The 60,948-nt window shown below is 35.3% G+C and overlaps 1 long non-coding RNA gene across 1 annotated transcript; it reads right to left on the reverse strand.

Annotated features, from left to right (window-relative positions):
* Positions 1-25,921: 25,921 nt before the first annotated feature.
* LOC106997182 (uncharacterized) lies at positions 25,922-59,644 on the reverse strand. The gene is made up of 5 exons (XR_001443314.3): positions 59,455-59,644; positions 52,976-53,139; positions 47,602-47,686; positions 33,821-33,878; positions 25,922-26,394 (listed from the first exon to the last, which is right to left on the reverse strand). It is a non-coding gene; the product is annotated as an uncharacterized LOC106997182 (long non-coding RNA).
* Between the last annotated feature and the right edge of the window lie 1,304 nt (positions 59,645-60,948).

Below are 60,948 nucleotides of genomic sequence, written 5' to 3' on the forward strand. Positions count from 1 at the left end.
CCTGTAATTCTAGATCCTGAGCTTAACCTCTATGTATGCCACATCTTATCACTTATTGGGCACTTAATATGTGTCAGTCTGTGTTCTAAATTATTTACAGTCTTTTTTAAGATGCACATTATGTTCATTTATTGATTTTTATTATACTTTAAGTTCTGGGATACATGTGCAGAACGTGCAGGTTTGTTACATAGGTATACACGTGCCATGGTGCTTTGCTGCACCTATCAACCCGCTGTCTATATTAGGTATTTCTCTTAATGCTATCCCTCCTCCATCCCCCAACCCCACTAGAGGTGTGTGATGTTCCCCTCCCTGTGTCCATGTGTTCTTATTGTTCAACTCCCACTTATGAGTGAGAAAATGCGGTGTTTGCTGTTCTGTTCCTGTGTTAGTTTGCTGAGAATTATTGTTTCCAGCTCCATCCATGTCCCTGAAAAGGACATGAATTCATCTTTTTTTATGGCTGCATAGTATTCCATGTGGTGTATATGTGCCACATTTTCTTTATCCAGTCTATCATTGATGGGCATTTGGGTTGGTTCTAAGTCTTTGCTATTGTGAATAGTACTACAATAAACATATGTGTGCATGTGTCTTTATAGCAGAATGACTTATAATCCTTTGGGTATATACCAGTAATAGGACTGCTGGGTCAAATGGTATTTCTGGTTCTAGATCCTTGAGGAATCACCACACTGTCTTCCACAATATTTGAACTAATTTATACTCCTACCAACAGTGTAAAAGCATTCCTATTTCTCCATATCCTCTCCAGCATCTGTTGTTTCCTGACTTTGTAATGATCACCATTCTAACTGGAGTGAGATGGTATCTCATTGTGGTTTTGATTTACATTTCTCTAATGACCAAAATAATGAGTTTTTTTTTACATATGTTTGTTGGCTGCATGCGGAAAACTGAAACTGGACTCCTTCCTCACATCTTATTCAAAAATTAACTCTAGATGATTAAAGACTTAAACATAAGACCTAAAACCATAAAAACCCTAGAAGAAAACCTAGGCAATACCATTCAGGGCATAGGCGTGAACAAAGACTTCATGACTAAAACCACAAAAGCAATGGCAACAAAAGCCAAAATTGACAAATGAGCTCTAATGAAACTAAAGAGCTTCTGTACAGCAAAAGAAACTATCATCAGAGTGAACAGGCAACCTAAAGAATGGGAGAAAATTTTTGCAATATATCCATATGACAAAGGGCTAATATACAGAATCTACAAGGAACTTAAACAAATTTACAAGCAATAAACAACCCCATCAAAAAGTGGGCAAAGGGTATGAAGAGACACTTCTCAAAAGAAGATATTTAGACTCTTAACCACACACCTGACTACCTTTTTTAAAACAATGAAAATTTAAACATAGAAAAATACATATTATGCCAAAGCTACTAAAAAACATGCTGGAGTAACCTAAATAATGTCTACCAAAATAGACGACAAAAACAATTACTAGAGACAAAGTAAATCATTTGAAATGATAAAAGTTTCAATAAATCAGCAAAATATAATAATTCTAAATTTATAATCACCTAGTAACAGTCTGTAAATATTACAAACAGTAATTTATAGGTTATATTGAAAATTTTAAAACCCAGCATTAGAGTATTTTAACATTAGTTATTTCAATAATTTATACATTAAACAGAGAGTAATTCAGTAAAGCAACAGATTGGAAAAGTACAATTAAAAAAATTAAATTTTGCATAATTCACATATCTAGAATATTACACTAAAATTAAAAATTATGCATTCTTTTCATGCCTATATTAAATATAATAAATATTAGTCAAATTTGGTGTTAGCCAGCAGATTCTAAGAAGTTGGTGGATTTCAAATAATCTTTTTTTTACCATGATGCAATTAAGACAGAAATCAGAGGCATAAACATAACTAGAGAAAATCTGCATGCAGTTAGCCAGTCTTATGAATAAGCATGGAAGCAGAATCCTTTATAAAAATGAGCAGACTGAACCCAACAATGTACTGAAAAGTTAATTCATTAAGATCAATCTAGATTAATCACAACAATAGAAAATTGATTACACATACTATGTCATTCTATTAGTTTAATGTAACCATTATATATATAAACTTATGAAAATGACAAACTCTCTTAATCATCTGTCTTCTGAGCTGTAAAATGGTGATAAAGATCTCTGTTCTATCTCTTTCTAAGATGATAAAGATGAGCAAATGAAAATAGGTTTAGTGGTTGTGTGGTTTGTAAACTGAAACACACTGTAGTATTCATATGAGTTATATTACTATGTGCAAAAATTGTTACTAACATTTCCTTTTTACTTTTCAACCCCTGTTATATAGTTAATGAGCTATATAGAACAGCATTGTCTATATAAGGAGTTTAGTGTGTTCTTAAGATGAAATTGTTTTGAACGATGCTACATTTACACTTGCTGTCCATATCTCATTGTGTCTGAGTGTACATGTACAAGAGTTTATCTAGATTTTACACCTAAAAATTAAACAATTGTGTCAAAAGTTGCCATATTTAAAATATACTAAGAAATTCCCAACTCTTTCCTGAAGTGTTTGTACCTATATATATTCCCATTAGTAACGAGTGAGTGTTATTATACTACATCATCAAAATTGAAGATATCACCCAACTTCTCAATTGTTACTTTGATGGATTTGAAATGGTTTCTTATTGAGGTTTTACTTTGCATTTCCTTATTTACCAATAAGGTTAAGTATATTTCCTTTCTTAATTGGTCATTTATTTTCTCTTCTGTGAAATGCCTCAATGTCTTCTGCCCATTTTATTTATAATTTTTTATTATTAAAGAAAGGTACAAAATAGTAATTGAACAATATGCCTAAGACATGAAGAATGGCAATACCATGAGCACTCCTATACTTTAAAAAAATTATCTTTGAATTTGCCATGTGTCCTGTATATCCTTCCTGATCCCATTCTCCTTCCTCACCCAGCAATGTAACCACAATACTAAATTGTGTCCTTTGGCTTTTGTTTTTAGCTTTTCAGTCTTCTGTAGTTTTTAAATATTGTTTTACTATATATACGTGAATAACAAACTTTTCTCCCCATCTTCATGCTTAATAACACTTTTATTTTCTGTTGGTATTAGCTGGACTAGTCAGAATTACTCAGGAGAGTGATTAAACAGCATTAAATAAAATGCTGCTGCTACTTACCCTTCAGAGAATTACATAGATCTGCCGATGTGAGCAGGTGCTTAATTGCAAATCATTGCCAACAGTTCAAAGCCCCAGCTCTTCTGACTTTCAATTTCGGGGTTATGTTTGAACTGAGTTGGTGTTTTATTCTTTCTCCCCTTTGTATTTAATGTGATTTTAACCTTCATGTCTGTCTTTTGACTGGCATACACTCAGGACTTAGATGCATCTGAACAATCAATATTGAAGGGCGTATATATTCTCTTCATGTTTTTCTAATACTAAGGTTGAATATATGTTCTCCAAAACAACACGCAATATTGGTTTATTAATTTGTAAAATTTAAGTACATATTTTCATGAAATACTTTTTTTTTGTTTATAGAATGTAACCATTTAATAGGTATAAAGGCAGTGTATTTATTTGGACTTTTGCTTTTTATTATATTACTACCACGACCTATTATTTTCACTTAGTGGACATTTAAAAAATGTAGCTGGCTAGGTGTGGTGGCTCACGCCTGTAATCCCAGTACTTTGGGAGGCCGAGGCAGGGGGATCACTTGCGGCCAGGAGATCAAGACCAGCCTGACCGACATGGTGAAACCCTGTCTCTACTAAAAATACAAAAATTAGCCGGGCGTGGTGGCAGGTGCCTGTAATGCCAGCTACTTGGGAGGCTGAGGCAGGAGAATGGCTTGAACCCAGGAGGCAGAGATGGCAGTGAGCCGAGATTATGCCATTGCACTCCAGCCGGGTAACAGAGCAAGACTCTGTCTCAAAAAAAAATACAAATAAAAATAAATTAAAAAGAAATGAAAATGACAAAAAATAAAAAAATTAAAACGTAGCTATAAATGTTTTTAAAAAGTGACATGCAAGACCTTTATGGACGTGTGAGTCAATACAAAGCATCACGCTTTTCATCATTACTGAGCAAATCTCTAAATTATGCCTTTTATTATGAACTCTCATTTATACTCTTGTCAAAATTTGGTGATATTCTTGTGGATACATTATTGGAAATGTTCTTGCTTGTAATTTATTAGAGGTTATACATATATATCACAATCTATTCTACATGTCTGTTAACTTTCTCTTCATATTTGAATTTTTATCCAATAATTGGAACAAATTTGGAACAATCAGAAAATAACTTTAATCTCTCCCCCTTCTACTAATCACATCTACTCTATGGGTTGTAATATTTCCTCATCCTTTGGTTTCCTGTGATCATTCTATGACTACTTTCATTATTCTATGATAATTCTGGCTACACTGAAAAAAATTTTTGAATTTTCTAAAATTTTTTTCTAGTCACTTCTACACACAAAATAATCTAAATCATGGAATGCAAATGACCATTCTTAGAAGTTCTAGATCCACTGTGGCAGAGTAAGCTCCCAGTAACCCATGACTCCTGAAAAGCACAACTAACACATCTGGAAAAAAGTAGAAAATTGACCAATTGAGGATATGCAAAAATAAACAAAAACAGGTGTACTGTCGAATAACAAAATTTGAAGAAATAACTTGATGAGGAGAATTTCCTGCTTTGTTTCACGATGTTTGTTTGTTTGCTTTTTTGTTTGTTTGTTTGTTTTTAAGTGGAGTCTCATTCTGGCACCCAGGCTGGGGTGCAATGATGCGATCTCAGCTCACTGCAACCTCCGCCTCCCGGGTTTAAGTGATTCTCCTGCCTCAGCCTCCCGAGTAGCTGGGATTATAGGTGCCCGCTACCACGCCCAGCTAATTTTTGTATTTTTAATAGAGATGGGGTTTCACCATGTTGGCCAGGCTGGTCTCGAACTCATGACCTCAGGTGATCCACCCACCTCAGCCTCCCAAAGTGCTGGAATTACAGGCATGAGCCACCGTGCCCGGCCTCACGATGTTTTTCCCTCGTGGTTTTGCCCTGAATTTGAGGCCCACCCCCAGAGCTGTGTAGGGGCACTGGAGGCTAAAACTCAGACAGAAACCTGACAACTTCCTGGCTAGAGGAAATTTCCTGAGCCAGGGACTGGGAGGAGAATGCCAGAGGGAAGACGTTTTTTTACTACAATTTAATTTGTAATTGTGTTGTTTTAAAGAGGAATTTCACATACTTTGAGATGCGGAAGCTTAAAATTTTAGTAACATACTATTTTGAAGTTTCCTGTGTACTTCTGCTGGGCTCTTATTCATTTTATTCATGCAATAGTTATGCTCAATTCTCAGCTTGGGATTTCTGTAACTATGTGCATACCACACATTTAGACTTCACCCTCACATATGTTAGAGGTTGTGTGCCACTGGTGAGGATGAGTCTTTTTCCATCCAAGGTTCCCCCCCCACCTCTCTCTCTGTCTCTCCTTTCCTCTCTCCCCCCTTGTCAAACATTTCGCTTTCCTCCATTCGCTCTTTCCCTGATTCCAGGCTTTATTTATTTTATGTGATAATTTAGTACCTACTTCTTTAATGCATGTGCTGTCTCTCCCAGTGGGAAATACATGGTTTGTGCTGGGATTGAGTCATAATCATTCTTTATATATTCTGGATACAAGTTCCTTATCTGATATAGGATTTACAAATACCTTTGCCTTTTCTATGGACTGTCTTTTCCTTTTTTTGATGGTATCATTTGAAGCATAAATGTTTAAAATTTGGCGTGACTCAATTGATCTTTTCTTAAGAAAAAACTCATTTGTGCTTTGGAGTCATTTCTAAGAAGTCATTACCTAATAAAGGGTCACAAAGATTTGCTCCTGTGTGTTCTTCCAAGAATTTTAGCTTTTAGATCTAGGTATATGATCCATTTTAAGTTCATTTTTGTATATTGTGTGAGATAAGGGTTTAACTTCATTCTTTCACAAATAGACGTCCTGTCATCCCAGCACACCATTTGTTGAGAAGACTGTCTTCTCTCCCTATTGAATTGTCTTGGCACCCTTGTAAAACGAGTGATTCTGCATGGCTATATGGCTCTATATTTCTGAACTTTGTTTCTGAACTTTAAATTCTATTCCATTGATCCATATGTTTGTCTTTATGTCAGTACCACATAGTGTCAACTACTGTAGCTTTGTAGTAAGTCTTGAAACCAGAAAGCATGAGTATCTACTTTTATTTTTCAAGATTCGAGATGGTTTTGACTATTCTGGTTCCATTGCATTTCCATATGAGATGAGAGGTTAGTGCCTTTTCAGGCCTTTCTGGGACAGATGACCAATTCTGCTCATTAATGTGGCCTTCTAGAGTCCAGAGAATACGGCAGAGATTTTGAAAGGACCCTAAGGACCTCTCTTTCCTCAGTTTTTTCTTTCAGTGTTTTCAGTCAGCCTCTTTTTAGCCCCAACTGGCAGCACCACCTCAGGCAGCTGCAATGTTAAAATCTTGATACTGATTGTTTTTGAAAACTTGGCTGGAAATAGGGCTACTCACTCAGAGTGAGTTCTGAACCAGGTCAAATAGGGAAAAGCTCTAAAATGAAACTTTTCAGTGAGCTGCCTGAGAGGTCAAATAGTGACATTTTCTTCTCTGTGGGCAAGGCTTTTGGGAACCTTCAAATCTGTTCTTCCTCCTCCAGTGGCTGGTTGACTGCTGGATCCAAAGCCACTGTAGTTGTAATGCTGTTTATTTTCAAGGCTGCTATGGAGCTGGGGAGAGGATATGGAATTAGGGCAAGTTAAAATGTCACAAAACTCAATGTTACTACCGAGATCCAGCTGTTTTTCTAAATAACACTCTGGATTGTTTCAAGTCTTTGGTTAATTTTCAGAGTTCTGAAAAAGTTGATTTTGATAGTGCTCTCATTGCTTTTATGGAGAAGCAGATTTTTCTAAGGTCTTCATTCCATCATTTCAGAAATGCTTCTATCCCTGCTAATAGAATTTAAAATCCTCATACCCAGGTAGCTGGGTCTATATTTAATTTTGATTCCTTATAGGTTCTTTCCCATAGAAATTAGCATTTCTGCTTGCTAATCTTATACCTGTTCATTTGGATATTTTCCTTTTATTATTATTATATTTTAAGTTCTGGGATACATGTGCAGAACATGCAGGTTTGTTACATGGTATACAAATGCTACGGTGGTTTACTACACTCATCTACCCATCATCTACATTAGTATTTCTCCTAATGCTATCCCTCCCCTAGCCCTCCAACACCCAATAGGCCCCACTATGTGATGTTCCCCTCCCTATGTCCATGTGTTCTCACTGTTCAACTCCCACTTTTGAGTGAGAACATACAGTGTTTGGTGTTCTGTTCCTGTGTTAGTTTGCTGAGAATTATGGTTTCCAGCTTCATCCATGTCCCTGAAAAGGACATGAATTCATCTTTTTTTAAATGGCTGCATAGTATTCCATGGTGTATATATGTCACATTTTCTTTATTCAGTCTATCATTGATGGGCATTTGGGTTGGTTCCAAGTCTTTGCTATTGTGAACACTGCTGCAATAAACATATGTGTGCATGTGTCTTTACAGTAGAATGATTTATAATCCTTTGGGTGTACACCCAGTAATGGGATTGCTGGGTCAAATGGTATTTCAGGCTCTAGATCCTTGAGGAATTGCTACACTGTCTTCCACAATGGTTGAACTAATTTACACTCTAACAAACAGTGTAAAAGCATTCTTATTTCTCCACATCCTCTCCAGCATCTGTTGTTTCCTGACTTTTTAATGATCACCATTCTAACTGGCATGAGATAGTATCTCATTGTAGTTTTGATTTGCATTTCTCTAATAACCAGTGATGTTGAGCTTTTATTCATATGTTTGTTGGACACATAAACAACAAACATATTCATATGTTTGTTGGACACATGTTGGACACACGTCTTCTCTTCAGACGTGTCTGTTCATATCCTTTGCCCACTTTTTGTTGGGGTTGTTTTTTTTCTTGTAAATTTGTTTAAGTTCCTTGTAGATTCTGGATATTGGTCCTTTGTCAGATGGATAGACTGCAAACATTTTCTCCCATTCTGTAGGTTGCGTGTTCACTCTGATGATAGTTTCTTTTGCTGTGCAGAAGCTCTTTAGTGTAATTAGATCCCATTTGTCAGTTTTGGCTTTTGTTGTCATTGCTTTTTGTTTTTTAGTCATGAAGTCCTTGCCCATGCCTATGTCCTGAATGTATTGCCTAGGTTTTCTTCTAGGGTTCTTATGGTTTTAGATATTACGTTTAAGTCTTTAACCCATCTTGAGTCAATTTTTGTATAAGGTGTAAGGATGGGGTCCAGTTTCAATTTTCTGCATACAGCTAGCCAGTTTTCCCAACACCATTTATTAGATAGGGAATTCTCTCTCCATTGCTTGTTTTTGTCAGGTTTGTCAAAGATCAAATGGTTGTTGACATGTGGCGTTATTTCTGAGGCCTTTATTCTGTTCCATTGGTCTACATATCTGTTTTGGTATCAGTATCATGCTCTTTTGGTTACTCTAGCCTTGTATCATAGTTTGAAGTCAGGTGGTGTGCTGCCTCCAGCTTTGTTCTTTTTGCTCAGAATGAAGGGATCAACAGAGCAAGAAGAGCTAACTATCCTAAATATATATTTAGGATAGCTCCTGTATTGGATAATACAGGAGCACTCAGATTCATAAAGCAAGTCCTTAGAGACCTACAAGGAGACTTAGACTCCCACACAATAACAGTCGGAGACTTTAGCACTGCACTGTCAATATCAGACAGATTAATGAGACAGAAAATTAACAAGGATATTCAGGACTTGAACTCAGCTCTGGACTTAGCGGACCTAATAGACATCTACAGCACTCTTCACCATAAATCAACAGAATATACATTCTTCTCAGCATCACATTGCACTTATTCTAAAATTGACCACATAATTGGAAGTAAAACACACCTCAGGAAATGCGAAAGAATGGAAGTCATTATGAACAGTCTCTCAGACCACAGCGCAATCAAATTAGAACTCAGGATTAGGAAACTCACTCAAAACAGCACAACTACATGGAAACTGAACAACCTGCTCCTAAATGATTACTGGGTAGTTAAATGACAAAATGAAGGCAGAAGTAAATAAGTTCTTTGAAACCAATGAGAACAAAGACACAACATACCAGAATCTCTAAGACACAGCTAAAGCAGTGTTTAGATGGAAATTTATAGTACTAAATGCCCACAGGAGAAAGCAGGAAAGATCTAAAATCCACATCCTAACATCACAATTGAAAGAACTAGAAAAGCAAAAGCAAACAAATTCAAAAGCTAGCAGATTTTCTTTTGTTTGTGTCAAGGTGAAAAATATTTTCTAATGTGTACATCTCTGTATTTGAGATAGATTGGGATACATTTTTACATAACATCTATCCATGATGTTAAATAAAATTGTGAAAACACTTTTTTAAGTGATGGCAAGAATTTGGTAAAGTGAGATGCTTTAAAGATCAAGAACAAAAATGTAATGTTTACAAAGTAATGGGAAGAGATGGGATCCGTAGTAAAGGTGATAGCATAATTCTTAATCACGTAAAAGGCCAACTCTTCTAAAATAGAGAGAAATAAGAATACAATGGTAGAATACCAGAAAGTCAAATGTTGGTAGGAGAACCAGTTAAGCAAATTTTTGTCTTATGTCATATTTTCCATGTGAATAAAAAGGCAGACTTTTTTTTCCTCAGAAAAAGGTTAAAAAGGATAGAATATGTTCTTGGCAAAATGGATACACGTTAAGAGAAAAAACGTGGAAGATGGAGGGAGAGACCTAAGGATTCAGAGAATAATTTCTGTCAGCTTTGGGAACTTGGTAGAGTAGAGATCATAAATCGGTAGTGGCAATAATGTGCAGCATTGTGTGATTTAATATAACACTGGAGCTCCAGTAACTGCAGCTACAGCCCTGTGGAATCACTTTTATTTTCATAAATACATCATGTTCTTTCATTCCTTCGTTTCTTGTTCAATACCATTCTGCAGTTCCTCATAATATAGAGCGTCTTATCTCACTTCTTCTCTCATGTGCTTCTCTCCAAGGGAAATGTGTAACTTATCTGATTAATGAGTTGAATGAAGAGTCACAGTTTATGCATGGCACAACTTTATTCTATCTACATCTCAGATCACCCTTCATGCATGTAACCCTACTCTGATGGGGTTCACTTATGGGGAGAGGTCTTCCCTGACTTCAGTGGAAGAAACAGTTGTCTGACTGTGATGTGTTTGGATATATCAGTCATTTAGTATAGCTTGATAGTTAAAAACTCCATTTTTATATCTGATTCAGGTTTTGTTACCGAAAAAATCTATTCATTTGAATCTTTATGTTATGAACAAACAAGTTGGTTCATTTCTATTTAGTTTATATGTTACTATCATTCTCAAATGCTGGAGACTTCGTTAATAGAAATTCTAACATATTATTGATCATCTCTATGAGCTTATCTGTTGTTGTAAGCTACATTTTAACCACCTTGAGTACAACAAACATAATGGTCACTACTGAATACCTAGTACTTAACCAAGTGACAAAACATAACATTCACTGTAATTGTTGCAATTGTTGATTGGAGAAGAGGGCAATTTCCTTATGACAAAAGAAAGAGATCAGACCTGCCATTTTGTACTTTTTAAAAAAATAAATTATCTGTAAGAAACTGCTAAACAAAGCAGTATACTTTGAAAACAAGCTTAAAGGAAAAAGACAAATACAGCACAAATAATAGATATAATTTCTTTCCATGACTCTACAGAAAACATAAATGTCAGAGTTTGAAGAGCCCTTAAAAGTCATGCATTCCAGTTTTTTGTCTTTGTTTTGTTTTGTTTTTGAGACAGAGTCTCCCTCTGTCTCCCAGACTGGAGTGCAGTGGCACGATCTCGGCTCACTGCAAGCTCTGCCTTCCGAGTTCACGCCCTTCTCCTGCCTCAGCCTCCCAAGTAGCTGAGATTACAGGTGCCCACCACCACGCCTGGCTAATTTTTGTATTTTTAGTAGAGACGGGGTTTCACCGTGTTAGGCCAGGATGGGTCTCAATCTCCTGACCTCGTGATCTGCTCACCTTGACCTCCCAAACTGCTGGGATTACAGGCGTGAGCCACAGCGTCCGGTTTTTTGTTTGTTTGTTTGTTTATATATTGTTTGTTTGTTTTAAGATAGAGTTTCTCTCTGTCGCCCAGGCTGGAGTGCAGTGGCGCAATCTCGGCTCACTGCAACCCCTGCCTCCTGGGTTCAAGCGATTCTCCTGCCTCAGCCTCCCAAGTAGCTGGAATTATAGGCACCCACCACCATGCCCAGCTAATTTTTGTAGTTTTAGTAGACACGGGGTTTCACCATGTTGGCCAGGATGGGTCTCAATCTCTTGACCTTGTGATTCACCCGCCTCGGCCTCCCAAATTGCTGAGATTACAGGCATTAGCCACCACACCAGGCCTCCAGTCTTAAAAAGAAATAAGGAATTTACATACTTCTATGCTGTGATCTCCAGGATATATTGAAAGTGAATAAATGAAGGTGGAGAAAAATTTGTATAATATGCTAATGTTTATGTAAGAAGTCAGAAATATGAATATACATAGGCATATGCTTTTAGTAACAATATATGTAATAAGTACTTAGAAGGTAAACATGTAATAATTAGCCTCCAATTATGACTTATAAAGGTGAAATTTTCCTTACCCTTTATAATAGATATATCATTTTTTTTCAAGTTCATACCCTCCTTTAAAAAACTTGAAAACGTCACCTTTTTTGATCACATTATTATGTGCAATGAATGTGTGATGTTTTCTTCAAAGAGTGCAGGTGTTTGCATGTGAGATATGACACTTGTGTTACTAGGGTGACAGTCTGCTTCTTGGTAACGGAAAATGTAATATTAGAGCAAAAAGATGTGCATATAGACCAGCTACAAAGTACATTTGAGAAAGAAAATGGCTTGTTGCAATATTGAATGAAACACAGGCAAATCAGGAAATGTGAACTCTCAGACTCACATTTTTCAGCTAATCTCTACATCTGAGGGAGCTTCTCCTACCTCCTTACCCATGTTCCTAATGTTCTGTTGCATTTTCCTTCATTCCTCAATTAAGCTTCCTCCTTTATTTGCTTAAGGTGTGAACAGTTGTTTACAGCTTCTAAAGTGTAACACTTCCTTAAAAATAATGCACTTCTATTCTAAAAAGGTAAAAGAGAACTTCACCCCTTTCCAATCTAGGACTTTCGAAGAGACACTGATGTGACAGCACTAAACTGCTCTTTCCTCAAGCCAGAGACTGAGTTCATTGGCCTCATGAGATTATTGCATGAATATAACTATCTCAAAATCATTCATTCTGAGTTGGGAATATAAATTCTGAAATCCAGAAAGTAATTACCACAGGCACATAAAAATTAAGTCAAAAAAATAAATCAACTGTCTTAGTATTTTATATTTATTATTAATGACTTATCTAACTAAGGAGAAACCAGTACTCTCAAAATTCAGTTCCCTCTTTAAAATGAGATAGAACAATAAGATTCCATCTGAGAGCCAAATGAAGAACACAATTCCATTTAAAATAGCCACACACAAAAAATAAAATGCCTATAAATACATCGAATCAAGGAGGTGAAAGTTCTCTTCAAGGAAAACTACAGAACATTGCTGAAAGAAGTCATAGATGACACAAACAAATGGGAAAACATTCCAAGCTTATTGATTGGAAGAATGAATATTGTTAAAATGATCATACTGCTCAGTCTACAAGTTCAATGCTATTCCTATCAAACTACTGTTATTTTTCATAGAATTAGAAGAAAAAAACTGTTCTAAAATTCATATGGAACCAAAAAGAGCCCAATTAACCAAAGCAATCCTAAGCAAAAATAACAAAGCTGGAAGCATCACATTAACCAACTTCAAAATATACTACAATGCTACAGTAACTAAAACAGCATAGCACGGGTACAAACACAGACACATAGACCAATAGAACAGGTTTGAGAGCCGAGAAATAAAGCAACACACCTACAGCCATCTGATCTTCAACAAAGCTGGCAAAAATAAGCAGTGCAGAAAGCATTCCCTATTCAATAAATGGTGCTGGGATAGCTGGCTAGCTGTATGCAGAAGAATTAAACTGGACTATTACCTTTCACCATATAGAGAAACCAAATCAAGATGGATTAAAAATTTACATGTAAGACCACAAACTATAAGAATCCTAAAAGAAAACTAGGAAACACCATTGTCCTTTGCAGCAACATGGATGGACCTGGGCGTCATTATCCTAAGCAAACTAACACAAGAACAGAAAACCAAATTCTGCATGCTCCCTCTTATAAGTGGGAGCTAACTTTTGAGTGCACATGGACAAAAAGAAGGGAACACTAGACACTGGGGCCTACTTGAGAGTGGAGGGTGGGAGGAGGGTGAGGATCACAAAACTATGTATCAGGCACTATGTTTATTACCTGGGTAATGAAATAATCACTACACCAAACCCCCATGACATGTATTTTAACTATATTACAAATCTTCACATATAATACTGAAACTGAAATAAAAGTTTACAAAAAAAGTAAAGAAAGCCAGATAAACTCACTGACTTTACCACTAATGTTGGATATTCTGTATTTCACACATTTCATGTCCTATTGTAAATACATATTTTCTTTAGCATCGTCATTGCAAAAGGAATCAGCATTCTCATTCCTGACTACTGAGGAATGATTATGATATAATAAAGTTTGACTGTATGACTAGTGAGCATAAAAACATATTGCTTCTCCTGCTGAGCTCTTACAAAAAGCCAATTTAATTGCATAAATAAAAATCGGCAAAAATCTAAAAATGTTAAAAGTGTTTATCAAATGACTGCTAGGTTACCTGTTTTGCTATCTGCCAGGAGGTCTAGATGAAATATTTGATTTCTCATCAAGAAAAAGTGCTATGCTTCCACTGATTATAAAGTCTTTTGTAGATAGCAGACATTAATTTTTAAAATTAGATAAAGACATATGATTAGAAAATGTGATTTAGAAAAAACTGTAAAGAAAAACTACAAGGAGCTTAGATAATGTATAATAGAGTTTATACTCCAATGTAAAGATAAATTTGAGAAAATTTTCCCTGAGGAAATTGTATGTGAAATGAGACCTGAAGCATATAAGAGTAAAGTAGATGAAGAGCAGAGCTAAAAAACCAAATTTCTAAGTGGGAAGAATGACATACATGGAAAACTGGAGATGGTAAAGGACTTGGTGTTTACAGGAGTGAGAATAGGGCTTATGTGGCTGGAACTAGGGGCAGAGGCTAGATCTTGCAAGGCCTTTAGGCAAGATGACGAATTTGGATTATATTCCATTCTATGCCGACTGTAATTAGGAATAGGTAGAAAAGGTGGGAAATGTTTCAGGCAAAGGGATTGGCCTGTACAAAGGTCCCGGGGGGTCATCACACAGCATGACCTGGATGTGAAAATGCACAGGGCACAAAATTGGAGGGACAGGAGTTAAATGGGAAAAGATGAAGCTGGGTGGTAAGAGAGAGCCCGATCATGTAGGGCTTTTGGTCCATGTTGAAGAGTCAGGGTTTTAACTCATAGGTAATGGAAAGACTAGGGAATTCCAGCATGATCTGTCATGTTAATGTCATCATATCTCATGCATTTCAGATGTTACATGATGCAGTGTGCACTGCACACTACAGAAGGAAGAGATCTGAGGTAAGGGGGCTGAACAAGTTAGTAAGATAATGCAAGAATCTAGGTACAGTTTTAAAAGATACAATATTTATTGAGCATTGGTACACGAAATATAGAAACACTGAAGGGTTGCCTTTTAATAGGTACATAACGTTTATTACAATATTATATTTGAAATAAAACCAGAAGTTGGGTTTTTTAAAAGATAAACAAATTTGACAAACCGTTAGCTAGACTAAGAAAAAAAGATAAAACTCAAAGAAAATTGTAATAGAAAGAATAGACACTACAATTGATATCATAGAAATACAAAGATTCGTAAGAGATTACTATAAAAAATTATAAGCCAACAAATTGGACAACATAGAAGTAATGGATAAATTCTTAGAAATACATAACAAGACTGTAAGATCACAAACTATAGGAATCCAGGAAGAAAATCTAGGAAACACTGTTGTTCTTTGCAACAACATTGATGTAAATGGAGGCCATTATCCTAAGCAAACTAATGCAGGAACAGAAAACCAAATAGAAAATCTGTACCCCTCCCATCCTTTCCATGGGAGCCCCTAAGTCCCTTTATCTTTTTTTTTTTTTTTTTTTTTTGAGACGGAGTCTTGCTCTGTCGCCCAGGCTGGAGTGCAGTGGCCGGATCTCAGCTCACTGCAAGCTCTGCCTCCCGGGTTCACGCCATTCTCCTGCCTCAGCCTCCCGAGTAGCTGGGACTACAGGCGCCCGCTACCTCGCCTGGCTAGTTTTTTGTACTTTTTAGTAGCGACGGGGTTTCACCGTGTTAGCCAGGATGGTCTTGATCTCCTGACCTCGTGATCCGCCCGTCTCGGCCTCCCAAAGTGCTGGGATTACAGGCTTGAGCCACCGCGCCCGGCCCACTCCCTTGTATCTTTCCTAGGTTTTTGAATTCTAAAGTAACTGAATTCAATTTCTGCATTGAAATTTTGCTGCATTGAGCCATCAGAACTTTCTCAAATTAACATCACACCTTCTAAATTATTTGATCTTTTAAATATATTTTAATATTTGGTAGGACAAATTACATTTTAATGTTTTTTATTCAAAAAAGAAATTATTGTACAGAGTAAATTACCAAATACTAAAACAGAAAACAACTGGGAAAGAGATCAAGTTCATATTATCTAAATGAAAATTTGAGTGAGATGAGTGAGAGAACTTAAATTATCTAAAAAAGTGGATGTGATTATCACATTGTGACCTTATAATCAAATATCTCCATCTCCTACCTCATTTTATTTATTTTGTAAATAATTACAACTTTTATTTTATATTCAGGGGGTACATGTGCAGGTTTTTTACATGAACATATTGTGTGATGCTGAGGTTTGGTATATAAATGATTCCATCACCCAAGTAGTGAGCATAGTATCCAATAGATAGTTTTTCAACCCTTGCTCCCCAAACCTCCTCTAGTAGTTCCCAGTGTCTATTGTTGTCTTTATGTCCATGAGTACCCAATGTTTAGCTTCCACTTATGAGTGAGAGTATGTGATATTTGCTTGTCTGTTCCTGTGTTAATTCACTTACGATAATGGCCTCCAGCTCCATCCGTATTGCTGCATAGGACATGATTTTGTTATCTTTTATGACTGCATCGTATTCTATGGTGTATATGTACCACATTTTCTTTATCCAGTCTGCTGTGGATGGGCATCTAGGTTGATTCCATGTCTTTGTTACTGTGAACAGCGCAGCAATAAACATGCACATGTATGTGTCTTTATGGTAAAATGATTTCTATTCCTTTATATACCCAATAATGGGATTGCTGGGTCAAATAGTAGTTCTGTTTTAAGTTCTTTGAGAAAACACCAAACTGCTTTCCAAAGTGTCTGGACTAATTTACATTCCCACCAGCAGTGTGTAAGTATTCCCTTTTCTTTGCAACCTCGCCACCATCTGTTATTTTTTTACTTTAATAATAGCCATTCTCACTGGCATGACATGATATCTCATAGTGGTTTTAATTTACATTTCTCTGATGATTAGTGATGTTGAGCATTTTTTATATGCTTGTTGATTACATGTATGTCTTCTTTTGAAATGTGACTGTTCATGTCCTTTGTCCACTTTTTAGTGGGGTTGTTAGTTTTTTGCTTGTAAATTTACTTAAATTCCTTATAGGTTCTGGTTATTAGCTCTTTGATTGGATGCATAGTTTGCAAATATTTTCTCCCATTCTGTGGGTTGTATATTTACTCTGTTGATAGTCTCTTTTGCTGCACAGAAGCTCATAAGTTTAATTAGATTTGACAATTTTTGCTTGCGTTGCCATTGTTTTTGGCTTGTCATGAAATCTTTACCAGGGCCTATGTTCAGAATGGTATTGCCTGGGTTTTCTTTGAGGGTTTTTATAGTTTGGGGATTCACATTTGGGTATTTAATCCACCTGGAGTTGATATTTGTATGTGGTATAAATAGGGGCCCAGTTTCAGTATTCTGCATATGGCTAGCCAGTTATCCCAGCACCATTTATTGAATAGGGAATCCTTTTGCCTTTTATTATTTTTGTTAATTTTGTCAAAGATAGGTGGTTGTAGGCAAGCAGCTTTATTTCTGGGCTTTCTATACTGTCCCATTGGACTATGTGTCTGTTTTCATAACAGTACCATGCTGTTTTAATTACTGTAGCCTTCTAGTATAGTTTCAAGTTGGGTAATGTGATGCCTCCAGCTTTGTTCTTTTTCCTTAGGATTGCTTTGGCTAATAGGTCTCTTTTTTGGTTCTATATGAATGTTTGAATATTTTTTTTCTAATTCTGTGAAGAATGTCATTGGTAGTTTTTCAATGAGTTGTATTAATAACTTGCAGTTAAGGAAGTAATCACTTAATGATTATGATTTTCTTATCACAAAAATGTACAGTAGGTCAATATGCCTCAAAATTTGCACACTTATTTTAAACAGAAACTCAGTGACAGATTAAATGAGCAATACATTTCAGGACCTTGATTGGCTCAGTATTTAGCACATCATTGGAATTCAGTTCTCATCACTTATCTTGAGTTATCTTCTCTCATACAATGTAAAATGATGAAGATTTAAATAAAACAGTCCTTCTTTTCATTGTAATTGCATATAAAGTGTTGTTGGTAAGGGATTTAAGAAAGAATAATAAAAAACATTCAGTACTTTTTTCTTTGAAAAAGCAAAAATCATGTTCAGAAAGTGATGAAAATTAGAATTTTGGTCTCCAGAACAACTGAATACAATTTTAGCAAATAATCTTTGTATGGATATTAATTTCTGCTGTCCTTTAAGGGTGATCAAATCTGTGGACTTTTTATTGCCTACATGTAATTGTTCTCTGCTCAAGGATGTGTTAAGTATATGCACAGAGCCTTAGGTTTCTTTTATATAAGTTCATGTTTTCTTTTGCAATATTTTAATGGAAGTTTTGCATATTTGAATGTGCAACAAACATATTCTCCATGAAAAATGCAAACAACTATTTCATTTTCAAGGAGAGAATGGCTCTCCCTAGTTTCAGTGTTGTTGAAGAGTATATCTTTTTAATTTCATACAACAAAATTTGCATGTTGATGTAAATCTTATAAAATATTCTGACATTTCATATCTTTTTGGATCTTCAAAAAATCCTCAAGGATTGTTAGACAGGGTATATATTTCTGTTTGACTGATGAAGAATCTGAAGCCCAGAGAGACCTGATTTGCGAAAGGTTGTTCTTACAGTATTGAATATAAGGTTGAGCTATAGCCTTATTTTCTGCTCCTGCATAAAGTCTAGCATGATATATATCTTGAACTATATTGCAAATTATAAGTATGTGCATATATATTTCAAATAGCACAGACTCCCTTCCCTAAAAAGTGTGGGTCTGAGTGTGCCATATTTCAAATAGAACAAACACTCACTTTTAAAGAGTATGCGGTCTTGGCTGGGCACACAGGCTCACGCCTGTAATCCCAATATTTTGGGAGGCTGAGACGGGTGGATCACCTGAGGTCAGGAGTTTCAGACCAGCCTAGGCAACATGGTGAAACCCTATCTCTACTAAAAATACAAAAACTAGCCAGGCATGCTGGCGGGAGCCTGTAATCCCAGCTACTCAGGAGGCTGAGGCAGGAGAATTGTTTGAACCCAGGAGCCAGAGGTTGCAGTGAGCCGATATCATACCATTGCACTCCAGCCTGGGCAACAGAACGAGCCTCTGTCTCAAACAAACAAACAAACAAAAAAGGCAGGGCGCCATGACTCACGCCTATAATCCTAGCACTTTGGGAGGCTGAGGCGGGTGGATCACCTGAGGTTGGGAGTTCAAGACCAGCCTGAGCAACATGGAGAAACCCCATCTCTACTAAAAATACAACAATTAGCCAGGCATGGTGGCACACACCTGTAATCCCAGCTACTTGGGAGGCTGAGGCAGAAGAATTGCTTGAACCTGGGAGGTGGAGGTTGCAGTGAGCCAAGATCGCAACACTGCACTCCAGCCTGGGCAACAGAGCAAGACTCTGTCTCAAAATAAATAAATAAATAAGAATGTGGGGCTTTAAAAATCTTGCTTTCAATTGAATTTTGCTCTCTATTGAAATATAAGTGGGGAAATGTTGGTTTTGTGGTTAGAACACTTCTCTTCCTTTACCTTTTTAAAAAGCCAAATATTTATTTCTCATTCCACGGACATGCTTTATCTGTGCCTTACTTTAGTCTGTGGATGTGTTTTATCTCTGACCTTCGAGTTTTTGTATTCTGAGATCTATGCAAAAAGTGCATCTCCCATGTGGGCCCTGTACATTCTTATGACCAAAGACTGAGGGGAAAGAGAGCAGATAGGGACTTGAAATGCCTTTAAGAGCTTTGATTATCTGTGGAGTACACCATGTTTACTAGTAATCTTGACCAAAGCATGCTACAAGGCTACATTCCATGTCAGTGTATTGCAGATGTAAATTCCTCCCATAGGCCAAGCGCAGTGGCTTACACCTGTAATCTCAGCACTTTGGGAGGCCAAGGCGGGTGGATCACCTGAGGTCAGGAGTTTGAGGCCAGCCTGGCCAACATGGTAAAACCCCATCTCTACTGTACATACAAAACTTAGCCTGGTGCAGTGGTGGGCACCTATAATCCCAGCTATTCAGGAGGCTGGGGCAAGAGAATCTCTTGAACCTGGGAGGCGGGGGTTGCAGTGAGCCAAGATCATGCCACTGCACTCCAGCCTGGGCGACAGAGCCAGATTCCGTTTCAGAAAAAAAAAAAAAAAAAGCCTCCCATAGGTGCCATTGACAAGTAACACAGCAATTGATGAGCAAGTATAAACCTCTCACAGAGAAGTTAATAGCTGTGAAAAATAATGTGACCTACCAAAGACTTCACAAATACTTACATCTCTCTTCTGTGCGTAAAATATTCTACTTCTTTCCCCAATGAATATACTCCAAAATTTTACCAATACCCCAAATCCCATTACAGCTCCTCTTAATCAGATACCTATGTGCTAAAAAGACAAATTTTGCATCCCCATACACACTCATATACAAACCATTTTGACATGTGGAAAATGGGAAGCATCAAGAATAACTTGACTCTGAAAGTTCTTAATTTCTTTTGGGCAAATATTAGGCAATTTCTTACCCTAAAGATTGGTAATGTGCATTGATGGAGCCCAAGTTCCACTTCCCATATCATTATTCTCTATGAATTCATTATTCTCTATGAATATTTAATCCTCTGAGAGTACCTTTCTTTTCCATTATCCTTTTCCGAATTTGAAGAGAGCAATGGAGAACATGGCTTCCTTGGGAATTGAGAAATTTTCTCAGCCTCTTTTACTCCTATAGATATTTGGGAAACCAATAATTGTTTCACATTCAAACAGTCACAGTCTCTTTTAATTTAGGATACACCTGCATGTATATATTATATATTTTATATAAAATATAAAATATTTTATGTAGGTATACATTGAAATAAAATATGTAAGTGTATAACTATATATATTTAATGCAGTCAACTACATTTGTTATTACCTACCCCTACAATACTTTTTAAATTCTCCATTTCTCTATACTGAAGAGAGCACTTTTAATCTCTTCTTCTTGAGACTTTGGGTCCAACTGAAAGGATTCACTGGGGTCAATGTTAATTCATGCACACATTTTAATGAAATAAACCAGAGCCACATCCTTGATTCTGGTTTGTGCCTTGAGACTGGGTATCATTCTTTGTATAATTTCTCAGTTTTTTTTCTTTTACATATTGGACAGGAGAAGTTGCAACTCTCAGCCCTGAAAGTTTGAGAATTTCTGGATTCTTTGCATTTCCTTATTGCCCTGCTTGCAGGTGAGTCAATTCTTTTCTGAGCACATACAGTGGTACTCGTCTTGTAGTACTTGCTTAATGTGACTAATAAACAAAAACTCTGAGAAAATTTTGCTTCTCAAAATCTAGCCACTAGATCTCACAAGCTTACTAAGTACATTGCTTGCTTGTAGTACTTGCTTCATGTGACTAATAAACAAAACTCTGAGAAAATTTTGCTTCTCAAAATCTATCCCCTAGATCTCACAAGCTTATTAGATACATTGCTTGCCTTTCAGGTTCTTAAAACCTTTGGTATTTTAAGGTTTACATTTAACCAAATGTTCACCAGTGCATGATATCTAGTGCCATTTTTCCATAAAATGTCAATAAAATGTCATCACCGGCATGTTACACATTTCTAATGATATCGCTTAGGTATTTTGTTAGGGCTGCATCTATTTCTGATACTACCTTTTGCATAGCAATTAGTTTTGTTGTATAAAAATAGCACTAAAACTTCAGTAGTTCACAGTAATTAACTTTCTTATTCATGTTACATGTAGGCTGACTCTGGTTGCTATGGCTTTATTTATTGCTGCTCCATATGAGTTTTCATGCTGGAAAATAGTCTTTAGGAGCAGCATCTATATAGAACATACTCATTCTCATGTCAGAGAGGAAGAGGAAGAGGTATGATAGCATTTTTAAGCAGAAATGAATTTTTCAGTTCTATGATTTGGATATGTCTCCCAGAATGTTGGAAATGTATGCATATGTTGGAAACGTAATACCCTTTGTAACAGTGTTAAAAGGTGGAGTCTTTAAAAGTTGATTAGCCTCTTCCCTCATAAAGGGATTAATGCTGTTATTGCTGGAGTGAGTTTGTTATTGCAAGTGTGGGCTTCTAATAAAAGGATACGTTTGGCCCCATTTCTTTCTGTCTTGCACACTTACTCTTCATGTGATGCCTTCCTCCATTAAATGACCTTCCATGTCATGCCCCTGGACTTTCCAGCCTCAAGAACTGTGAGAAATAATTTATTTTCTTTACAAATTACCCAGTCTGTGGTATTCTGTTATAACAGCAGAAAATAGAGTAAGACAGTTTCCAGGATAGGGTGCCAGGTTTGCTTTGTTGACAATCTTGTTTTGCTGTAAAAGAAGCCCTGTGGCATTACTCTGAGGGAAGCTCCACAATAGTGCCTATGTGCTTTGCTTTGCTGATATCCATCAAATCTTAGATGTGTTGGAGTTAGTAGATCTCCAGAGATTAAGTAGGCAACATTATTATTAAACAGATGAGTATATCCAAGGGTAAAGAGGTGTATTTCAAAGAGCATTTCCAAGAGCATGGCATTTCAAAGAGTAATGCCATGAATTAGTATCTAAACAAGGGATAGAATTTGGCTCATCTCATAAATTAGTATAGAGTTTTGTCTACTATTCCACTTTATGCTTCCTCAGAAGAAATATAAACTTATTTAGTGAAACTATTGCTTTTTATTGTTATTGCCGTTTGTGTTGTTAATACATAGAGGGAGTGATTTCATCTCCTCTTCTTCAATCTCAGACTTACACATAACTATCTGTCAGCTTAGGCTAAGTTACACAGCACGTCTGTGCCAGGTAATTTAGGCTATGTTATGGTAACAAATTATCTCACAATCTTAGACTTAAGACAACAAAGACTTATTTCTTAGTCATATTCACATGCATTGGAGGGTGTTTGTGACTTCGCTCCATGTTCATTTTTCTTCCGGAATGAAGGATAAAAAGAAGATTCTATCTGAGACATAATCGTTTCATGGCAATAAGAAAGTAAGATGGTAGGGCCATGCAATAGATATAATTTATTTTGCTGGGAGGTCACCCAAATAACTTCTGTCCATGTATTATTGGTGTATTAGTCCATTTTCACACTACTATGCAGAATTACCTGAGATGGGATAATTTATAAAGAAAAGAAGTTTAATTGACTCACAATTCTGAATGGCTGGGGAGGCCTCAGGATACTTACAATCATGATTGAAGGTGAAGGGGGAGCAAGGCACATCTTACATGGTGGCAGGAGAGAGCAAGCTATGAGGGAACTTCCTTCCCCCTACCTTTAAATCATCAGATCTCATGAGAACTCACTCACTATCACAAGAACAGCATGGGGGAAACTGCCCCCATCCAATCACCTTTCACCAGGTCCCTTCTCTGACATGTGGGGATTACAGCTGGCCATGAGATTTGGGTGGGGACACACAGCCAAACCACATCAATTGGCTAAGCCTGATGTCACTGTAATGGATTCAGTAGTCCTTTTATAGGTAAGGATTCAGAGCAGAACAAGGGAGGGCAGCAAATATTTTCACTGTAATACAATGTGCATGCACATACAATATCTCAGAGAAAATGATGTGTCCATCTTCATTGTTTCATTGGAACAATAGATTTTAAAGAATGTTTGATCAAAAATGACTGAAAATATATAGAAAATGGAGTTTTTATTGGCTTTATCATGATATGTGTATGAAGATTTCTGCTTGAAGCATAGAGGAGTGAGCTCCTAATAAATTAACCTTCCCACAAATAAGAGCTATTGACTCTCAAAAAAGAGCAACCTGAAGGCACTGGACACTGGAGATGGAAGCTGCGCAAGAACTTTTTGAAAGGGAATTGAAACTTGGAGCCTGTAACCAGCGTGGGCATTGAAATTTGGAGTGTGTATGTTATTTTTTAACTGCTCGACACAGAAGGCAATCACAGCAGTCATACTGGGCATGAGGTGGCTCTAGCTCTGATAGAAAATAACTCACCCTCTTTTAGGCAGAGGAATCAAGGAAGAGAGTTGAAATACAAAAACAGCTTCTGAAAAGGAAGAATCCAGAGAAGAAGAAACCTAACACCTAAAATCTTGACATCTGATGAATGCATGAATAAGCAAGCTGAAAGCAATCAGGAGTTAAGATTTAAAGAGCTAAACTGCACTCTGAGCCTCTGCCATCACATATAGACAGTCTTTAATCTGAGCTTAAGTCATTTTTCTGCTAAACAATAGCATCAACACTTTTTAAAGTGATATGAAAAAAGCCAGAGCCTAGATTTTTATTCATAATTACATTCATAATGTCCACAATTCAATCCAAAAATCACTTCATATACAAAGAGCCAGGAAACAATGACTCATTTTTTAGGGGAAAAATGACCAAATTATCAGACATGAACTTTAAACAGAGTTAAAACTATGCTCGATCAGGTAAAGAAAGATACACGTGGAAGGAACAAAAAAGAATAGAAAATAGAAAATACCGGCATAAAAGTAGAAAACATAAAAAGGCATAAAAGAAATTTTAAAATTGATAAAAACACAAAAACATAAATTTTCTGGGTAGGCAAAATTATTAAAATAAGGATGTCAAAAGAATCTAAGTAAAACCGAATATAAATCAATAGAAATCATGCAATTTGAAAAAGAGACAAGTTTATGAACAAATACAAACTGGGACAGGTGGGGTGGCTCACGCCTGTAATCCTAGTACTTTGGTAGGCAGAGGCAGGTAGATCATGAGGTCAGGAGTTCAAGACAAGCCTGGCCAACATGGTGAAACCGCATCTCTAGTAAAAATACAAAAATTAGCTGGGCATGGTGGTGCGTGCCTGTAATCCCAGCTACTTGGGAGGCTGAGGCAGGAAAATTGCTTGAACCCAGGAGGCAGAGACCACAGCACTGCACTCTCCAGCCTGGTGACAGAGTGAGACTCTGTCTAAAAAAAAGAAAAAAGAAAGAAAAAATATAAACTGAGCCCCAGAGAGCAGTGGAACATTTCAAAAGGTCTAACACCTTAATTAGTTAATTGGAGTCCTAGAAAGAAAGGAAAAAGTTTGAGACAAAAAATATTTGAAGAAATGATGACCAAAACTTTCCAAATCTGGTGAAAGGCCTACATTTATAGATTACTAAAGGGCAGCAAACTCCAAATAGGACACATTTGAAAGAAGCATCTACACAGGTATAGGGACCTCACAGTAAAACTGCTGAAAGACAAAAGCAACAAGAAAATCTTACAAACACCCAGAAATTAATACTTTACATATGGTGGAACAATGATCAAATGATGGTGGATGTGACATCAGAAACGATTAAGGCCAGATGACAGTGGAGCAACAGATTTAAAATGCTGAAAGAAAAAGAAAATAATGGTTAACCTAGAATTCTAGATTTAGTGAAAATAGAACAGAGTTAAAAACATTTTCAGACAAAGTAAAACTATGGGAAATGCAAATAAAATTATTCAGGTTTGAAGAGGGAATTGATATAGAAAAATTCATATGTTAGGAATGAATAAAGTTTAAATGAATAAAGATGAAAGATAGTGACTGTATGGTTAAGTATAAACATAACAATTTTCTTATAATGTTTAAACATAGAACATTAAAACAAAATTAATTGCATATTATATACTTTCAGCAAAGACATAGAAAATAAAATTTTAAGAATTTAACATACATTTACCCCCCCCAAAAAATTATGAAATGCTTACATAAAAACTTAACAAAATATACACAGGACTTTTACACTATGAAATAGAGAATAAAAGAAATTAACAAAAACGTAAATAAATGGAGGAATATTACGCATTCATGCATTGGAACAATCAATATTATTAAAATGTAAATTCTCTTCAAAGTGATCTATAAATTCCATGCAATCTCAACAAAATGTCTAGAAAGTTCTTTTACACAAAGTGACAAGTTGATTTTAAAATGTACGTGGAAATGAAAATGTTGTACAATAGTAAAATGAATGTTACACAAAAGAAAACACAGAAAAAATACACTAACAGACTTCAAAAAGTACAATAACACTGCAATAATCACAGCAATATTATATTGGCATAAGCATAGATATGTATATTGCTGGAGCAGAATAGAGTATCCAGAAATAGACCCAAACATATATAAAAAAATGATTTTTGACAAAAATGCCAAGGCAATTCAATAGGGGAAAAAGTACTTTCCAAAACATGCCACTGGGAGAGGCGTAAGGACTCACATCTGTAATTCTAGTGCTTTGAGAGGCCAAGGCAGCGGCATCGCCAGCCTGCACAACAGAAGAAGACCCCATCTCTACAAAAAATAAAAGAAATTAGCTGGGCATGGTGGCACACACTTGGAGTAGTAGGTATTCAGGAGGCTGAGGCAGGAGGATCTTCTGAGCTGAGTAATTTGAGGTTGTGGAGTTATGATCGCACCACTGCATTCCAACTTGGGTGACAGAGCAAGAGTCTGTCTCTAAAAAGAAACAAAAAAGGCACTGGAACAACTTGATGTCAGTAAAAAAATAAAAATATCTGAATCTTAATTCACATAAAATTAATCTAAATGGGTTATTCACCTAAATATAAAAACTGAAATCATATAACTACTACTTAAAAACAAAGCTAAACTAGACATAATCTTGGAGACTTAGGGATAGTCAAGCATTTCTTAAATCAAACACCTAAGGAAAATCACAGGAGAAACTTTCACAATTGGGCTTTATAAAATTTTAACACTTTTGCTCTTCAAGACACAATTAAGAAAATAAATACAAAGAGAGAGAAAATACTTAAAACACATATTTTTATAAAGAACTGTGCCTAAAGTATATCAACAACTCTTATATCTTAATAGTAAGAAGACAACCCAACTTTTTAATGCTCAAAATATTTGAACAGGCATTTACAAGAGAAAAAATATGAATAGCCAATAAATACATTAAAAAACACCCAACATCATTAGTCATCAGGAAAATGTAACTAAAACACAATGACCTACTCCTAACCATCCATAAAATGGAAAAAAAAATTAGAAAGACTTACAAAGTATTATTAATCAATAAAGTGCAAAGTAAATGTACACATTCAATGGAATACTAATCAGCAATTCAAAGGAATAAACTGATACATACAACAATATACATGAATTTCAAAATATTTTGCTGAGCTAAAGACACAAAAGACACAGAAGATTATCATATGATATTATTCTTATTATAAAACATGCAAACTAATCTATGTAACAAAAATCCAGTAGATTGTTGTTTGCAGTTGAGGATCAAGGGAAGGACTAACTGCGAAGGTATAGTAAAGATCTTTGAGAAATGATGAAAAATATTACTTTTTTTATTGTGATGGTGGTTTTACTGGTGTATACAGCTGTCAAACTCATTGATTTTACATCTTACATAAATGAAGTTTCTTGCGTAGGCTTTTTTCTCAAGAAATTTGATATATTTTTATATACCACTGATTTTTGCTTTGTTTTGCTACCATAAAATCCAACAGTAATATTTTTTATTCTTGTCAATGATAGTCTAGCATATTTCAGATCAGCCATTCTTCTGAGACAGCTATAAAACATGAAAATAATATTGAAAAGGATTTATGTGAAGGTATTCAATATCTTCTAAGGCCATCATCAGACTTGGCAGGCCAGCATGTCAGAGAAAAGTCTAGAAAGGTAAATGCAATATTCAGTACACTGATGCTTTTTCTTGGTGAATTTGAAGATTTACAAGCTACATCTAAGAGGCTAAGAAGGCAAGCAAAATTTCTGGCATTCTAATGGAAGCCACTGAAAAAAACGAACTCATGAACCACCAAGTAGGTGGGTCTCTGGTAAATGCCCTTGGTTTGCCTGTGGTCCAGAACAGCTTCCATGTACACACACAGCAAATATGACAGTATTGAGAAAGAAACAATAATTCTTCTTGGATGGAAAATACATATGATGTATAATAATGATGCTGGGCTTTGAAAATAAGTTGTATTTTTTTCACTGAAAGAGCGGAACGGGCATTTTTAAGCAGAAATCTTTTAAGATCCAGTCCTTCAAAAGGTTTCTGAGAGAGCTTTCTTTTCTCAGATCAGAGGAGGGGGAAAAGACAAGGGAAATTCAGGGAGGTAGAGAAAAGGTTCTATGCTTTTCTCAGAATACATAATTAATGCTTTTGCTTCCTCAGTTTCTTTCCCATAGTTAATCTATATTCTTCCAAAAGCAGAGTAAGTCCCAAAGACTGTCTTTCTCACTATTTAATAGCTGCCAGGAAAAAATTTAAATACCAGGAGGATGAGAACCCCTCTTTTAGACCTCTGTCTCCAATATCATTCTTCAAAATAAACTAATTTTGTGACCAATATTGTGCAGGAAAAATGTCATTAGCTGGCTTTAACCAACCTCTATGCTGCTCTTGGGGTAAAAAAAAAAAAAAAATCATGTTTTTATCTTTTTTCTGCTTATGCAAGACTGTGACCAGTTACTTCACCTCTGAACTTTTGATTCTGACAATGCCATCAGACTAGGATATCATGCCATTGAATGACATGCTTACAATGGCAGAAGAAACATGAAAAATGGTAATCTATTTACTATATACCACACTGCCTTTAATAAAAGTCAGTAACATATATTCTGCCTACTCCATGGATAGTCTCATGCTAAGCCTCTTGTTGGTGTGTAAGCCTATATAATGTTGCCTGTATCACAATAATTTCTGTGAATCTTAAAATACTGCTGACATTTTCTTGTATTAAACATTAGAAACAGATCCAGAGGGAACTGTGCCTCATTATTTTTCTTTGAACTTTTCTTTCTTTCTTAAACTTCCTCATTAAATTAGCCATTTTCTTCCTTGGATTTAAAAGTAGCTGACACAAAAGGGCCACACTGATGGTATAGTAATGAGTTTTACAGAATCAATTTTTAATTTTAAAATGACTAAATTGGAAGGGAGATAAAGCATGCAATTAAAACAAATTAAAACTGATAATGATTATCTGTAGAAAAAATTGTGTCCTGGTTTTTTCCAGTATGCCATACCCCTTACAAAACTAATTCCAGTCCCTTCAGAGTTACTTGTTAGAGGTAAATTTTTTTTAATACTCTCCTGTAACAGAAAAGCTGAATTCCTTGGCAAAGATCAATTGTATGATATGAGTTTTGAGCCATAGTTTATGGTTTATTTTTAATTGCATATTTCCAGAATTTTGTGAAATTTTTTACAAGTAATTTCTAAGTGATAGTCACAAACACATGTGAACACACATATCCATACACAATAATCCACAAATCACAAATGCATCTTGTAAGGTGTGGTGAAAATTTATGATGGTTATTTTTTAATGTTTTCAACTCTGTTCAGGTTGTAATTCAAATTTGCTCATACCAAAATCCTGAGCTAGTTTTAGTACTCTCTTTTCTCAATTCTTTTTTTTTTACGTGCTAACAGCTGTCTACTTATTATTATTATTATTATTATTATTATTATTATTATACTTTAAGTTCTAGGGTACATGTGCACAATGTGCAGGTTTGTTACATATGTATACTTGTGCAATGTTGGTGTGCTGCACCCATCAACTCGTCAGCACCCATCAACTCGTCATTTACATCAGGTTTAACTCCCAATGCCATCCCTTCCCCCTCCCCCCTCCCCACAATAGGCCCCAGTGTGTGATGTTCCCCTTCCAGAGTCCAAGTGATCTCAGTGTTCAATTCCCACCTATGAGTGAGAACATGCGGTGTTTGGTTTTCTGTTCTTGGCGATAGTTTGCTGAGAATGATGGTTTCCAGCTGCATCCATGTCCCTACAAAGGACACAAACTCATCCTTTTTTATGGCTGCATAGTATTCCATGGTGTCTATGTGCCACATTTTCTTAATCCAGTCTGTCACTGATGGACATTTGGGTTGATTCCAAGTCTTTGCTATTGTGAATAGTGCCACAATAAACATATGTGTGCATGTGTCTTTATAGCAGCATGATTTATAATCCTTTGGGTATATACCCAGTAAAGGGATGGCTGGGTCATATGATATTTCTAGTTCTAGATCCTTGAGGAATAGCCATACTGTTTTCCATAATGGTTGAACTAGTTTACAATCCCACCAACAGTGTAAAAGTGTTCCTATTTCTCCACATCCTCTCCAGCACCTGTTGCTTCCTGACTTTTTAATGATCGCCATTCTAACTGGTGTGAGATGGTATCTCATTGTGGTTTTGATTTGCATTTCTCTGATGGCCAGTGATGATGAGGATTTTTTCATGTGTCTGTTGGCTGTATGAATGTCTTCTTTTGAGAAATGTCTGTTCATATCCTTTGCCCACTTTTTGATGGGGTTGTTTGCTTTTTTCTTGTAAATTTGTTTGAGTTCTTTGTAGGTTCTGGATATTAGCCCTTTGTCAGATGAGTAGATTGCAAAAATTTTCTCCCATTCTGTAGGTTGCCTGTTCACTCTGATGGTAGTTTCTTTTGCTGTGCAGAAGCTCTTTAGTTTAATTAGATCCCTTTGTCAATTTTGGCTTTCCTTGCCATTGCTTTGGTGTTTTAGACATGAAGTCCTTGCCCATGCCTATGTCCTGAATGGTATTACCTAGGTTTTCTTCTAGGGTTTTTATGGTATTAGATCTAACATTTAAGTCTCTCATCCATCTTGAATTAATTTTCGTATAAGGAGTAAGGAAAGGATCCAGTTTCAGCTTTCTACTTATGGCTAGCCAACTTTCCCAGGACCATTTATTAAATAGGGAATCCTTTCCCCATTTCTTGTTTTTGTCATGTTTGTCAAAGATCAGATGGCTGTAGATGTGTGGTATTATTTCTGAGGACTCTGGTATATTCCATTGGTCTATATCTCTGTTTTGGTACCAGTACCATGCTGTTTTGGTTACTGTAGCCTTGTAGTATAGTTTGAAGTCAGGTAGCATGATCCTTCCAGCTTCGTTCTTTTGACTTAGGATTGTCTTGGCAATGTGGGCTCTTTTTTGGTTCCATATGAACTTTAAAACAGTTTTTTCCAATTCTGTGAAGAAAGTCATTGGTAGCTTGATGGGGATGGCATTGAATCTATAAATTACCTTGGGCAGTATGTTTAATGTAACATAACTGTTGACATTATCCTTAAAATCTATCCAATCTGACTATTGTTCATTATCCCAATTTCTATCACTCTAGTCTAAGTCACTAGTATATCTACTTTGATCCCTGTCATGCCTACCATTCCTGTCTCTGCTTATATTGTGCTAAATTGCATACCACACATAGGAGCTAAAATGATCCATTTAAAACATAAATCATGTCATGTTGATTTCCCGCATAGACTTCAATAACATTTCACTGAACTTAGAATAAGGTGCAAACAATTATCATGGTCTACGAGAGACTATATAGTCAGACAACTACTCAAGACATTGCCTTTCTCTCCTTCCACTCTTCTCTCATTCATTTGACTTCATTAGTACTAGACATGTTGGTATTTCTTGGAAATAACAATTCTGTCCTGGCTAAGGCCCTTTTGTGCTTGGTGTTTCCTTATCCTGGAGTATCCTTTGCCCACACCTTGGTCTGAATTGCTGCCTTTCTTCGTTAAGGGATCTGTCTAAATATCTCAACAGAGAGAGTGTCCCTTAATGATCCTATTTAAAGTGGCATGAGACAAGTAGAAAGTAGTCTGTGTTGTTTAAAGTGCTAGAAAATGTTGAAACTTGGTATTTTGGGGAAAAATCACTGAAGATTTTTGCCTGATATTTTTTCTCATCAGCTAGAAAAGTGGGAGAAAATAATGTATCTTCACAGAGTGCGGCAAAAATCTGAGGAAATATCTGCAGGATAATGGCTCCTTAACTGCATAACACAGTAAAGATATAAAATTCCATTTTATTGGTGATTGTAAATAATTGGGGGGAGTATTTTTTCTGACAGTGCTGATGTGGGAAAACCATATATGCAGCGCCTATATTTGTATGATGTTTGGATTTTACAGCTCACAAATATTTGTATAGTTTTCTTCAAAGTCATCCTGTGACAATAAAAAATAGTACTACCTGTATTATCATAATTTATATATGAGAAACTGAGGCCCAAAATAGTGAAATGGCTTGCATTCACAGCCTACAAGTGTTAGATTTTGCACCTTATACCAACTTTTATCACTACAAATTTAGTATTTTTCATAGCACTGTATAACAGAAGGGGTAAATGCTAGAGAAAAATATATAAACCCAAATAGTCAATCTAATTAGATCCATGTTGAAGAATTATCTATTAATTATCTAGTAATTTTGATAAATTATCTATTAATGCATTTAAACAAATAATGAACCATTTCTCTTTGATAAATTATCTATTAACGTGTTATACAAATACTAAACCATTTCTGCTTATGCAAGGAAAGATACTTTTTCTATTGCTACAGTTATAAAAGCAAAAAGAAATTACAAAATGGTTGGAGAGAGTTAACAGTAGTTGTTGAGTTCCTGAGTTTGTCACCACAAATGGGAGGCTTTCATAGACCTTAAAATTAACTTCTTTCATTGCCAGTTGACCGGCTGCACAAGACAGCCTGCAGATCTTCATTAATTGGATTAAACAAGCTTGCTATGTTTTTCTTTCTAGCAACACAAGCTATATAAAAATCTCCAAAGAGAATGCCCTTCTTGACAAGATTTATTCCTGACAAGCTGTCAAAGCAGCATAAAGCCAAGGCTTCAGTGAATGAATATAAATGAAGATCACCACTCTATGTACAATATCCAAGAAGGAGATGTCTCCAGGTCATAGATCCTGGAACTGTATGTTAAGAAAGTTTTTAATCTGTTAGAATTCTAGGTATGAAAGGCATTGTGTGGCCACTCAAACCTTATTTTATAATTACAGAGGGAGCACCACACTTTAATTATGATGGTTCTAGAAGATCATTTTCATGACCACTGCTTCAAACTTTAACGTGTTATCATCAGAGAAATCAGCACAGAGCACAAAGCTTTCAGTTTAAAAATGTATGTTATTGTTTATTGTTTAAATTTTTATTAATTGCTACTATTTTCAATGTTCTATGTTAAATTCCACAGAAGACACAGAGAAAATTATTGATTTTCTGCCCTATCATGGTTATTGTCTAGAGGATGGATAAGATGTTTATGCAGATGACCAGGGGATGAAGAAGAAAGTAATCATTTCTATAAAAAAATACTAAGTTTGGGAGTTTGGGAAAATGCTTATTCTTATCATAGAGTCTGAGTTTCAGAGCTGGGTAGTTAGAGATTATTTAGTCTATTCTTCTCATTTTAGGTATGAGGGAATCTAAGCCCTGGTTGGAAAAATTAGTTTTTTAGTTCGTGTAGCTACTTAGTAACAGATTCAGGAGCAAAATAAGCTATCTGAGTTCCCAGTCTTCTAATATTTATAGGAATGGATGCACACAATAGTTAAGAATAATAGTTAGCCTTGGGACTCAGGAGAATTCAACACCTGGATGTATTTTATACCAGGCAGCCAACTGGTGGCCACATTCACCATTTAGAATCCTGGCTAGCTTCTCACGCCATATCCAACTATGACTTTTCCAGTGAGAGCTCTTCAGGGAAATGGGCCAGGGCTTTAAGAAAAGAAACAAACAAACAACAACAACAACAACAACAAACAATTCTAGCCTTCAACAATCTGTACAACATCTAACTCTTAAATTGCTCAAGATTCTGGCTCATCACAACTCTCTCTACAACCTTTAATACCAGTGCCTTCAACTACTGTCATTGACACAATATCCTGATCGGTCTTCATCCAGAACCCAGGTTCATACTGCCTATTGGACAGTTACACCTTAATATCTAAATAACATATCTAAATGGAAATATAACTGTAATAAAATGGGAAATCTCTAAAGCTGAGGTCCTTACCTCTGTTGCTGTGGTGTATTTCTCCTGTTCTATGCTCCCTCTCTCCGTGCAATTAAACCTGCAAAATTTTAAAATCATTTGTCAATTGCGTTTCCACATTCATAAATCATTTTCTTTCTTGCCTCCTGCTCTCTAAAAGCTTCCCTGGCTTTTCTTTTCTCTGTGCTCTACCGCTTACTAGAGCTGACAAATTTCTTAAAATCCCTGGGGGTTAGCATTTGCAATTGTAAAAGAAGGATGGTCATTTCAGTTACCTTAAAAAAGATTATTATGCTGGAATCATGGGGGTTATTGGATGACTTTTTCTGCTTATTTTTCTTTTGTGTTACTTTCTACATTTTCTGTAAAGAGCATTATTTACTTTAATAATAGCCAAATAAATGCACAAAATTAAAGCAAAAAAAATAAGAATTTTTTGTGCCACTTTTGCATTTTTATTTGAAAATGATATTTTCCTCTTTTAAATTCAAACAGTAATAACTAATTATACAATGAAAAATCCCTTCATCTGTGGCAAAAACTGGTAACTATCGAGCAAAATGTTTTGCCTCTTACCATGGCACGCAACCAAATTGCCGCATTGTCAGACTCACTGGCACTTAGGTGTCACCACGTGATAGATTCCTAGCCAACAAGTAAAAGTAGTAATGTGCAACCTCCAAGCCTTCCCATAAAAATCTCCATCTGCAATTCTCCATGCTCCTTCTCCTTCTTCTTCCAAATGAATTTTGCTATCTATGAGAACTTTGGAAGTCAGTGGGAAAAAATGTTACAAAGTCGGTCATCCTGGGTGACAACTGTACGACATAAGACACCCCCACCCTCATCATTACAATTAATGTAGAATCTCAATGAAGCGATATGTGAGCAAAAAGAGACTTCTATTGCATTTGAGCCATTATGTAATTTGGACTGTATATGTTATAGCAGTAAGCCAATTTTAAATATATCTGACTTCCCAAATTGACCACTTACAACAATCAGAATAGACTAGGTTTATTTGGTGGCAAACAAAACCCAAAATTCACAACAGTTTAAAACAGTAAAAGTTTATTTCTTGTTTCTGCAAACTTCTTGATAGTCCTGGTGACTGTCAGCCAGTTGTCCTTGTATATGAGTCAGCCATTCAAGCTGCTTTTACCCTGTGGCTCTACATTTTCAACACAAGACGCTGTGCATGCATACTGGCAGAATTTAAAAAGGGCTTTTCGTTTTTGTCAGCTCAAAAGTCAGTCGCACTCATTGTATTTGCCAGACCTAGTTTCCTGGCTTCAGTTAACTGCAAGAAGTACGGGAACTATAATCTTCTGTATGTCCAGGGAGAGAACTAGCTGTTAGTGAACACAGTCATGTCTACTACACAACTGTTATCTATTTCTAGAGAAATGAGGGTCTACTATATAGACAGTGTTTGAACTTTTGCTTTTTCATTTAACATATTTTGCAGATTAATATATAAATTATTCCTTTCTAATGACAGAATTTATTCAATATGTCACTCATTGTCAGAAATTTGACTTATTTCCAGACATTTTCTATTGCAAACAGTATTGCTGTGAACATTATTTGAGTATATACTAGAATATCTATGAGATAAATTCCTAAAAATAAAATTTCTAGGTCATATTTGCATTTTTAATTTTGATATATAGTTTTATGATACATAGATGTAATTTTATCCAATGAGTTTGCATGAATTTACATCATTGGCAACAACTTAAAAAGGAAGTTGTTTCCTTTCAAGTTTGCAATGACAGTATATTATTAAAATCATGTGAGGGTATTAGGTGTAATCTGCATAGTAGCCTATCACATTCAGTCATGCGTTATTTAACAATGGGGTGCCTTCTGCAAAGTGTGTCATTAGGTGATTTCCTCATTATGTGAACATCACAGAGTATACTTACACAAATGTAGATGTTATAGTCTGCTATGCAATTAGGCTAGATGGCATAGCCTAGAGGCTACAAAACTGTATAGCACATTATTGTGCTGAATAGTGTAGGCAGCTGTTGCACAATGTAAGCATCTGTGTATCTGATCGTAGAAAATGAACAGTAAAAATACAGTGTTATACTCTTATTGGCCTGTATATGTCACCTGTCTTGACTGAAACATCCTTATGTGGTACATGATTATATTTATATTTAACAGAGTAAACATTACTGAATATTGATTTTGTTTCTAATACTCAAATTACATAAAACATTACACACGAATATGTACCCACATGCAGGGGCCTTTGAAAACAGTATGCTGAGAATAGATAGGGCTCAAGGACAGTATCTCCAATTGAACTTTTAATGAACTCCCGTAGGCGCCAAGAAGGTGGGCAGATAAGGAAGGGCATAGAAACAAAGAACTGAGTAGAAGATTACATCTGGGAAAAGAAAGTTTGTTTTGCATTGCATTCTTTCTGCTGACATGGGGTTTATGGAGTATAAATAAAGTGAGGCGGAGGCTCTGAGCGCGGCCGCCATGTTCTCTGTGTGTCTTTGTCTTTTGTGTGTTCTTTCATTCTCCACCACCCCCGGCACGGACCCCAACACCCACATTTTAATTATGTTATTAGATTTTCCTTTTAGAAGTGGAATTACCATATCTACAAGTGTGAACTATTTTAATTTTCTTGATATCTTATCCAATTGCTTTACAAAAAGGTTTTACCAATTTACACTTCCTCCAGAGTTATATGAAGGCCCCTCTCACTTCACCTCCACCAATATTAGGTTTTATCATTTTTTAATCTTTGTAAACTAGTAAGCTGCATAAGGGCAATACCGGAAATTGACAATGCCACCTCTGTAACAACTAACTTATGGGACATTAGCATGGCAAATTCCATTATCAAAAATATTCTAAGGGGTATGTTTTCTTAGCGTTGCATTTTTTTACAATGTAGCATCTTTTGAGAGGTAGAATCACTATTCCCCAGTGGCATGTGGTTTTTGTGAACATTTCAGTCATGTTATCTTGTTACAGGAATTCTCTATTCCCCTGTTCCAACAAATATCCTAAGCTGTGCCAATTCAAGACCTTCCTTAATATTAATCTACAGAACCTGGAATAAATAAGCTGTTGTCCTTTAAGGGAAAGGGCAGTGTTGCTAAACTGAGAGGAAATACTACTGGAATGGCCAGGGGCTGTATCTTATTTAAAATATGAAGAATGAAGCTAAGCACAGATAACAAAAGAGAGAGATAAGATTTTAGCAATTCTGAGTGCATAATTCCTGCCCTAGGTGCTTTGTTTTTCTATATCTCTTGCTTTCAACTTGAAGCTATTCTTTTCTTCCCAGCCAGCGAGTTACTTTTGTATAAACTAATTTGAGCTGAATTCTTACCTTTTGCAACTGAAATAATTCCTACTAATACACACATTAAAGCAGTACCTTTACATACTTCTCTGCTACTTTGCATTCTGATAACCAGAATGTTAGTCATCATAGACAATGTAAATCTTATTAAATTTCATAAAGAAAGCAGTATTAGATCCACAAGTGTCTCCCAAATATACAAAGATATTTTTCAGAACTTGATATAATTTTAATATTACTGTATTGATTTGATTACAATGTATTATTATAAACTAGAGATCCTTTTCTTGATATGTAATAGATGAGTCCAAAACCTATTAGCTTCCAACCCTGCTGAGTACCTGTTACAGAATTTTACTCTTTCGTGTCCCTTGAAATAGGAGTCAAAGGCTATATTTTGGAGTAAGAGGCAGGTGCTTACATCTGGACATCTAGCCAACCTTTAAAGCTGAACTAATCTAGAGTAGCTAGTCTTACAAAATTGAATAGATTGTTTTAGTTCAGTTTCCTCACCTATAATAACCTCATTTGAATGACTGCTAGAATCCCTCCTTGTTCTCACATTCTAATGAATTTTATAGTAAAAACGAATCAATTTTATAGTAAATTTAACTTCAAAGTAGCAAGTCTGACCTTAATCCAGTCCAGTTTATGTTGAATAAATAAAACATTGCTTTCATTTATTCTCCTGTTGACGTAAAAATGAACTAGACACTTTACAAATCTTCTGCTTTTATTTCTTTTATACAGTCACAATGACTTAGGTGTTTCTGAATAGCCTAGATCAATTAAAGCATTATATATCATTTGACATTTCAAAATCATTAGTTAAAAAAAGTTACATTTCTGGTGGATTGATTATTCTGTGATTATATAAGGTCTATAAAATTTGTTCCTAGTTATATTAATAATTATATTTGTAGGTTTATCATAAGAACTGTAGTTCTAAATGCCTTTTATTTAAATAAACTCATGATTTTTCTGAATGGCAGTTAAATAGATATGGACATCTTTTTAGAAAACTATTAAATCAAGGTTTCCTTTGGGCATGCAATTGCTTGGCCTTGATATGGATTTTTAAGTAAGCATGTTAAAACTGTGGGATTCTCTTTCTTTTCTTTTTTTTTTTTTTATCAAATCAAGAACCCACGAAATGAAATGATGTTACAGTAGAAACTACATTTGGCAAATAGAATGAGAGTAACAGCTCCAATTTTCTACTTTGTTTTCTTCCACATTAACATAATTCCATTAAGAATATCTACAGAGAATTTCTGGTGTGCAAGACCATATATCAGATATTGCAGAAGATAAAAGAAATGAAACAGAAGTAACTCTATTCGAAGGTGAATGCCTTCTCCAGCAAAATGAATAAAATGCACACATGCAAAAAATTATCGTTGTTACTTACATATTTATTGGGCATCTTTTGTCTCCAGGAAACTTACATTTTAATGAGAGAGACATACATAAAATAACTTTAAATACTGCTATGAAGAAAGTAAAACATCACAATAAAATAGACAGTAACTGGGAAGTTACTTTACGTTAGATGATCAGAGAGCTTACTGCAGCAGTAGAATATAAACTAAGACCTGGATAACAAGAAAAAGCCAGTCAGAAAGATCTGAAGAAAGTATTTCAGGATGAGTGAATAGTTCAAGGCCTTAAGGCATTAATATAACATATTACTAACAAAGGAGGCTTATGCTGAGGTGCCCTAGGACAAGAGGCCAAGAGAATTCAGAGGTGTAAGAACATAAGTAAAAGCAGATATAGGAGATTTGTGAGAAACAAATTAAACCTACCTCAAATTTGAGCGGGTTTCATTAAATGGACATGTTAAGGTCAAGGAAGAGAACCCAAGATACAAGGAAAAGCATAAACTAGGAATTTCTAACACACAGTTACAGTCTTAGATTATGTAGTGAGGTTTAATATTTACCAAAATGAAAGAGTAGCATCAGGAGGTCTTTAGTGGACTTTTCCAAAAATATCATGAAAAAACAGATACTGACTTCTTTTAGAATCTCAGAGCAAATACTTCCCCATAATCCAAGGTATTAATACTTTAGGAAATAAATCTGATTTTAATTATTAAAACTTGAAATTACATATTTTATTCTCCTGTCCTGTGTGATTTTTTAAATATTCATTTACAAAAATCCTTCTCTAAGAATTTTCCAGGGAATAATTATAATTATTTGAGAAATGATTTGTATAATTAAGAGCTAAAAGAAACTTTAAAGCTCACCTAACCCAAAACTCTAAACTTACAGATGAAGAAGAGATCCAGAGAAGTAAATCTTGCCCATTGTCACAAAAATAATTGAAGAGATAATCAAGATTTGAACCTAATTCTGCATTGATTCCCAATCCAATACTTTTTATTGTTTCCTTATTTTTCATTATGAGCATAATTACTTGTATAAACATATAACAGTAAAATTGTATATATAATGTAAAACATAATATGTGTGTACAATGTGTGTGTGGGATAATTAAATCAAGCTATTTAACAAATATTTTTATGGTGTGAAGGTTGTTGGTCAAAGGACACAAAATTAGTCAAAGGGTACAAAGTTTCAGTGATGCAAGATAAATAAGTCCTGGAGATTTACTATACAGTATAGTGCCTATAGTTTATTTTACATTGTATACTTTCCAATTTGCTAAAGGGTGTATCTTCTGTTATCCCTTCTTATGACAGAAAAGTAACAATAAATAAAGAGGGCAGGAGGAAACTTTTGGAGGTAATGGATATGTTTATGGCATATATTGTGATGATGATTTCCTGGGTGTACACTTATCTCCAAAATCTTCAAGTCATATAGATTAAATAGGGATAGCTTTTTTGTATGGTCAATCATATCTCAGTAAAGTAACTTTAAAAATATCTGAGAAAACTCAGGCAACTAAAACAGAGTAAGATATGAAGTATATCAGATATAATTTGCTTAAATGAAAATTTTAAATATCATATCTTTGGATGCCTTTAATATTTTACAACTAGAGATGATCCAAGTTTTTTTTCTTTAATGTCACAATCCTTCACTTGCATGCAGGTATGATTTCTAAAGAGGTCAAAGGAAAGGGTGGAATTTGTAAGATATCTTTTTTTTTTTTTTTTTTTTTTTGAGACAGTCTCACTCTGTCGCCCAGACTGGAGTGCAGTGGCTCCGTCTTGGCTCACTGCAAGCTCTGCCTCCCGGGTTCACGCCATTCTCCTGCCTCAGCCTCCTGAGTAGCTGGGAATACAGGCACCCGCCACCGCGCCCGGCTACTTTTTTGTATTTTTAGTAGAGACGGAGTTTCACTGTGTTAGCCAGGATGGTCTCGATCTCCTGACCTCATGATCCACCCGCCTTGGCCTCCCAAAGTGCTGGGATTACAGGTGTGAGCCACCGTGCCCGGCCGAATTTGTAAGATTTCTTGACAGAAAGATTTCAATCTATCTGAAATATCACACTGTCCTATCACTCACTCAGCATTTTTGAAATTGAGCCTTCTTTTTATCTAAAACCACAATGTAAAAATTTGTTGATGCAGCTTCTGAATATTTTATACCAAATCCCTAAGTATTGTTCAGGAATTAGAGAAGAAACTTTAAGACCCTTGTATTTAAGATGATTACAGGCCAGGAGCAGTGGCTCATACCTGTAATCCCAGCACTTTGGGAGGCTGAGGCGGGCGAATCACCTGAGGTCAGAAGTTCGAGACCAGCCTGCCCAACATGACGAAACCCGTCTCTACTAAAAATACAAAAAATTAGCCAGGCATGGTGGTACATGCCTGTAGTTCCAGCTACTCAGTAGTCTGAAGCAGGAGAATTGCTTGAACTTGGGAGGCGAAAGTTTCAGTCAGCCTAGATCATGCCATTGTACTCCAGCTTGGGCAACAGGAGTGAAACTCCATCTCAAAACAAAAAAACAAAAAAAACAATGGTTTTTAATTAACTTTTAAATATAAAAATGTTTACATGAAAGCACAGCAGGTGTATTCTCAAAAAAAGGTTAAACTCTGTCTTTTAAAAAAAATCTTTCTCTTAATGCTATTTGCATATGAAACTTGTACTCAGCTGCCTAATTTTTATCTTATTAAATGCAAAATAGATCTGTAAAATCCTACTAAAATAAAACTCAAAATGGACACACTGCGTATACATACTTTTTAAAAACTCAATGTATTAGTTACCTTACAAACTGCAGTTTGTGTGTGAATCATCTCATTCATCACTTAACAATCAGTTATTTTTGGATAGAATGCCTAAGCCCAATAGTGACAACAACATCACAATTCAATTTAATGAGAACGGCTATTTCTGAGTGAAACAGAGAAAAGTGAGAACAAGAACAACATGACTAGTTCCTAAGAATGCATATAACTTCCAATTATGCCGGCTAATGGATTTTTAAAGATTGTCCTAGATCTTTCCTTTAATTCCATTGATTTGATTTTCCATTTCTTTCTCTGTTCTCTCTCAGATTCATTTTTGTTGTGAGCACAATCATAGCAGCACTCAAAGCCAAAAATATTTTCTAGCAAGTTGGGCTAGGCTTCGATTGGCACTGGTTGCTCAAATATAAAAAACAAATGAGAAGATGAGAGGTATATTAGTGAAGTGCAATAGCACCAAATGGGAAAAGGATAGACTTGTTGAATATGAAGGAGACACCTTAATTCTCTAACGTTCATTTGGCACAACTATAAAAGTAGAATATTAGATTTACCCTTTATCCTCTAATATGGTTTTGATCTTATTACTACTGTATAAACTTTTAGAATTAGATGATCTCTAAGTTAACTTTAGCGATCACCCAAACTAGTCCATACATATTTGAGTTGGATGAAAACCTTCGTGCATTTATTTATATGGAGTGGCTCCTTAGAAGTTTCTGGCAAATCAGAGAAATGTCCTGAATCACTCCTAATCTTTCAATGGTTGGGAAATTCAGGACCTCATAAGAAACCTGACTTCTCTACTTCACATGCTCAGCATCAGTAATTGAGAAAACCTCACAACCTCAATCATAGGCTAATATTTTTTATTTGACATCAGATGATATTTAGTCTTTCAACTAAAATTGTTGATAATACTCAGACTCTTCAATTCAATGTGGTTCAGTGTCCCAGCACAGGACTTCTGGAAGATTTTGGGGAAAAAAACCAAAAAACAAACAAACAAAAAACCCTCTTATTATTAACTCAGCCTGTTTTCTCTCAGCACAGGTAATTTACTGGAGCTCAGAATAACAGTATTCTGAAACAGCTCTTATACATGATATATGACTGCTTATGCTTCTGTCAGTAGCATTCCTTCCATACTTTCCCTGTACCCAGATATCTGCCTACCTAATTATTTAACCAACAATAAACCCCAATATGTACAGTGAAGGTGAATTTTGAATGGTCTTGTGATTCTGAATTCAGTTTAAGTGAGGTTCTCGCCAGCATGGAAGCTTGTCCTTAACATAATTTCCACGAAAATGTACGATATTAAACACCTTTCTCTGTCTCTCCTTTACCTACTCACTAAACTCTCTTGTGGATCAGACACAGTTACAAATTACCGCTTCTGATTTATAAATATCTAACAGTTTTGCTTTATCAATCTCAATTAACTTGCTTTAGAAGTACTAACCAGAAAGGAGAAGCAAAGGGAAAGAGATTAGGAAAGACGCTTATGTTGAATTTTAAAGAATGCATTGCTGGGAGGTCAAAATTAATACTGTATTCCTTTCAAATATGCTATTCCTCATGGGCATGAAAACACATTAGTAGTTAACACACACTCTCCTCAAGATAAAATAAAAGTTTCAAAAATCAAAATATTGATGACATTGTCCCAGTAGTTTGTTTTCAAAGACAGGAAACACTTTTCTAGTGACTTGGGCTAAGCTTGGGTTAGCACTGGTTGCTCAAATACAAAGAACAAATGAGAAGATGAGAGGTATATTAGTGACTTGCAATAGCCCCAAATGGGAAAAGGATAGGCTTGTTGAATATGAAGGAGACACCTTAATTCTCTAAGGTTCAGTTGGCACAACTGAAAAATTAGAATATTAGATTTACCCTTTATCCTCTAATATTGTTTTGATCTTATTACTGTTGTATAAACTTTTAGAATTAGATGATCTCTAAGTTAACTTAGGACAACTAAGTTATCATCTGGGATCCATGGATCCGAAGTAGTCCATACATCATGTGAGTGGGATGAAAACCTTTGTTATTTATTTGGAGTAGCTCCTTAGATGTTTCTACCAAATACAAAATTTCCAGAATCACTCCTAATCTTTCTATGGTTGGGAAATTCAGGACCACACAAGAAACATGACTTCTCTATTTTACATATTCAGCATCAGCCGTTGGAAACCTCATACCCTTAATCACAGGCTAATATTCTTTATTTGATATCAGACGTTATTTAGTCTGTCAACTAAAACTGTTTCTTGATAATACTCAGACTCTTCAACTTCAATTCCGTGTGGTTCAATGTCCCAGCACAAGATTTCTGGCAGATTTTGGATAAAACAGAAACAAAAACAAAAACAAAACACCCTTCTTATTATTAACTCAGCCCAGACGGTGATGTCTCACACATTGTCCTTGCTGGGTTCAATAAATCTGACACTTGTCCTGCTGAGCTGATGTAATCCACATCTCATCTCTCTTCAATTCGTTTGTATTCCTTTGATCACAATTGCCATGTATTCTGATGCTTTTATTCATAACTAAGAAAAACACTTTGGATACTGCCTTTGGCTTTCTCCCAAAAAGCCAACAAGATGACACCTTTTAATTCAACAGCCAATCCCTCTGTAGCTTAACCATTTCGAGTACATTCTAATATTGATTTTTATATATTTTTCCATTAATAATGATTTTCTATCTTTAAAAATAGGTACTCTCTTATTTCTTGCAATCAACTTGCTTGTCTTTTACTATGCTAGAAGTTGTTATTCATCTTGTAATAAAGCAAGGTGGTCTAAAGCCAAGAAAGCCAAAGTAGCATTTCAGTCACACCACATTGACCTACGAGATGCATTACCCTAAAATATGACTTTAAAAGATCCAGATAGCTCAGTTGAGGTCTTGGGGGGAATCTCCTACAACTCTTCTGTTCAGGCCACAAGTTTTCTCTTAACTTTGTTCTTAATCTTTTAGATAGATATAGGGCCTTGAGATTCTGTAAGTTTCCCAGCTCTTGTTATTGAGAGAAAGATGTCTTCATAAATCTCTCACAGATAAATATGGAAGATTAAGCTGTCAGAACTAGAAATTGTGTGCTGCAAGTGATTTCTTGTATGACGTAAGGTAAACTTCTTCACTTTTCTTGTTCTCATCTATTTTTTTTTTGTTTTGTTTATGTGGTGAATGTTAATTACACTTATGTTTTCTGTTCTTTCATAGAACATATGACTGGGACAACAGGAGAGAAACAGCTTTGTGGGCTTTTACGTACTACAATACTGTGATTATGAAAAACGAAAATGCAATAGAAACATTAGAAATAACAAGTAGAACCTAAATGGTCTTCAACAGAGGTGCTAAACAATTTGACTGCAGTAATTGTACAGGCTTTAGCTAAGCGTAATGTGACTGATTATCAGCTTTAACACAAAACATTTTCAGGCTTTTCTTAGTTGATGTGACTGCATCAAGGTGAGTACCTCCAATGTTAGCTCACGAAAGTTTTCACTGGCTGGGTGCAGTCACTCACACCTGTAATCCCAGCACTTTGGGAGGCTGAGGCGGGCAGATCACCTGAGGTCAGGAGTTCGAAACAAGCCTGGCCAACATGGCGAAAACCCGTCTCTACTAAAAAAATATAAAAATTAGTTGGGGGAGGTGACAGGCACCTGTAATCCCAGCTACTAAAGAGGCTAAGGCAGGAGAATTGCTTGAACCCGGGAGGCAGAGGTTGCAGTGAGCTGAGATCGCGCCACTGCACTCTGGCCCAGGTAACCAGAGCGAGATTCTGCATCAAAACAAACTAACAAAAAATATAGTTTTCATTTAGCATACATGGTTATTGTTTCTGCCTCAGGAATCATCATGTTCCAGGAAAATAAATAAGCCAGGTCTAAATATATCCTAAGAAATTTTGATAAGAAATAAGTAGCATCCTTAGTTCTGCTATGAAGATATTATTAATCTTATACTATATTTAATGAATAAATAAAGTTATATATGAAGTTTTTGTGCCCTAGCATTTGTAGCATTGGTTGTGTTAATAATCAGAATAATTATTAGTGATAATTATCAAGATAATATGCCAGGAACATTTCTGAATTTTTTTAGTTTACTTTGAAAATAAAGTTAAATAAAGGAAAAAATGGCCATTGTCATTGTGAAGAAACTTAGTAATGATTTTCTCCATCTGTAAAACGCACTAACCTGCATTTTGTTGTACTAATTTCTTTAATAATTATATAAAAATTATATAATTTACATTTATATGATAGCACATAATATCTGACTTTGGTTGGTTAAAACAACCTATCCAAAGTCAGACGTTACGTGCCATTGTATAAATGTTTTTATCTAACTGTTACTACTTGTGTTGGTTATCCTTAAATCCCACATATAGAGTATGCTCAACAATTTAAAAACTAAACATAGAAAAATACAAAGACTTCCATTATTTTGCAATATGGCAAACTAAACATTAATGGAATCACTTCCCATAACCATACAACTAATTTTGATGAATAAAATGTGAAAACAACAAAAACCCTGTGTACAGAATAGGAGAGAATTCTGTGAGTGCTGGAGCTGATATTCACCTGGAGTCAAGTGTCCGCCACTGACAGCCTAAAGCCTCTATTATCATCAGCCAACTGCACTGGAGAGAGGAGGACAGCGACTAGGGCGCTGGCAGAATGGCAGCTCAGTTAAGAGAAATTCGGAGAAAACCAAGGCTTCTGACCAATCATAAGTTAAAGTCAGTTAAAACCTGACTGGAGAGAGTTAGCAGAGATATGTTTACCAGTCTCTGATTCCCAGTGAAGCTGAACAAAAAAGAAAATGTTTACTACGAAAATTCTTTAAGTATTATTTTGTTTATAATTGACACACGATAATTGCACATATTTATGTGGTGCAGTTTGATGTTTCATTGCATGTATACATTGTATAATAAACAAATAAAGATAATTAGCATATGTGTCATTTTAATTTATCATTTCTTTATGGTGATAGTATTCAAAATCCTCTCTTCTAGTTACCTTGAGATATACAATACACTATTAGCTATAGTCACTCTACTGTGTAATAGAACACCATAACTTATTCTTCCTGTCTAACTGCAACTCTACACACTGAGCAACTGCTCCCCCTTCCCGCCAACCCTCTATCTCTGATAGCCTCTATTCCACTGTCTATACTTTTTTTTGTTTTGTTTTGTTTTTTGAGACAGAGTCTTGCTCAGTCACCCAGGCTGGAGTGCAATGGTGCGATCTCAGCTCACTTCAACCTCCCTGTCCCGGATTCAAGCGATTCTCCTGCCTCAGCCTCCCAAGTAGCTGGGATTTCAGGCATGCGCCACCAGGCCCATCTAATTTTTGTGTTCTTATTAGAGACGGGGTGTCACCATGTTAGCCAGGCTGCTCTCCAACTGCAGACCTCAGGTGATCCACCTGCCTCAGCCTCCCAAAGTGCTGGAATTGCAGGAGTGAGCCACCACACCCAGCCTCTACTGTCTACACTTCTATGACAGTAACTTTTTTAGGTTCCATATATGAGTAATTTCATGCAGTGTTTTTGTCTATCCGGGCCTGGGTTATTTCGTTTAACATAATGTCCTCGCAAATTTCTCTGAGAATTCTTAACAGCAAGTTTGCATTTATATGAGTCTGGGGACAGATTTACCACCACCTTTGGGACAAAAATCTCCAAGCTGAAAATTTCTTTTAGAGTGGTTCCAGGTTGGTTTTACCCTCAGACTCCCAGAAAAGGTTAAAAAAAAAAAATCCAGAAGAATGTGTATTTTCAAAACAAGTCTCAAAGAATTCACATAAAATTCTAAGTTATATGATAAGCCTAAAATTAATATATATATAAAAATAAGAGGAAAATATTTAAACATTTCTCTCCATATGAATTAGCAGAAAATAATGAAATGTTAAACCCATAAAGTCTGCAAGTATTAGAATTATCAGACAAGAATATAATGTAGATATGTTGAATATGATTTTTTTAAATGCTTTGAAAAGTAAGGCCAAGTAATTCTGAAAAATAATAAAATGTAAAATGCAGACATTAATGTAATAACAGGATTTAGAAACTCAATGCACAAAACACACAGTACAGCAGAAACATCGGATGTATCCTCCATGAATAAAATGGTGAATAGTAGTAAAGTAATTAAACCAACTGCAGAACAGAAACTACATGAAAAATAGGAGAGACTGGAAGATATATTGAATAAGGTAAGAAGATTTAACATAATCTATTTTTAGAGTACCTTATGCTTTTGGAGGCTTAGGAGGGAGAATCCCTTGAGGCCAGGAGTGTGGAACCAGCCTGAGAAATATAGCGAGACCCTGTGTCTGCAAAAAGAAAAATAAAACATTTAGCAAGACATGGCACACACCTGCATTTCCAGCTATTCAGGAAGCCGAGGCTGGAGGATCCCTTGAGCCCAGAAATTTGAGGTTGTGTTGAGCTATGATTGCACCACTGCACCATTCCAGCCTGGGTGACAGAGCAAGGCCCTGTCTTTGGAAAAGAAAAAAAAGGTTGGGGGGAGTGGTGAGAATAAGAAATAATTAAAAAGCATAGCAAAGAGTTTGAATACTGATGGAAAAAAATTATTCCTCAAATTGGTAACATAGATAATTCAAAAAGTAAATATTTTTTTAAAATCCAAATGAGAACATAGTAAAATACCAAAGACAAAATTAAAAGCAGTCAGTGACAAAATATAGACTAACTGTAAAAGGTCTATTAGATATTGGCAACAATAAAATTTAGAATATAATGTAACTACATCATTACAGTGATTAGCTAAAAATATTTAAAAATAATCTTGGAAAATCTATGCCCAGTGAAATTATCTTTCAGTAATGAGGATAAAATAAAAGTATTTTTAGTGACACACAAAGTAAAAACATATACTACCAATAAACTCTAAAAGAACTTCTAGAGAAATTCTTTATTTAAGAAAATCAATTCCAAAGGAAGGTCTGAGGTTCAAGAAAAAATACTGAACGAAGAAAATGATATTATATCAGTAAAACTAAAGGCAAAAATTAATTATATTAAACAACAGTAATAGTTTAAAAATTAATCAATTAACATATATATAAAACCTGACCAAAAAGTAAAATAGTGGCAAGTGAGAGGAATTCTTATAGGAATAGATTCAATATAATTCTTCCTGTTAGCTTTAGAATTTATTAAAATGTATATATTAATTTTAAAAATTATAGAAAAACTACTAAAATATAGATTTGATATAAATTCTAAACCAGTAGGTGGAAAAATTACAATGACTGAAAAAAAGGAGAAAGAAAAAATACCCTCAAATGGACGGACAGAATTTATAAACGAATCATAATCAATGTAGGGCTGAAGTAAATATTGTATTAAAATAAAAATAAAAATTGTCACACTGTATTTTAAGAATATATTTTTAAAAGTATTTCTATAAAGAAGAGAAAAAACACATGAGGCAAATTCAAGCAAAATAAATATATTGGATGTGTCTATATTAATATCAGATAAAAGGTACTTTAAATCAAAATACAAATAAACAGAGTAATCAGACATTGAGAAAAGATTCAATTCACCAGAAAGATTATAAAATTGAATGCAATTAACAACAAAGTTTCAAAACTTATAAAAAAGAAAAATTATGGAATCCCAGGAAAATGAAAAATTTATCATCATGAGAGGTTTTAACATATCTCTATCAGATATTAATGAAAAAATAAGAGATTAAATTAATAAGTGGAGGATTTGAAAAATTCAGCAGAATTTTCTGTGTCTTTTTTCCCCCCACTCCCTCTAGAAATCCAGTTACAATGATTCTAACGGAATAAATGGAATTAACCTATCACCCAAAAATAATGGGAGACATTACCTATCGTGGATGAGTTAATTTAACACATTTATGGAAGACAGAATGTGAAAGTGATGGGAGACAGAATCACAGAAGTAACAGACTAAACTATATATAAGGGAAAATGTACAGGGAGAAAGGAGATCATTTTCCAGACAGAAACCCAAAGATGTGCTAGCATAAAAGTTCACAGGTACAGAGAAAGTCCAACAGAAAACAGGAAGTTAGAGACTCTCTAAAAACCTGCCTCTGACTTAAAAATAAATTAAAAGTCTTTCATTATACTTCTGTAACTATAAATTTTCTCCATTTTTAGAAACAGTTAACCTAAAAAAGATATGCAGGAAAAGCATACTGTGAACAACATGATGATAATTTTTAAAAAACATTTCATGAAAATAGAAAAAAAGACACTGCTCACAAAACTGTAGCTCATACAACTGTCCTTTACCCTTTTGCTAGCTAGATATGCTGAGGCATAAAATTACAAATCCACATTTCCTTGCAACTAGTTATGTGAATATAAAATGGAATCTGTGAGGATTCTTTTTTCTGTGTGTCTTTAAAGTAACACTGCAGCCAGTGGCATCTTCTTGATCAGCTGTGGTTTTAGAAATAGTACTCCTATGTACTATCTTTTCAAAACTCAGAACAGTTTTGCCTTGTTCTGGGTGACAGCCCTGAAGGCCTAATCTACAACCTAGACCGGCAGTACTTTTAGTGATTTTCTGACTTGCCATATCCTTTAATCAAATTCCTTCCTTCTTCAAGTACTTGTAGAATTTTCTGTTCACTATAGTTATTCCTGACTGATAAAGGTATCCACTATCATTGCTTCTCACTAACTTTTTTTATTTGAATATCTTAGCCAATACAATAAGATCAGAAAAAAGAAATAAAAAATATGAGTAACAGAAAGGAAGTAAACTATTATTAGGTGCAAATAATATGATTGTGTATATCTATGTCCATTAAATCAAGCTTGTTCATTGGGTGGTGTAAAATCCTCATTCTCACTCAATTTTGTCAGTAAGATCAATTACTATAAAAGGAGGGCATATTAATGACCCCATTTTAGTTTTATACTTGCCTACCTGTCCTTGTAGTAGGATCACTGCAACTCAGCAGAAATATGATTTAGAGTGGTCAGAGTATTTTGATAAAAATACTTTGTTGCCAACATGGTGAAACCCCATCTCTACTGAAAAATACAAAAATTAGCTGGGCATAGTGGCAGGCACCTGTAATCCCAGCTCCTCGGGAGGCTGAGGCAGGAGAATCACTTGAACCCAGAAGGCGGAGGTTGTAATGAGATGAGATGGCACCACTGCACTCCAGCCTGGGCAACAGAGTGAGACTCCATCTCAAACTGAATAGACAACAACAACAACACAACACTTTGTTTTTAATTGTCTGAGCTTTTTTTTTTTTTTTTTTTTTGAGATGGAGTCTTGCTCAGTCTCGAAGGCTGGAGTGCATTGGTGCCATCTCTGCTCACTGCAACCTCTGCCTCCTGGGTGCAAGCGATTCTCCTGCCCCAGCCTCCCGAGTAGCTGGGATTACAGGAACCTGCCACAACATCTGGCTAATTTTTGTATTTTTGGTAGAGACGGAGGTTCACCATGTTGGCCAGGCTGATCACAAACTCCTAACCTCAAGTGATCCACCTACCTCAGCCTCCCAAAGTACTGGAATTACGGATCTGAGACACTGCTACTGGACTGTCTGAATATAAAAATTGGTCTTGGTATACCATTTTGGATTATTTTTTTTTCTCAACTTTTTGAAAATGTTATTCTATGTTTGGGTTGCCATTGTTTCTATTAAGAAGTCAGCTAGCAATCTATTATTTGTTAATAGCAATCTTTTGTTTCTCTCATAAGTCTTTTATGAACATTGCCTTTTTAATTATTTAGTTTTATTACAGTGTGACAATAGGAATTATATTTTATGTATCTTACTATGATTCATTTGGTTTTCTGAGTCTAATGATTGGTGTTTTGTAAAAAGTTATGGCAAATTTTTTAGGCATCATTTGTTCAAATATAGCTCTCTCCATTTCTTCAATTTTTAAAATTCAGGTGATTCAATTATGTTAGATTTTCTGATTCTCTTCTTTATGTTTCCTAATGTTTCATGCTTTCTATTTCTTTGTTTTTCTGTTATATAGTCTGATTAAGTTCCTGAATATATTTTCCAGTGCATTCTTTCCTCAGTTGAATTAAAACTACTGATAATGCCACATACTGAACTATTTAAATGATTTTATTTTTCACTTTCAGAAATCTTATTTAATATTTTTTCAAAGACATTTTGTCATTTTCATTATCATATATTACTTTATGTTTTTAAACTGCATTAACAAATTTGATTTTATGTCTATCAAATATTGAAAATGTTTTCTCTTTCTATCCAATGTCAAGTTGAGGCAGAAATTCCTCATACCTATTCTGGATATGAAATTTGTCCGTTGTCCTCTCTAGTTCTTGAGGTCATTAAAATCTAAGCTCAGATGTCTTTGGTTTGGCAAATACCCTGAAGTAACCACCTGTTTCAGTTCTCTGCTTATAACTCTGAGTTTCTACTTTCTATTATAAAAATTTCTATTATAAAATTTCTATCTTTCTTGCAAGATTGTCTGTGTTTTGAGAGGAATGGGTTTGTAAGAATATTTTATCTAGCAATTGCAATTGATTTCAACAAGAGTTTGTTCAGTTATCGAACTGTTTGTTCATATCAGTTTGTTCATACCATCTGAAACAAGAATTGATTTTTTCTTGTTTATTACTTCTTTCCCCAAATGGAATGAGGTAAAAGGAAAGTCTGGTACTTGGCCTGTCTTAATCAGCATTATATCTTGTGCATATAAAACAGTTTCTGATAATATTTATTGAGTAAATACAAATTATGAGTACCTCTAGTTCATTTATTTTAATATTTATTTGCATTTTATGATTTCAATAAAATATAGAAAATTATTAACAATTACTATAACCTCTAAGTGTATTTACAATACTTTTATGTATTTCCTCATTTTTCAACTGTGAGTATGCATTAGTTTTTAGTAAGAAGATATTTTTTAAGAATTAAATATGTCATATGATAAATACATTTTAAAATTGCTAACTACCCAAAGAAAAAAAGTTACAGGTAATAAAACTACAAGTTAACAGTAGCTATCTATGGGTGGTAAAGTATAGGTTGTTTGTTTTTTAAAATTTATTCCATCTTTAAAATGTTCTATAATTATATATTGTTTTCAATAAACAAAATGTTTATTTTAATTCAATAGACACTCTGGATGGCCTAGAGGCAATTATTTTCTTTAAAATCCTATGTAAAATTTAAACATCTATTTTTAAACTGAAATATAGTAATTGATTAATATATGTCTGACTAATGCTAAGTACCTTATGTATATTGTATCCATTTTTACAAGCCAATAAAATCTTTTATGCATAATGAAATTAAATACAGTTAAGGAACTTTTCATGGACATACATGTGTGTAAAAGATTGTAATAGCAGATAAACGACAACTGCCAGGGAAGACATAGAGCTGAAACCCTTTGTCTGTGACTTTTATGGAATGTCAAAGCCATATCTTTAAATATTGGCCTAAACTTCCTCACCCCCTATGAAGAAGTAGTGTTCTCATCTATGAAACATCAATGGAATTTCATTAAAGAAGCAGTACTCTGGCTGTATTAGTTTGCTAGGGCTGCTATAACAAACACAGACAGGGTAACATAAGCAACAGAAATTTATGTCCTCACAGTTCTGGAGATTAGAAGTCTGAGCTCAAGGTGTAAGCAGGGTTGGTTTCTTCTGAGGTCTGTCTCCTTGGCTTGTAGATGGCCACCTTCTTGCTGTATCCTCACATGGTATTTCTTTTGCGATCATCATGCACCACAGCTGCCTCCCCGTTTGTCACTCTCCTCTAATAAGGACATCAGTCATAGTGAATTAGGACCTACCAGAATCACCTCATTTTAACTTAGTTACATGTGTAAAGCTCATGTCTCCAAATATAGTCATATTTTGAGATACTGGGGGCTAGGACTTCAACATATAAATATTTAGAGTAAGATAATTCAGCCTATAACACAGCCATACTGAAAGTGGGCAAAAATGTAGTTCTATGTTAATAATAGTGCTCTATAATAACTTGAAGCTAAAAAAGACAAAATCCTTGCAACTCTGTAGAATACAGTCTCTGATTAATACATACGGATATTTCTGGCTTGATTATGTTGGCATTTTCCCAATATATGGTTAACATTTGTTGTCATGAACATTTGTTATAATTTAGTGGTTAAATTCAACAAGGAGCTATTGTGTTCCAAGTACCATGGGACATTTCTAGTAAGAATCCCTGATGCAACACCAAAGAGGCTTACGATATTACTAGTGTGGGAAGAGGAACCAAAAAAGATGTATATTAACTATTGTAATAGCAGAGAAAGCACTCAATAAATGACAGCTGTCAAGTAAATTATATAGGTGAGATACACAGTACATTGGATTTTAAAAGAATAGATTTCATTTTAGGGGCAATATAATATCAGTGTGCTTATTATTTTAATTGTGTGGTGGTTTGTGTGGACCCTTTTCCTCTTTGATTTAAGCATATGAGGTAAACATCAACATAGCTTTTGGGAAGACCATTGTTTTGTTCAGACATTATTAAAATCTATTTGAAAACATTTAATGTTTTTGTGGTATCTGATCATGTGCCAAAGAAGGAGCTGCTTTATAAATTAATCTTATAGAATAAAGTAAGATTTCTTTTAGTATCTCTTGAAAAAAATAAATAAGAAGGAAAATGATTTCAGTCACATAACTAATGTATCAATGCAAAAAATTCAAGGGCAAGATGTTATGGTTTTTAGAGATACAAAAAAGCAACAAAAGCTAGATAACTAAAGTAAGTGCAAGACACGATATAAAAATAGAAGGGAAGGATTACAAATTAGTATTTTAAACAAGGGAAACATTGTCTCTCGGCCGGGCGCGGTGGCTCAAGCCTGTAATCCCAGCACTTTGGGAGGCCGAGACGGCAGATCACGAGGTCAGGAGGAGATCGAGACCATCCTGGCTAACACGGTGAAACCCCGTCTCTACTAAAAATACAAAAAAACTAGCCGGGCGAGGTGGCGGGCGCCTGTAGTCCCAGCTACTTGGGAGGCTGAGCCAGGAGAATGGCGTGAACCCGGGAGGTGGAGCTTGCAGTGAGCTGAGATCTGGCCACTGCACTCCAGCCTGGGTGACAGAGCAAGACTCCGTCTCAAAAAAAAAAAAAAAAAAAACAAAAAAAAAAAAACAAGGGTAACATTGTCTCTCAAAATTTGTCTCAAATGGTGTGCTTGACAATGTCTTAATCGCATAAGTATCAATGCTAAAGCAATCGAAGATGCCAATAAATTCTAAATCTCAGGGAAATTTCTGAGAAGCTGCCAGTGGAACTCTCATAATATGCATAATCTATTTGAGATTTAGTCGGTTGACAGAAATCAACTGATATAGAGAGGTCTATTTTATTATACCTATATGCCTGCTTTCCTACCTTATATCCTCCTTTGATTAATGCTATTGTGATTCTTATGCTTTAGAACAAAACAGAAGAAATCTATGCGTTTTTTTGTACTTTAAAAGCAGTGGTTCTTAAATTGAGTAAAAGACCCCTTTAGGAATTTAACAGAAGCTTAGACTTTTAGAAATATTTATTCATTGACTTATTCCTTCAATACACATGTTGAATTCCAATTACGTGTTAGGTATTATTTGAAGTATTATGAATACAGCAACGAATTGAAAGATAAGATATCTTATATTATAGTAATAGGAACAAGGCCAGTCAAAAATAAAATAAAAAGATTATTGCAGGTTGTAATAATGTAATGAAAGAAATAAGCAGATTAATCAGAGATGAGACTAACTGTAGGATAACTGTTGTAGCTAGTGCTTCAAGGAAGCTAGTGCATCTCTGAGAATTTTATCTTTGAGCTGAAACCTGAAAGGTGAGGAGAACTCCAGGCAGAGGGAAGAACAACTTCAAGCACCCGGGGATGAGAAGGACTGGATATATTCAAGAAACAGAAAAGACAGCTGCAGTCATACCATAACGGGTAGAAGAAAAAGTACAAGCATGGAGCTTAAGTAGGGACCACAGTGTTTCAAGTCTGGAAGACAGCAGTAAGTAACCTGGGTTTCAACTAAAGCTTAATGACATGCTTCTGATAGTGTATAGGCATAATCCTATTAACATTTCAAAAAGATAGCTCTCTTTGTTGTGTTGAGGGTCAATAGAAGCAGCAAGAAGATCATGAAGTAAATGATTTTAATCCATCAGACACGGGAGGATTGTAGCTGGGGGGTAAGGTGGTGGCTGTAAAAATGAATATAACTATAAATAGAACTGGAAAGATTTAGAACGGCAGAGATAACCATGTGATCTTCTGGATTTATTTGGAAGGTGAGACAAAGGAGTGATCAAGGTAATGTCTAGTTTTTAGTCTGTAGCAAATATGTGATAGTGATGGTAGTTCCATATATAAAGATAAAACAACCTGGTAGAAAAGAGAATCAGGGATTTCTGTTTTGCATTTATTGAGACATATAGATACATAATAATACATATGTACAAAAAAACCTCAATAGGTCTACAAAACAACTGCTAGAACTAATCAGTGAGTCTAACAAGGTTACAGGATAAAGGGTTAATATTAAAAATGCTTTGTACTTGTATATGTTGGCAGTAAATAACTAGAAAATAATAATTGTTCAAAATCCATTCACAATAGCACTAAAATTCATAAAATACTTAGATAAATGCAACGGAAAAAATAAAGATCTCACACTAAATATTATCAATATTCTTGTGAGAAATTGAAGGTCTAAATAAATGGGATGATAAATTACATTCAAGAATTGAAAGTCTCAATATCGTTAAATGTCAATTACTCAAAAATTGTCTATGCTTTCAATGCAGTTCCAATCAAAATCCCACAGGTTTTTTTGGCAAACTCTATAAGCTGATTCTACAATTTATATGGAAGTTCAAAGAACTTAGCATTACTTTGCTAAGCACTTTCTTTAACAGAAGAACAAATTTAGAATAATTACCATACTTGATTTCAGCACAAAATAAAGCTTACAGAAATCAAGACACGTTAGGAGCGGCAAAAGTTTAAAGATACAGAGGGATGGGACAAAGTCACAAGTTCAGAAATAGACCCACACATATTTAATTGATTTTTTTACAAAGGCGCTAAGACAATTCAATAATCAAAGAAAATACTTTTCAATAAATATGACTAAAACAATTAAATTTCTAAATGGAAGTAAGATAAGAGATTCGTATCTCATGCCATAAAATGGAAATTGATTACAGACTTAGATGTAAATCCTAAAGTTATAAAATTCCTAGAGAGGTTAAGAAACGTTTTCTTAGAACACGAATATTATTAACCATTACAAAAACATTAATCAATTGTTTAATCCAAATTTTTGCTCCTTGGAAGCACAGGTAACAAAATCAAAAGGCAACCCACAGACTGGGAGATAATATTCACAACACATATACCAGATGATCTAGAGGACCCTTAAAATTCAAAAATGAAAAATGGAAACACTGTATAAGAGGTTCTGTCAATTGAAATATGGAAAGTAAAAGCAATAAAACATACAAAGTTAGGAAATAGGAAGTAAAACTCTCCCTTAGGGAGATAAAACTTTGCATATGCAAAACATAAACCCAATAAGTTTACGTATTCACCAACGCTTGATTTTTTTCAGTCTTTAATCCTAGCCATTCTGAAAATGCATAGCGCCATTCATTATGGCTTTAATTTGCATTTCACTGATGACTAATGATGTTCAGAATCCTTTCAAGTGCTTAGTGGCTATTTGTATATCTTCTTGTCTGATGTGTCTGTTCAAATCTTTTGCCCTCTAATACACTGCTAGTGAGAATTACAGGCAATTGTAAAGGTGGGGTCACTGTAGAAAGAGAAAGTGTTGGAAGCATCCAGGGTTATTTTTCACAAAACAAAACCAAAAACAAAATTAAAACAGGTTAAGAAAAAAGAAATTCCTTTATATCCCAGCTCAAATATAATCTTTGTTTTCATTTCTTTGCCACTCATCTTTTCCACAAAATTACAAAGTGCATTCCCTGTTCTATCTTTTAAATACCTACTATGTGTCATCATCTTGCTAATCAACATAGTTAAAAGCAGTAGCCAAGACAGTGGGTCCTGGCTGATTTGGGACTTGGAATCTGTATGTTTTCAAAATACATAGTTGATATTTCTATTAGAGCACATGTATGGTATTTTACACTTAGCATTTGTCTGTCTTCCCCATGAGGTTGCTCGTTGACTACTGAAAGGTTATATGTTAACTTGTTTTATTCTACAACACCCAGCATAGTTCTTTGCACACACTAGGTACAGGGAAAGAAGAAGGAGGAAGGGAGGGAGGGAAGAGGAAAGAGGAAAATGATAATCCATTTGGTTTACTCTTTTATTTATTTGAATACTTCTCAGAATCTGAGATAAACAATGTTTCTATAAGATTACGAAGCCAGCACTGTTTAAAGAAAAATAAATCTCCCCAAAATCTACTGTTGGACATTGAGTTCATATTGAGGTATAATTATCCAGTTAATTTGACATTTATCTGGAAGACTGGCTACCCAGCTGAAAGCCAGTTTAGACAATATTCGCAGCTATTTCATGGAGATTTGCACAAGTGCTCATTTGTGCCTGCATGTGTGAAATTCCTGCTGTGAAACTGACTTCAGGACCAGATTTCAAGATCAATCTGTTCCATGTGCAACATCCCAGCTAGAGTACTGTCTTCTGAAGTCAGTCTTTCAGCCAAGTGCTTAAGTGAAGGAGGCTAATCGCTTTAGGTTGAATACCTGACTTAGGCCCCTCTCAGCCTACAAAACCGGAGCTAGCAACATGGACTGCCTGTGAATTCCATACCATGGTTACACACAAAACCCAACGCCTGAGTCTGCTTTGTGAACCCTTCTTAATATTCCCAGAAATATTCTCTTTTGAGGTGATATAGTTTGGGTATTTGTCGTGTCAAAATCTCATGTTGAAATTTGATCTCAGTATTACAGGTGGCGCCTAGTGACAGGTGTTTGAGCCATGGGGCACATCCCTTTTGAATGGCTTGGTGCCCAGATCATGAGTTCTTGTTTTATTGGTTCCCCCGAGACCTGATTGTTAAAACAGTTTGGCAACTTTCTCCTCCTGCCTCTTTCTCATGCTCCATCTCTCAATATGTGGCATTCAGGCTCCTCATTTCTTGGGTCATGATTGGAAGTTTCCTGCAGTCCTCAGCAGAGGCAGACGCTGGCACCATGTTTCTTGTACAGGCTGTGGAAGCGTAAGCCAAATACACCTCTTTTATTTATAAATTATCAGCCTTAGGTATTCCTTTATGGTAAGGCAAAATGGACTAAGACATTTGGTGTTCTGGATTTAGTAAGAGAGAGAGGATCTGCTGCAGCACATTCCTGACCACTGGTATATGAGAGTTTTACAGTGTTGCCTCAAAATTAGAATCATAACCGAAACAGAAAAAACCAGGTAGCCACAGCTTCAGAAATCAAAAAATACAGAGAAAATACTACTACTAATAAAAATAACAACAACAATAATTTTCTTTACTTTATAATGTTCTAATCAAATATATAAATTCCTAAGATCAAAACATTCTATTTTTTATGCAAAGGAAGTGCTGCTAGGAGAGCAGAGAAGCATTTAAGTCATAGTAGGGCAGCAGTTCAGAGCTAGAACAATCATTTTTTCCCGAGTTTAACTTCATTTTAAAGATGAAGAAGGAAGCTTGAAAGAGATTAGAAATTTTATTGTATTATATAAATCATTAAAAACACGATCTTTACTACAGAAACATTAATAGTGATTTGACCAGTAAAAGGGACAGGCTAAACTAGTTCTGCAAGAGAGGTTAACCTGGGTTATACTTTTTTTTCTCTAAAACCTTTTCCACTGCTGTTTCCTCTGCCTGGAAACATATTTTTTTAGATACGTACATAGCTCAATACCTCACCTCTTTTATGTTCCTGTTCACCAAATGTCACTTCACTGGGAGGACTTCTCTAATCATCTATTGTAAAATTGCAACCCCATCACTTTCTATTCCTTTTCTCCATTTTTCTCACTTTATAATGCTTATCACATTCTAATATCATACTTCGCATGTATTTCCTTACCTGTTTATTTTCTGTTTCCTCCTCTAGTATGTAAATGCCGATGGCAGGAACTTTGTCTTCCTGGTGCCTTCTAACAGTGCCTGGCATGGATTAAACACTCAGTAATTGCATGGGGGATTGATGGATAGATGAGTTTTCTCAGAAGCTCATCAAAGTCAAGCTTCTCCTTGTACTCTATCACTATCTCCATATTGCCCCATGCAAACACACACACACACACACACACACACACACACACACACACACACACGGCACCTACATTAACACACATGCACATGCAACCACCACACATACACAAGAATTTTTGTCTTTACTAAATTCAGCAAGCTCTAAGCCGCAAGATCTCCACTAGGTTCTGCTAATTTGGGTGCAGTATGTTAAGGAAGGAAAATGGGCTCACGATTTGGTCATAGCCTTTAAAGAACCTATTGTCTGGTTATAATGAATTGGAGAAAAGTTCATCTGACACATTGACTGTTTACGATGTTTGAGGACACAGAAATATAAACTACTATATTTTGCTGTATGGCACCTTGAAAGTCTGGAAAGCTTTCAGGAAAAGGGAAATGAGCAGCATTCCAACCAGTAAACAAACATGTATAAAGGCATTCCAGATAAAAGAATCTATGCAAAAAATGACGTAAAGGAATGAGAAGGCAAGGCATGTACAGAAACAATGTCCAGCTTCCTAAAGGACTGAATACAGCAGGGGCAAGTGCACTGAAAGAACATGTTGGTTCCAGTTTGTGGCATGATTTGAATGCCATTGGTAAACATTTGGAATTTATTCTCTTGGTGATGGGAAGCTATCAATGGTTTTGCTTGGGGGAGAAACGTTAAACAGCGATCTTAAAATCTTTATTTAATATCAGGCATCATGCTAAAATGTAATACGCATAATCTTGCTTAAACCTTGCAATAAGTCGGAGAATAAGATTGTAAAATTGAGGAAACAGATTTTCAAAAAAGATAAATAAAATGAAAAGGTAAAACAGCTTGAAAGTACAAGAACTCGTTTAAAAACAGGTATCCTAATTTTGGGTTCCTGGTTTATTCCAGTTCACCTACCCGATTAAATCTGCTATTTAAAATATTTCTTTGGGACCATTATTTATGAGATACTCTATTGAAACAAAAAATTCAGTTGTAGAGTTCATATAGGAGTTTTCTGCAAAAAAAGAAAGAAAAAAACATGAAACAACAAGGGCCTGAACTAGAAAATGGGATGGAAATAAAAGGGCAGATGAGATAGGTTGTGTGAAGTTATTACACAGACCACTGGACAACTGGGTATTTTCCCTCTGGGCTAGTTTAATTTTGAAGAAGAAAATAAAAACTAAATTGCATTTTATTATTATTTATTTATATGATCAACTAGCTTAAGGGAAGAAAAATTAAAATAGCAGTAGAATATAAAACCAAGTGCCAATAAGGCCTTTTAAAAGAATGGATACTATAATATCATTTCTTCTTTCTTTTCTGAAAACAAACAAG

This window comes from Macaca mulatta, chromosome 2 (assembly GCF_049350105.2).
Source record: "Macaca mulatta isolate MMU2019108-1 chromosome 2, T2T-MMU8v2.0, whole genome shotgun sequence".
Taxonomy (NCBI): domain Eukaryota; kingdom Metazoa; phylum Chordata; class Mammalia; order Primates; family Cercopithecidae; genus Macaca; species Macaca mulatta.